The following is a 71,240-nucleotide window of genomic DNA, read 5'->3' as shown; positions in this document are numbered from 1 at the left end:
CTAAACGAGACACAACCGCTGCCTCCAGGTTTCAAACCAACTTGTGAGCTTTATATTACAGGTTCAACTTTCTAACCACATGGACGCCACAACACTCACTGCAGGTACTCTGTGACGCGACTAATGTGCTTGTGTTTAAAGTTCACCTCTTGGTCACTGCTGTTCATCACAAGTCTCCCTTCCCTGTACCTACATTTAACACCTCTTCCACATCCTCCTCATAATGTTTTAATGGTTCTGGGTGTAATTACAGCTGTAATCAGATAAGATTTTAACCCTCTGATCCAAAGCTGGCCACAGCTAAGGGGATGCCGAGATGTCGGACCAAACAACCCCCAAGTCTGAGTATTGCACGGAAACATCTCCCCAGGGAGTAGACTTACTAAGACTTAGCTTGGTCTCTGCACAGAAATCCAGTTCATTTTAAAATGTGTTTTGTAGTATATTCTTTTTATAAGTAGGTAAATGATCTCACTTGCATTGCTTTATAGAGACAGATGATAAACAGGAGACGTATTAATTACTGTCTTTAACTAAACTCATCATTGCAGCAGGCGGTCAGGGAAATATCAGCTAATGCTATTACTGCCCCGTCTGCTCAGCCATGTAGACTGTGCACACACCCCCTCCTGTGCTACACCAAGCCATGTCTGCGTCAGTCTGTTCTGGAAAAGGTTAGCAACCTGCCCCCCAACCCTGTCATACCACCCCTCCCCTCCTGCTCCACAGAAGCGACCTGTATAATCACAGCTAATTAGCGTTCTACAGTAACTAATGGAAATGACAAGCCCTCATCCTATGTAATGATATAATTAGAGTATACTGCATGAGGGACCCGGGAAGATTCCCACTGATGTGACAACTAGCTGGTGCTGTTTAATGTTTTATTGCTATAAATACACTCACTTGACAAAACATTAGGTACACTAATGAAAACTGAGATTGAAGCTTGTTACATACTCCGCGAGAAGCAAGAAATTTGTTCTTGCTCCTAGGGCTGCGAGAACAAGAAAAAAGTTTGCTTTGGCCAGGTAATTTTATGCTTCACGAGAAAGTCCAGAGTGCCGAACTCAGGGGAAGTCCTCATAGGCCCCTTCCACTGCAGCATACGTCACACGCGCTAAGCATTGTGGGAGATGCGGGAGATGGACGCACTTTTCTTATTATTTTCGGGTTTTGTCCAGTCGTTTTGACGACCGTGTCCGTTGGATCGCGCCGTTCATTCAGTATGTACCCACACACAGTATGCCAATCTCTACTCAGGAGAGATTAGTGGTCACACTATGAATATTAGAATAGTTGTCGGACAAAAACACAATAAAAAAAGTAATGCCCGGTTGATGCACGAGCTGCGAGAACTCCCAAACGAGGGCTGCGAGAACAAACTTCTCGCGGAGTACGTAACAGTCCTGCATTAAATCCTCCTTCATGACTGCTCTAATGTTCAATTTACGCTGAAACAGTGTCAGAAAGGTGGTAATTCAACTACATGACCATTGGAATGCTAATGCACCATCTAATTATTGTATAAACTAGTCGCAACAAGCTTTTACAGAACATCGGTGACACACTAGCTTCATGCGCTAATGCTGCTGAAAGCAAATTTGAATGGAAAAATCCAATTTAAGAAAAACTAAAAAGATTCAAAGCTATAAAAACTGAACACTGCTGTTTAAATCTGATCTAATTTTCCATTTTCTACTACACAGACATCAGGCTAGATAAATGGTTATTTCATTTCAGAGAGTTAAAACATGAAAATCAAATGAAGACAATGCCAGGCTGCTTTAATAAAGAAAACTTCTTTGTAGTACAAGGCGTTTCCTCATTTAAAGAACACAGGATAGTGATACTTAATGCGTCTTCAAATGCAAAGCAATATCTATGTCTCACACAAATGACTCTGAGCATAACACAGTCCTTAAGGTCCAACTAATTTTGTTGTACTTAAGCTACACAGATGTTTCTGAAGGAAGCTCTTCTCAAATTTAAAATGGGTCTGCTAATGATCAGAAATATATTGCAATCAGAATAAAAATGCTTCATGTGACCACCTCAATCACAACAGACTGGTCTGACCAGAAGGACTTTTCAATCAGACTGTTCAACAGGAAAATATGATCTCCTAATAACAACGGAAACACTGATTGTTTCTCTCTGGCTGGAATAAATCCATCCCTTCTGAGCATGTTTGCTCCACGTGGGCTACACATCAGCAAGAAACATGGAGGCAGGAAAATAAGTGTCTGAAAAGACGAACAAAGCCAGAATCAATGTGGGCAGAAACCGTGGCTCCATCTTGGCCAACTTCTATTAAATGAATTCAGTTTGTTGCCAGCAGTTGAGGGGGAAAAAAATCTTCCTGTTATATTTCAAGGAGATTTAAAGCGAAAGCACTTTCCACATGTCAAGAAGTTCTATTGCCGTTTTGCTGCATGTAAACACATGAATCTTATCAGATCATTTTATTTAGCGTCCACGTAAACTGTTAAGTTGGGACGTCTAATTCAACCGGTTTCAGTCCAGTTGAAGAAATATTGTTCACGTAAACGTAGTCAGCGTTGTGTAAACTCTTTAAACCAATAGGAACAAGAAGTGTAGGTCACATGTGAATGAAGAAAGCCAGCTTACAGATGCTAAAAATACTGACTTATCTGACTTATTTTGCTCTTCAGGAACTTCTTGTTAGCTTGACATTTATCAAAAAGATTCTGTGTTTAAACTTATGGCTTTTGATGTGACTTGGAAACCAGAAAAGTGGAATACTGAAAACCCATAGAACAAAAAAAAAAAGAGGTCTAAACTCTTTTATACTTCATCCAACAACATTTGTCTGGATCAGGCATCTCTCCAGCACCTTGTACAGTCAAAACAAACAGTTTGAACTCCCTGTAATGTAGCAGTTAGGATTATAAACCGGGGCCTGATTGACAGTCTGGGAGCACACAGCTCTATGAAAACAGGAAAGTGAGCCAGCACAGCGAAACAGAGCTAATGTTTTATTCTGAGTCGGGATTACTCTGGTTTTGCTCCGCAGGCCTGGGAAGCCCTCTGCTTGGTGCGACGCCAAATGTCAGCTAACAAAGGCATCAGCGAAGGAAGAGCAGGAACAAAGCTCAAAATGAAACATTAGAAAATGACTGGGACCGTGTCTCGGCTGTGTGGTTTGATGCTGCATGGAGCAGACTGAGGTTAATAATAGAAATCTGAGCCGTAACAATGTCAGTTCCAGCTTCACCCCCACCCCCTCCCCCCCAGCCTCCTTCTGGCCTCTTTTCTCCTCCTCCATCCTAAACTCTCCATATCCCTCATTCCCCCTCCTGCTCAGGCATCGCTCTCTTTGATGTCTGCATATGTTGATGCTCTTGGGTGAGGAGTTATTGTACAAAATGATCACAATTACAATGGCACCCCCCCGCACCTAGCGCTCTAATCCTCCCTAAAAACTAATTATGCAAAAGAGGGGTGAAGCAGAGAGGAGACGAGAGATTTTACGCTTGCCTCTTGCTTCCTCTTTCTTTTCTGACAAGCGGCAGCAGACTGTGTGGACTTGTTGTCATGGTTTCTTTGGAAGGATTTTCATTTTTGGCTGAATTATGAAGTGATCAGGGCTGAGAGAGATGGAGGAGCGTTTACACTGGCGCCATGAAGTTCTGCAACAGATCTCTGTCACTTCAGTGTTCTTTACTGCACCTCTTAACTGAGAATGAACGCAGATGAGGTGCTGTGAAACAAGACACAGCATTTAATATTAGTTGATGATTAATCATATTATCATACTAACACTGGCAAACTCCTTATTAAGCTCCTTAAGCTCCTTTCTAGGAATAAAATACGATCGTTTACTCACCCATATAACTTTGGTGTCACGTGGGGTTGTCCTGACGATATTTAGACATTAAGGAGGTAGTAAGGAGGTATAGCACTAGCGTATCATAACAAAATATTGGTGAAATGAACGAGTTTCACAGCAGATAATGCGTTATTTAGAGGCTGCGTTTCGGTGCCCCAGTCACTCCCACTAGTCACTCCCACTCCCCGCGGCGCTCCACTGGATCTAAATATCGTCCGAACGACTGACACCAAAGTTATATGGGTGAGTAAACTATCGTATTTTATGCCAGAAATAAGGTCCAGGTTGTAAAAAACGGTAATTCCCCTTTAAGATAAACTTTTAAGAAGAGTTCATTCTCGCTTCAGGTGCCGTTCAAACAGCACAAAAGCATCGTCTTTTTCTGCTTTTCCATCAATCAGATGGCGTCATTGTCAAACAGTTATAGATTCTAGACTGGACAGCCGTACCTCACAACAGACTTACTGTACCACTGTTAGCAATAATAATAATAGTTCCACAGCTGCACTACACTGGAAGGCAGTCTGAAGTTTTTACGGCCACCAAGTATTTGTGTGGGGGAACACTGGTCTGGAGTCCCTCCGCTGGGAATTGATTATGCTTTGGCAAAGATCAGCTGAGTACTATTGGACACATCTAAGCGCCGTGGAGTTAAATTTGTTTACAACAAAATGGCTCCGATTGTGTGCACTGTCCTTCACCAGATGCTGCTGCAACACTGCAATTTCCCCACTGTGGGATAAATTAAAAGATTATCATATTTTATTTTATGTTATAATGAAATCCAAATGCTATTCTGATCAACAGTTGAGTGTGGCTATGCCAGGCTAAACCTGCACCCCTCTGAGGCTGAAAAATTAAGCAAAAATTGCCTCAAACGGCCACTTGAAACTGGCTCCAATCCCTATAGACTTCCATGTTAAAATGTCCAACTTCACATCACAAATAACCATGGTTATACCCTGGTACAGCCTGGACTCCATAGCTGTCTTCACCATTCTATTATGTACAGATCAGGTGGACACAATGGAGGAGTCAGGGATCAGGCAAGCTCAGAGGTTGTTTATTCAGATGCAGGGTCAAAACCAGGAAGTCAGGATACAAGCTAAGGTACAGTGATCCAGCAGGCAAAAAACTCAGCCAAAAACTGGCTTGAACGCTTCAGGTAAACCTACAAGACAATATGGCACCGAAGGAGTGGGGAACACATCTTAAATACACGAGGGAGAGGGAGACAATGAGACACAGGTGAAACACATGAGGGCGGGGAAAGCAATCACAGACAGAACTAGACAGGAAGACAGCCTTCAGAAGACTCACACTACAAAATAAAACAGGAAGTGACAAAAAAAACACTACGTGGTCCTGACATATTCATGCAAATTTTGCTATACCTTATTGTTTAAATTATATCAAGACTTAAAATTATGCACTATTATTGATGTGGCTGCTTTGAGTGACAGGTGGATGTGCTCACGTGTTGCTAGCTACAGTATCTGCCTCACCTGACTGCTTTGGCTCCACCCCATTTCTGAATCATCTGGGAGGTGCGGGGAGTTACCTGCTGCAGCACTGAGCTTTAAAAGTGCTTCAAGTAAGCTTGACTACAGCTTCAAAACCATGGAAAGTTTGTCCAGCTTCATATTGTATAGGCTTATGGTCATAAGATGCTACTAAAGATATCATTACAACACTGTTGTTAGGCAACTGTGGACGTACCTGAACCACCAAGGCCAGCAATTGAGACAAGCTAACCAAGTAACTTAAGGTAAAAAATGGAAAGACAGAATGACAGGATGAGGCGATTGGGAATGTCAACACATTCCTCAGACAAATGAGGAAAACTCTATGCGACTAGAGCCTATAAACTTACCATCCATTTATAACCAACACACGTCTCAAATTTCCACAAAGCTGTGAATACCACTAGATGATGCTGCTCATACCGAGTCCACAAGTGAATATGAAAAACACGACAACATTTGAAGGTTCATTTGTTGGCCTCCTGCAGAAAGAAACCAACCAAACCCAGAAAAAAATGCCTGAGTCTAACAGTGACTTAGGTTCAAATATAAACAGACACAAGGTTTGGTTGCTTAATTCTCTCATTTGATTATGCTGTAATCGATCAGCTTCTATAACTATAACATCTGAGGAGACATGTGCTTCAGGTTTAGTTGATTTGATGCCTGCAGTAAGGGACACCAGTCCATAAAACCTGGAATAAAAGCTGCCTTGATCCACCTTTAACATTGCCTAATTGTCAAAGATGGACCTCATACTAATGCCGACCATGATTCCCCGGCCATCGGTTCAGACCAATTTTAGAATTTAAATGTGTGTTTATTCAGTCAATCAGATACCTGCTGAGCTTAATCAGAATGATTTCAAAACATTTCATTCAGTAATCAGTACTGGATGATTGCTTAAATAAACGGCTCCCTTACTAAATATGTACTGCCTGCTGGGTGATGTAGAAATACTGCTCATTTTCCTGAAGTTAATAATGCAAAATCTCATACAAGTATACAGTAATAATTCCTTCTGTGCTCCCCGACCATGAAACATGACAGAAAACCAAAATGAGAATTTGTCATTTAGTTAGTGGGCTTAAACATAGTGCAGGTGGTCTTTTTATTACACTATAAAGTAAAGATAATGAACATCTGCAAAAAATAGCAGCTTCCAGCCACTTCACTCCTACAGCCTTTCCTATTATACCGTCTTTTATTCTCTGCTAATGTGGTTAGTAAACAGGTCAGCCACGGAATGAATGCAGTGAGTGCGATGTTTCTGAACCGCATTCATTCCTCTGCTCCCTGTGCTTTGTGAGAACGCCCCTCTGCGACCCCATCCCTCACAATTAAATGTGCCGGCCTCAGCGCGATCGCAACAAGTCATCCGGCAAAACAATCTGACCTGACACTGTCACACATACAGTGCAGCGCAAACTGGGTCCACTGGTGCACAGTTACTGGGCAGCAAGGCCTGGCCACTGGGGGTGTGGGGGTTGCATTAAAGCAATGATGTGATACATCACTCCGTCTCAGTTTCTCTGCTTCCAGTTGAAATTTGGAAGGTAGAGCAGGGCAAGGATGTACAGAAGATGCAGAGAATTTGACTTATTGAATATAGAGGGTGCAGGAGTTCATCTCACAGTTTATCCAAAAACAAAGCTGAAACAATGGACTTGAGTTTTCTTCTGTTCCAAATGACTGGTTTAGGTTTTTATTAGGAATAAAGGATCTGTGAAACTCACATAACTAGGGACTTTGGACTTGGTTTTTGGATATACCATGACCTGGATATCAAGAAGGGTTGCGTGGTAAGGAGGTTAGGAACCAAATGCAGGATGCAGAGGGCTGAGGCAGGAGTAGGCGAAAAGGTTTTTAATAAAAAAAAAAGACAAAGCTGACAAAAACCAAGAGCGCTGCTGACGTGGCAGGATATCCAAAGAAAAAACTAAAACTAAAACACTATGAAAACTTGGACAAGACATGAAAAAACTATGGCATGGAACACACAGACATGGCAAACAAACAATATGACACGACAATGAACAAAGGGGAAGGCAGGGCTATATACACACACGAGGAACAGAGGGGTGACGAGACACAGGTGACACAAATCAAGACATAACACAAGGAGAAACCAATGATCTAATCAAAGGAAAAACACAGGGAGTAACACATAACAGGAAATCAAGAACTTAACAAAATAAAACAGGAAACAGAAAACAGAAAAACTAAACACTAAACCATGACTGTGAAAAACCAAGAAGTTAACAAAATACAATAAACAGAAACCCAGGAAACTATACCATGACACTGGAAGACTGAGCACCTTCACAGACAATCTTATAAACTGAAGAGCTAATCTTTTTCAGAAGCGAACCAGCTACATGCTAATGGTAGAACACCAAATACCATAGTTGTTGTGTAAAACTCATTATAACTTATTGAAAATTCATTGAACTGTACAACCGCCGCAGCGTTTTCCACTAAAAAGTCATTGATGCTATTTTTAAAATCTCAAAAATGCCATCCTACAGAGATTTGGTCCTTTTTCCCCAAACAATATTCTGCTCACAGGGATTGAGACACTCGAGTGAAATCCAAGCTGCAGAGCAGTAGTGTTCATGTGTCAGTCCAGAGAAAGCTTCACTCAGCAATGTTACATTTTCCAATTTTGTGTTCCTTGGTCAGCATGAGCATTCTCTGTGGCACTGACTGACTACATGACAGGCTTCAGTAAGGTCATATTAACAATTTTTCATTGCTATTGGGACTGTATAAGGCCATGATAAAACAATGAAAGAATTTAACTGCAATAATAACAACGTCCAAACTGTCTGTTTTTGCAATATTGGCTTTTATTAAAAGACCACTTTGCTGACTTTCCTTGCATTAAGGTGGGCGACTTGGAAGGCAGATTCGAATACAGAATAATAATCAAGGTAACAGAAGCCAACATATCTAAACCAAATTGGAGTCATCATCAACATCTTTCCCATAGACGATCCATGACTGGGAAATACCCATGTCTTTATTAATGCCATACTGTCAGCGAGAACCGCGGGCTTTATGTTGTAAGTGTGTACTTTCTAAATCTGAATGAGTTTGATGTTAAGGGGGCCGGACCAATAACATGATAGCATATTTACCTATAAATAACGACAACTCCAAATGATTCCCTTTGTTTTAGTGCAAAGAAGTACATTATGACTGGCCATTTCTCAAGAAAAAGAAATGCAATTTCGGTTTAGTTCTAGGTCTCAATTGTTATGTCCACAAATATGTATGAACCCTTGGAATAGCAGTTACTTTTATTGGAAAAATTGCAGTTAATGTCTTCAATTTGTGTGTAATTTTTGCACTTCGTAAATTCATTCCGCGGGCCAGATTAGATCCTCTGGCGGGCCAGTTTTGGCCCCAGGGCCGTATGTTGACACGTGTGGTCTAGATCAATAAAAAAAAAAAATCACATTTACAGATACACAGCTATGTAGAAAGACTGACTGGTTGATAGTGCAGCTTCCTTTTAACCAAAGACAACCGCTGTTTTAATAATTTAAAAGCGTGGTTGAGGGTTAAAGCTCTCACATCACTCATCATTATCCACTGTACTTAAGTGCCTCTGAGTCAGGTACTGATCCCTGAAAGCTCACCCTCAACTCCCTGGGACTCAGGTATTACAGTACGATATCAGCCATGAGCCGTCACTGGATTCAGGATTCTCCTTCATTTAAAACACACTAGTAACACACACACACCCACCCACCCACACACAGTGGCACACACACACAGGAATTGACACTTTAGGATCGATAGCTACATCAATAAAACCACCAGCAACACCCGCATGTAAACACCCAAACACTGCCCCTAGCAACCGGCACAACTCAGAGGCGGGCGCATCGATTGTCGCGGCAACAAATGAGAGTGAACAGGGCTGGGTACTTCCTTGGAGTGGAGTGAGAAAATTAAAAATAACATTTCAGCGTCGACAATAAGATAGCCAGCGAACACGGCGGCAGATTGATGTCCACAGCAAGACGACCAGCGCCATTGTATCCAGTAACACCCATACTGATGCGTCATCAATAGATTGGCGTGGCTTGCTATTTTGCATCATCCCGGCTGGGAGAATAATGGTGCTCCCTGCAAATTCTAGGGGGAAAACGCAGCCGGGAATCATTTCCATCTGCAATAGGAGAAAGTGCGACAGAAAATAAGTATTTCCTGACAACAATAACGCTGAGCAATTTTTCTTCCTGCCTGCACCCAAAGAGTTGTGAGGCAGAAGTAAACTGGTAATAAATGGAACTAGACAGTGCTGCCAAGACTTCAGCAAGAAATGGCAAGTTTTAAAACTTCATTGTTTCAGTTTTTTCCAGTGGTAATATGTCCTCTAGCATCACTGTAAATACTACGCCCAAAATTAGTCTAAAATGTGACATCACATCTATAGTACTTTAATAATAATAATAATACATTTTATTTATAAGCGCCTTTCAAGACTCGCAAGGTCACTGTACAAAACATAAAGACACAAAACAAGACAGAATAAACAAATGGAACAGTGCAATCAAGGTGGATAGGCTATCTGGAACAGGTGGGTTTTGAGTCTGGATTTAAAGAGAGGGAAGGAGTCGATGTTTCTGATGTCCGGTGGGAGTGAGTTCCAGAGTTGGGGAGCAGAGCAGCTGAAGGCTCTGCTCCCCATGGTACTGAGGCGAGCCGAGGGGACAGAGAGGTGGATAGAGGAGGAGGATCTGAGGGAGCGGGAGGGGGTGACAATATGGAGGAGATCCGAGAGATAAGGGGGGGCGAGGTTATGGATGGCCTTGAAGGTGTGGAGAAGGATCTTGAAGTTGATGCGGGATTTGACTGGGAGCCAGTGGAGATGCTGAAGCACAGGGGTAATGTGGTGAAATGAGGGGGTTTTGGTGATGATGCGAGCGGCTGAGTTCTGGACCATTTGGAGCTTATGGAGGGATTTGTGGGGGAGGCCGAAAAGGAGAGAGTTGCAGTAGTCGAGGCGGGAGGTGACAAGGCTGTGGATAAGGATGGAAGTGGTATGGGGGCTGAGAGAGGGGCGGAGCCGATTTATATTGCGTAGGTGGAAATATGCAGACCGGGTAACGTTATTGATGTGAGATTGAAATGACAGTGAGCTGTCGAGGATGACACCCAGACTCTTAACTTGGGGGGAGGGGGAGATTAAGGAATTGTCGATTGTGAGGGAAAAACTGTCAGCTTTGGAAAGTGTGGATTTGGTGCCTATGAGGAGGAGTTCTGTTTTATCACTGTTTAGTTTTAGAAAGTTTGAGGTGAACCAGGATTTTATTTCAGATAAACAGGTGATGAGGGAGGAGGGAGGGAGGGTGGAAGTTGGTTTAGTGGATAGGTAGAGCTGGGTGTCATCCGCGAAGCAGTGGAAGTGAATATTGAATTTGCAGAAGATATTGCCAAGGGGGAGGAGGTAGGTGATGAAGAGGAGGGGCCCCAGGACAGAGCCCTGGGGCACACCTGAAGTAACAGGAGAGGGCTGGGATCTGAAGGACTTGAGTTGGATGAACTGGGTACGGCCTGAGAGATAGGAGTGAAACCAGTCTAGGGGGGTGTGAGAGATGCCAATGGAGGATAATCTGCTGAGGAGGATAGAGTGAGAGATGGTGTCGAAGGCTGCAGTCAGATCAAGGAGGATGAGAATGGTCAGTAAACGGGAATCAGCTGCCATGAGGAGGTCGTTAGTGATCTTTAAGAGAGCGGTTTCTGTGCTGTGGCGGGGGCGGAAACCAGACTGGAATTGTTCATATAGGCGGTTGTGAGATAGGTGGGAGTGAAGTTGAGTGGCAACAGTTTTTTCAAGGATTTTGGATATGAAAGGTAGATTGGAGATGGGGCGGAGGTTATTGTAGTCATTAGGATCTGAGCCAAGTTTTTTCAGTATAGGGGTGACAGCAGCAACCTTGAAGAGTGGGGGAACGATTCCAGTGGTAAGTGAGGAGTGGATGATGGCAGTAATGAGGGGGAGCAGAGAGGAGAGGCAGGATTTGACCAGAGTCGTGGGGAGGGGATCCAGTTGGCACGTGGATGGCTTGGATTTCCGGATGAGGTCTGTGATTTCGGAAGCGGACGGGAGTTTGAAACTGGAGAATAGATGACAATGGGGAAAAAGTTCAGGGGAGGAGAGTAGTGAAGAGTTGGAGTTTAAATGATGGTGGATTTTGTGGATTTTCTCGTTGAAAAAGAGTGACAGGGAGTTGCAGGTATCGGTTGAGTACATGTGGGTGGGTAGAGAGTCAGGGGGTTGGAGAATTTTGTTGAGCAGGGAGAACAGTGTCTTGGAGTTTCCTTCATTAGAGCTGATTAGACCAGAGTAGTAAGCAGATTTGGTAAGAGTAATTGAGTCCTTGTAATGTAATATGTGATCCTTGTGCATTTCTTTGTGAACAGTGAGACCAGTTTTCCTGTAGAGTCGCTCAAGTTGTCGACCTTTGGCTTTCATGGACCGGAGTTCAGGGGTAAACCAGGGAGCAGTTTGTGAGAAGGTAACAGACCGAGTTTTTACTGGGGCAAGACAGTTGAGGATGTTGTTTAGGCTATTGTTGTAATGGGTAACCAGAACATCGGGGGTGGAGAGACAGACTGGAGTTGAGATGTTGTCGATAGAGGAGGAGAGGGCTTCCATATCGATGTTCTTGATATTTCGAAATGAGATGAGGCGTGGTGTCTTGGGGACGGAGAGACAGAGTGTAGCACTGAAGGAAATGAGGAAATGGTCGGTGATGTGGAGATCATCAGCTGTGCAGTTGCAGGGGGTGAGACCAGAACAGCAGATTAAGTCCAGAGTATGACCTTTGGTATGGGTGGGAAAGTCAGCGAATTGATGAAAACCAAAACTCTCGAGGCACGAGGAGAAGTCTCTAGTGAGAGGCAGATTGCTGTTGTCCATATGTATATTGAAGTCCCCCAACAGTATTACATTAGGAGAGAGAGAGGATAAATGGGTGAGAAGAGCAGCAAAATCATTTAAAAAGTCAATGTGTGGCTTAGGGGGGCGGTAAATTGTAGCGATGATGGTGGGAATGGGTCCAGACAATTTGGACGCTATGCTTTCAAATGAGCTGAAGGCAGGTATAGGCACAGGCTGGACTTTCCACGTCTCGCGGTGAATTATCGCGATTCCTCCTCCGCGACCTGAGCCACGGGGTTGACAGATGTAAACAAACCCAGGTGGAGTAGAGTCGTTGAGATGAGAAAAGTCATTGGGTTGTTGCCAGGTTTCCGTCAAACAGAGAAAGTCTAACTTACGGTCAGTGAGGAGATCCTGAATAAGATGTCCCTTGCTCGTGAGTGAGCGGATGTTAAGCAGACCGAAGTTGACGGCGGTGTTGTCATGCTTGACGCGAGTGTTAGCCGACCTAGCCAGGCTGGCTAGCACGGTGCGATCAACAACCCGGCCGGTGTTTCTGGGAGGATGACGAGTGGTCGACCAGAAGGACTTTATTCCTTTGGAGTTGTCGAAGTGGAAATTCCGGCGAGACCCCCGATGGATGTATCTCCGGCGGGGCAGGAGAGCGATGTCCGGGTGGAGGTGAAGAGTTGCCGGCGGAGGCTCAGACTGGCAGCGGAGGCGAAGGAGCTCAGCGGCGGAGTATTGTAGCAAGCCAGAAACGGTTTCATGGAGAAAGGAAAGGAGAACCCAGGCTAATGCAGACCAGATGTAGATCTTGGTAGGCCACATTATGTTCCACAACGGCCAGAAGGAGTCGTGAAGCCGGGATGTGCGTTGGACCGGAGGTGGAGTGTCAAACAGGTAGCTAGGCTGATGTTAGCCCGCTCACACACAAACACACAGGAGTAACAGTCCGATCGTAGTTAATCCAGAGGTAGTGGAAAGTTTAGCTCATTATTTAGTGAGACTGCACAGTCCATAGGGCCAAAAGGCCATAGAAACACTTTAAAAGTTACCGGTGAGCAGCGGCAGCAAGACGCGCCAGCGTCCACTCAGACCGGAAGTCTGAAGACTTTTGCATACCGCAATGGCCTGACAAATTTTTTCGACTTTGACTAATTACTACACTGCTTTGAAAACATTCATTCATTCATTCATTCATTCATTCATCTCCTGTAACCGCTTGTTCCTGTGAAGGGTCGCGGGGTCTTCTGGAGCCTATCCCAGCTGACATCGGGCGAGAGGCAGGGTACACGCTGGACAGGTGGCCAGTCTATCACAGGGCTAACACAGAGAGACAACCATTCACACTCACATTCACACCTACAGCCAATTTAGAATCACCAATTAACCTAACAAGCATTTCTTTGGACAGTGGGAAGAAGTTGGAGTACCTGGAGAGAACCCACGCAGACACTTGTAAAACATGCAAACTCCACACAGAAAGGCCCAGTTGGCCCACGGAGCTTGGAATACAGCTTATGAAATAGTATAGTTCACTTTATCTGTGTGGTTGGTCTAATCTAAGTCTAAACCCACGTCAACTTAAAGAGATCCACTCACAGCGGTAGTGGAAAGTTGGATGCTAGCGGACTTCTAGGCTCTGGTTGACAGTTGGATGCTAGTGGACTTCTAGGCTCTGGTTGACCGTTGGATGCTAGTGGACTTGTAGGCTCTGGTTGACCGTTGGATGCTAGTGGACTTCTAGGCTCTGGTTGACCGTTGGATGCTAGTGGACTTCTAGGCTCTGGTTGACATTTGGATTTTAGTGGACTTCTAGGCTCTGGTTGCCTAGGTAACCCTCTTGTATAGTTGCCATATTTTCGTCACATCTAGGTTAACGAAATGCCCCTAGCCTCCCATTTGCTGCATCAGTCTCTCCCATCGGTCGTCACCTCAGAGCGACAAGTTCAACTTGGTAACTCCCGCTATGTGTCGCCAAAGGTTTTTCCTCACATCTGTCATCGCTGTAACTTGCTATGGTCTCTTGTCACCACATCACTGGTAGTGTCTTCCTGGGTGTACCCCCCAGAAGATGGCGAAAAATCTTTGTTTGCCATATAACTACTGCATGAGTTGAAGATGCACCTGTGGACATGAATGCTTAATGGATAATCAGAATCATGGATAAGGTGTTCTATTCTCAATCTGAGTTGCTCCAGCTGGCATATTTGGTCTTAATTATGTTCCTGAAACTATACATGTAATGTAATTGGAATACTAGTGGCATGGACATGTAAATGCCATATAATGTATTTACACTCACACATAATGTATATGCCCTGTGACCACTTTTTAGTTGTGAAAAATGTGCATTCTTTGTATTACCCTCAGCAGTCATTTTAGCAGAGTTGTACTTTTTCAAATCATATACTAAGAGGCTTTAAGCAAAACCACCCTCCAGCAAGAACAGAGTGAAATACATGGACAGACTGATTCCATTCAACACGTCAGATGGTTATTCAAACTATGAATAGACCCGGAGTGGATTTCTAAGTGGCCGCATCGCTCAGTCTGAGTGCACCCTGAAGAGGCAGCTGTATGTCTTCAGAGTTAATTTAAACCATCAGCCACGGCTCAACATGTGTTCAAGGGAAACATCCAAGGAAGCCAGAGATCTGTTGTGTTAACACAATCACTTCCCACTTCCTTTCACCTGGGAACGTTTAAATGACCAGATCGGGTTCAAAGAGGAAGCAGAGGAACAGATTGGAGGTTCAGTAGAAGAGCAAGCTCCTCGGGAAGGGAGAATAGCAAATGTCCAAGAGGAAAGACAAGCCTTGAAAACATATAATGTGTCCTCTACCCAGGGAGAAAGAGGCTCTCCTGAGTGGTTGACTCCTGAAATACACATTTCTATGAAAACACACTGCGTACTTCTGGAATCCTAATCATGTTCCGAGTTTCAGCAGAGAAAAAATATAGAATACCCAGGGGGCCTTAACCTTTAGCAAAGAGTTTGAACATATCCAAGATTAAAGGCTGTTCCAGGCTGGCAGCCATTCAATTTGTTATTTTTATGGTCAGTATATTATGGACTTACAATTTTAGTGATGAAACCAATAACATCACCTAAGAAAAAGAAGGGTTTTCTACCTTGTATTGACCATAAACCAAGTCTTCCATACTGAAAGTGTATAAGATTTCAGTGAAAGGAGACTAAAGGAATTATGCCACTTTACTGATGGTTACCGATGTCCACTATGTCAGTTATTCATAAAAAGGTTCATAGAAGTGAAACTGTAATTCCTTAACTTGGTCAAAAGATTTCAAATTTCTGATTATTTAATGAACAAAATTTGGAGGCCCAATATGATCATGATTTACAAATTCTGGAAAATTTTTGGAAAACACTGTTATTGTATTTTGGCCTGTCTTTAGGCTACATCAGAAGCTAGAAACTCTACGATTTCATACACACCTCAAAATTTATGTATAACTCAGTATCTGTCGCAAAATCGGGTAATAAAATGGTGTTTGAGCCATGGCCATCTAATTAAATTATACGGAAGAGTTTGCATTTACAGTATTCAGACTTTGGTGTCTGTGGAGATGTTCCTGCACAACCATCAGCAACTGGGCAGAAGAAAATAGACAGAGATGAATTTTCAGCTGATTTATGAAGTCGCACAGTCGACGTTTGGCTATTGGCTAGTGAGGTTCAAAAACCTGCAATTACCATTTACTGCCAGAGGTGTCGCCAAAGAGAACAGAACGGCGCTCTTTGAGATTGCTGCTTTAGCATAAGGACTGGGAACAGACATAGCTAGCAGCTGTGCTCAAAAGTCTTTTTTGTTATTTTTTTTTTTTCTGTTAAACAAAGTCTGCCTTCGAGCACTGCTCAGTTTTAATAATTAACACGTGGCAATTTAATCTGTACGTAAACAGAACATGAACACAAAGTTGTGCTTTTACTGTGAGTTCACTAGCGTTTTGCTGAGCTGATAGCATGCTGGCTCAGGGCTCATGTTTAGCACATGAAAGTTCCATTAATCTCCTGATCATTATTTTTAAAATATCTTTTAATTGGGATAATTATTTTAAGACTTGTTTCAGTTGAATAAATTCCACTAATAACTGTGCTAAATTAGCTTAGATAGTTCGGATGTCATTTTAAAGACGACCTCCTCAAAACTAAGTGCTTTATTTGGTTTGTTTCCCACATAAAAAATGCACTGTCACTAGTGATACCGGCTGTACAATGGGCTGTGGTGAAGGCACCTGTAAATGCAAGCAAACTAGAAATTGCTTTGGGGAAAAAAAAGAAGACTTGTGCATCTAAAAAATCCTTTGTGCCCTCAGCAGAGGACACACTTTTGTCAGCCACTCTAGCATCAACCCTCCTTTGTCTTTGCTTTACTCTCTGAAGTTAAGTTACTGTGGGTGGGAACGTGTGTGCGTTGTGTCCCTGTTGGAGCGTTTATGCTTATTTAGTGCCCAGCCTTCTTCGCCCGCCTTCCTTGATGATTCGCTTATGTAAGGAATCAGTGCAAGCCTGTCTGAGCACCGTCTCTTATGAATACAACTCTGTACTGTAGCAGCTAACACACATAAAAGAACGCTATTATCTAATCGCCGTTCACGCAGGCTGGAGTCTAGACTTTAAAAGGACTCCGAGAAATTGACTCAGTATATTTGTTATTTACAGCGCGCTTATTATCAGTGCTTCAATTTGAAATATCAGATTTAATTCCTATGATTTACTGTGTGGTTTGTACTGTATGCCAGTGTGTAGCAGGGCCCTGTGAATTTGATTACTGGGCATCTAGAAGCAAACCTTGCTTACGAGGTAAAATAACAGCTCCAGTACGTCGCTTATTGACTCAACTTTCCAGATATACATAATATGACACAACTGGAAACAACAGCTAATCTAGAATCTGATTCTGTCATGTGTGGGTGTTTTCACTTCCACATTTATTCCAGATTCAGGGTGTTGCAGTATTGTTACAATGCTGCATTTACCTTGGATCGGTTCGTGTTCACAAGGCAATTAAGCAAAAATATTCGAGTCAAAGTTCTGACACTACATGCTTACAAACTGTTTTCTGGTTGGTTATGATTTTCGCGGTAAAAATCAGGAAATTGGGAAATCATTTAATAGATAAAGGAGCATCAGCCCACGAGTGTGGGCACTGGTATTATTAGCTGCACTGTGGCTAATGTTCCAGTCTTCTATATGAACACGTTCGGACTGGTCAAGGATCTAGGCTAGGCTATATTTAATGAGAAAATGTCAGGTATTCACTCTTCCAAAGACGCATAAGGAAAACATCATGGTTATGTAACTATGAGGGAAGTCATATCGGCTTGTGGTTAATGTGTGTTCAGACTGCGAGTGAACCGCTCCGGGGTGGGACTGCAATCGGTCCGAGAGCACCAGTTCCAACCGGGCTCAACATGACCGACATGTTCGGACTGCCATTGCTGTGTTCACACCGGCCCAAATAAACAGACGCGACAGGGAAACGCTCCCAGTTGCAGAACAACGCCCTAGGACACTCAATGGACAACGTCATAGCCTCGCCCCTACCCGTCAGCCTGGAGTCTCTCCGTTGGGAACCGATTATGCTCAACAAAGAGCTGCTGGGCCAGTCGAACTGTTTGGGCTGACTTTATGTGGCGACAGACGACTACAGATGGTACTTTTCTTCTGTATTGGTTGAAACCATTGTCCACTATGAAATCCCAATGGCATGTTAGAATCATCTTAGAATTTATTTTAGTTAATCATTTAGTAGATGCTGCTCCACCAGCCTTAATGACTAAAGGTAAATATCAGCAGCTCTATGAGGATTTGAGTGACAGTGTATGAAATATAACAAGGTGAGATTATAGTATCGACTTTTGTTTTCTAAATTTGGACAGTAATGACAACTTCCTGCCAATATTTGCTTCACCCAGTCAATCGATGACATGGTTTTCTGAACTTAACTTGCAGCAGCTGGGTTAACTGTTAGAGGTGTGAAGGAATAAGTCTATCACATTTCTCATATTCTATCCAAATTAGTAACGAGATTTATTTTAATATCTATCCTTAAAACATTACTTCCTGTCAAATATTTGCTTTAAACTGATTGATTTGTTTCCCACACCCACATACATCTCTCATCTCTGTGTTGGGTGGAATAAAGAACATAAGAATTAAGAAACAATATCAAATATACAGTATATATGAATACTATCTAAAAAGTCTGGTTTTAAATAGCAAAGGGAATGTTCATAGTAAGGCGCTTTGCATTAAACATCACGCGAGGACCATAACCTGCACCAGTCCCACCAGGTGGCTCGTGTTTTCTCCGTTCAGATGTCAGCGGGCCTTCAAGCAGCACATCTACAGGAGCAACAGGAGCAACAGGAGCATCGTTCAGAGCTGAAGCAGAGAGAGCCTGAGTCTGAGCGCACCAATTATTTATGCTGGTTTATGGTTGAGATTAACGTGAGCCATGTAACATTAAGGAGGCCCATTTCATAATTATGCATGATATTTAAATATATGGCGATGCACTGGATGTCCTAAAATGCAAAATATCTGCAGGAATTCCTAGAAAACGCACGTGCTGGGACTAAAGGCTGTTCATTCTATATGTTAGGGCATGCTGTATGTTATCGTAACGTTAGCAGCACTGACAGACTGCCACAGACTAATCCCCTTGCACACCTCCTGCATAAGCCCCACTGCTCTTTTTCCAGACGCCACAAGCGCGTTTCTTGCCAAATCCCGTGTCAAATTCTGCCAGCTGGTGACATTATGTTGCAGCCGAAAAAAATAAAATAAAATACAATAAATAAATAAATAGAAATCAGACGAGGGCACCTGCCCGGCGCTTTGGAAGCGACGATCAGCGACAGAAGATGGTGTGAGATCGGGAGCAAAGCCTGCACATAAATGGACTCTACATTAACAAACACGCATAGATCAGCGCCGGCGCTCCATTCGTGCGGGCGCATTGTGTTTTCTGCGTGTGTACGATGCGATAATAACAACAACAAATGCGCCCCTGTTCTTCCCAGCGGGCTACGTGCTCCCACGGGAGGCACGCGTCCACGCCATAGCTGTCACACGCAAAGCCGATTTTTAAATCCGCTCAGATTTACCTGGCTGCGGTCTCCGCCGACACCTTCCTCCCGCTTCTTCTTCTTCTTCTCTCGTTTATTTAAACGCTTCTCTCCGCTCCTTCCCTATTCCATTTCAATCCATGTTTGCAGCTCGGGCTGGATGGATGGATGGATGGGTAGATGGAGGGATGATGGAGGAGGAGGAGGAGGAAGAGGAAGAGGAGCGGAAGCCTTTGAAGTGAGGAATTATGGGGTCCCTGCTCACAGCCCAGCTGCGTGGACTGGATTTATGTCGTTTCCAAGGCAGCGTCCGTGGACCTGACGAACGTCAAGCTGCGGGCTGTCGTAACCAAAGTCTACTTCCGGTTTCAATTTCAAAAATAAAAGTCCAATTTAAGCGACAACCATTATTACAGTACAGCCCTTGCATATTTGTTGGGTTGTTTTGTTGTAACAAAAACAATCTTTATATATATTAATATGTAGTTTAGTAAATTGTATATTTTATATACATGTACTTTGTATATACCGTTGTATTTGTTATTTTGTATTTTGCAGAGGTGGCAAGTAACGAAGTACAAATACTTCGTTACTGTACTTAAGTAGATTTTTCAGGTATCTGTACTTTACTTGAGTATTTCTTTTTCTGACGACTTTTTACTTTTACTCCCTACATTTGTACACAAATATCTGTACTTTCTACTCCTTACATTGGAAAAACAGGCTTGTTACTTTTTTAACCTCCACGGATGACAAGACGTAAAAGACGTGACATGATCGGACATAACTAGAGCATCTGACTAGAGAAGGAAAGTCGACGATGCGCTTCCTCGGTTCTTCTTCTACTGTTTTGAACAGGCAGCCTGTTGATTAGTTTGAGATCTGCTGCCACCTAGTGACAGGAGGCTGTTTATCATTCAAGCGTCAATAAAGACACTAATACTGAAAGTCCACCTAGACCCACTATTTGAGAAGTACTGGTCTAATGTGAAAAAACAAACAAAAAAAAAAAATTGAGGTATGGTGTGGTTTCTGTTGCTATCATTAGCTTTTTGAGGATTTTTTGGAAGCTGGTTTACAACGTTAGCAATGCTATGGAAACACACCATTTTGATAGTATAGCTAACACTAGCGAGCGGTTTAAAAACAACAACCCAGTAACCCTCAATTTATTATTAAAAAATATCCAGATGCTCATGCAGGACATCTGGTCAATTCAGTCCAGATTATTCTGCTAGAACTTTTTCATTTTGCAAAATTATCAACGGATGAATTGTTTCATTAATGGCAAAATCATTTTTACTTTTTACTTAAGTACATTTCAGAGCCTGTACTTTCTTACTTTTACTTGAGTAAAGGAGTTAAATCAGTACTTTTACTTTTACCAGAGTATTTTTTTTACACAAGTATCCATACTTTTACTTAAGTACAGAATGTGAATACTTTTGCCACCTCTGGTATTTTGTACATTTAGTTTGTATATTGCTTATATACACTTTTGTATATTTTATATATACTTTGTATACTTTTGTACATTTTACATACATCTATCTATGTACATATTTCTAACTACTTTGTGTGCACCAAAATATCGCATTACTGTTTATTAAACAGCTTTAGTTGTATTACGGTGTATTGCTTTTGACTGAATCATACTTGGGGAATATTTATCCACTTTTTAAAAGAGCTCTGTTGCTGATAGCTTTAGCCTACTATTATCATGCTAGCACTGATGTCAAACTTTATTTGAGTTGTATAAATATTTCTTTTTCGCTCAGTTATTGATAGTGGTTAACTTAAAACTTAAAGTTTGCAAATACGGACTATGAGTTACTTGAATTTAATTAATTTATTTCACTTTAATTTATCCTCTGATTGATTTTTTCCAACTGCTTTGACTGCCAGGATCGTGCGTGTGCTAAAGTGCTATAATGAAGCGTCTGTCAACACATGTTATATTACTGAAAATCCTTTTATGACATTAAAACTGAGGTGGAATGAAATCATATTTGGTTTTCGAGTCTTTATAGTGAAAGCTTCATTGTCCTGCTACTATTTATATCGGTAGCCTATCCTTCGCTAGCTTGACGCAGCTGTCGGCTCAAACCAACTAGCCCGAGACGCAGCAGCTTGAAAGGCGCATGCGTACACGAAGTGTTCCGATTTTTGCCGGCGATAGCCGAGACCACCACCCACCCTGTGGAGCAGCAGGCAGAGCTGCTGCAGGCCTGTGGGATTATGACACCTCAGTTTAAACACACGAAGATTGGAGGCTGGTTTGGCTTTGATTAAGGATCTGAAAACGATACAGTAATTACAACATATTAATTTTATTTCTTTTGTTTTTTTCATTTTAGCAGATTTTACTTGCATGTTTACGATTTATTAGATTAATTATTTGCCTCTCTTATGTAATCAATTATGGACAAATAAAATAAAATAAACTAATAAAAGAGGTAAATCAATGTATAATATTTATGCACTACAAATCAAAGTTCGCCAAAACTGTTTTAGTGAACTTTGATAGATATGTGTAGTTTTAGTAAAACGATAGCTGTATAATGTTATATAATACATATCTTTTATTTGCACTGCAAATCTTGAGATTACAAGGTTAATCATATATATAAATAACATAGACTGTACTTATTATATAATCAGTACAGTCAATATTACAAATAGAATAGTTTTAGGTCTATTTACTAGATGTCAACAGCTTGTAAAACCCCAGGAATAACACCCAATCTGTTTGTTTTCATGCTGTCTTCTGAAGTGACCTCAGTGCTGCGGTTTCCCACATTCGCCACTAAGCGGCGCTGTTGGCCCATGTTTCAATCTGACTTTCTGTCGCTGTCCGTGGTGCTGATCGCAAGGAGGCAACATAGTTGGCTTCAAGGAATATACAGACTCCTGAAAGAAATGCCCAAATTAAATTACTTATGCTCGTAATGTCCCTATATTTGATCCCTTATAAAAAGCAAATCAATCCAAAGTGCCATCAGGGGAAATAACAGAGTCATAAAGCACCACTCGAACCTCATCCATGTGCATCCTGGTCACTCCACATCTCTGCAGGTGAATTTATCATTTTTATTTTAAAATAAGTCCAACTTTTGGCACCATTTTTTTGCCTAGCAGTGCAATTCTAATTAATAGTCCACAGAACCATCTACTTTACGGAATGTAATAGTACAGCACACCTTCCAGACATTCAGTTGTGAAATCAAAGGTGTATACTTGCACAAAAAGCTGGGAATAAAAGACAAAAAGGGCAGCAAGAAACTCACTGGGGCTCTTTCTTTATGTTCTTTATGGGGATTGGGTTACTCGGGTGCCTCCTTGTGGCTCAACATGTAATGACATGTCGCTCATTAATTAATTCAGGACCTCCATCGACCTACATCAACAAACAGTAGGGACAGCAGAGAGAGAGTGGACTGTTGATTAAAGTCACATTTTTCACTCCAGATCAGTGTGAGGGTGGCCTTGAAGTCTCTCGGCACAATCACCAAACAGCTTGAGGCCTTTTTGAAAATCAAATGAAGTGAGTTCTATTAGAGGCCAGATCAGGTGATCACTGAGTATTTGATTAACAGCCCAGCCAAAGCTGCACGCTTAGTTCATGTGCAATCATGTTTAGTGCTCCTCTAACCAATCAAAACTTCTGGAACTTGTACACATTCTTTTGTAATTTGCAAAATTGCCACCTTTTACCCTGTGGCAGTTTGATGGCCCTCTGTGACGTGGCCCACAGGTTTTCCAGAGTTTTGAAGCTCAGCGAGGTCGCTCCGGACGTCACCATCTTGGGAGTGCTGGACTCCACTGAACGTCAAAACTAAAATGGCAAAAGAGGTGGAGCATGAGTGAAGTTGTGGCAGACAGTTAGCAATCTGTGAGGCCATCCACCTGTTTATTATGCATAACTGTAAGTCCTGAAATAATTTAAACATGCGAGAGATTATCTGGAGACAAAAACAGTCCCACGATGTAAACTTGTTTATTTCTGCTATCTGCTGTCAGCTGTCAAGGTGTTTTAACACAGAGGTCTGTGAGGACAGGCTCACTTTAGAAGCCAGCCTCTAGTGGCCATTTGAGGGACTGCACACCCCTTTTGGCCTAATTCTTAGCCCCAGAAATTTTGTTCATACTTAAAAATGAGCAGCAGTCACACCAAAACAGCTAAAGCTTACAAATACCAGACAGTGTTGCATTCTCACTTTTGCTGCAATGAAGAACGTTTTGCTGCACTGGATCTGGTTGATCTGTTTGATAAATACGAGCAGCTGGTTAGCTTTGCTTATCTTTGCTTAGCTTGCTTAGCATAAACACAGGAAACAGAGGGAAACAGTTAGCTTGGCTCTGCAAATCTTTAATTTTTAACATAATCTTTAATTCATAAAAAAAAGTTTGTGTTTTACTTGTTGGCTTTTGTGCACATAAAGTGATGAAAACTGTGTTAAATATAAGGTTAATTTTCTTTTAAGTTTTACTCTGGACAGAGCCAGGCTTCCTGTTTCCCCTCCGTTTCCTATGTTAAAGCTGCACTAAGCTAACTCTCCAATTTTTTTAGGACAAGAGGTCATGACATGAGTTATTTATCTTTTAATGCAACCTTAAACAAGACAGATTTTTTTTTCCATACATGAAATGGTCACACATGACCTTCTTCCATTGCTCCAGAGTCCAATCTTTATGCCCTGTAACAAACTGAAGCCTTTTTTTCCAGTTAGCCTCATTGATTCGCTGTTTTCTTAAGGCCACACAGCTGTTCAGTCCCAATCCCTTGAGTTCCCTTCACATTGTACGTGTGGAAATGCTCTTACTTTCACTATTAAACATAGCCCTGAGTTCTACTGTTGTTTTTCTTCGATTTGATTTCACCAAACATTGAAGTGATTGTCGATCATGATCAGTCAGGATTATTTTCCAACCACATTTCTCCCTGGAAGTCGATGGTTCCCCACTATCCTTCCAGTTTTTAATAATGTGTTGAACAGTTCTTAACCCAATTTTAGTAGTTTCTTCAATCTCCTTGGATGTTTTCTCTGCTTGATGCATGCCAATGATTTGACCCTTCTCAAACAGACTAACAACCATGTCTAAAGACACATCCTGTGGTCGTGGAAAAGATGTTAAAGAAATGAGAAGCTACTCATTGCATCAGTTGGGGTTAAATAACTTGTTGCCAGCTGAAAGATAATCACCCATGCAGTAATTATCAATAGGAGGCTCGTACCTATTAGTTAAATCCAGGTGGAGACTTTTTTTTTTTTTTTTTTGACCAGGCAGTGTAAATGGTGAGGTATAGGAGTAGTAATCAGGTCAGAAGGGTTTCCCAGACGGCTCAGTGGGCAGAGCCAAGGCTTTAATTATGTCCAGGTTCATCTCCACTCATGAAGCACTTTGGACAAAAGCCCCCAGTAGAGCTCATCACGGAGATGTGACCTATACTGCTATTATTAAATACCTCAAATTACATCGAAGAAGAATGATGTGCAGCTCAGACGCTTCACTTCATCTCAAATCACATCGAACTGAGGATTTTACAACAGTGTATAAATGTAATAAGTAGAACATTTTTATGATACAGAGCTTAGCAATTTAATAACATTGTCAATAAAACCCGCTTTCCAGAGTGGACGGACTGAAATAAGACGAGCGTCCACACATCAGAATAATATTTTAATAAATAAATAGCAGCATCACACAGAAAATAAAAACTGAAATATACATTGTGTGGATGTCGATCATCGATATGAACTCAGGAAGATGTGTCGTAGACAAACATTCACAAGTAAAATCGTATAAAATAAGATAAAAATAAAAGCCACTGCGAAACAGAACAGACGGATCAACACAGAAAAAGGTCGCTGTAACCCACGGGCGGCGGGGCGCACGAGGGCGAGACAAGCCAGAGGGGTGAGGCTACGGGTCAGGCCCTCGGGCGAACTGCCGCTCTGGCTATTCTCAGAGCCGTTCGGTGACAGAGTCGCATGGGAAGCAGGATAAAGCATTTGGAGAAAGGAAAGCCAGAATTAAAATGTGGGCTTGCTGAGGAATCAGGACACGTTTACATGGAAAATATTTCTTCAGCCTGATTGAAATCACTCTGATTATGCCCCCAAAATATTAATCACTACAAAACTTTATTGACATAGAGATTCTGCTGTTATGGAGCGTAGAATCTGAAATTTTGCAGAAGAAGAAGTTTGTGAGTTAAAAAAGATTGACCAAGAAGGATTCATATTTACAACATTGCTGCCCACATTCTGCCTTTGTTCAGCTTTTCAAACCTTGGTTTGATCAGCCGGCTGTTTACCTACCTCCGGCTGTTTACCTACCTCCGGAAATGATCAGATCGAGCGTTTCCACGGTTATCAGGAGCTAATATGAAAATTTGTTCTGTCTAATGTCGCAATTTGCTGCTAATTCTGTTAGCTTTAGAAGAATATGATGACAGTTTAGGAAATGTGCTTGCTTTCTTGCTACGAGTTACATAACTGAGCAGATGGTTAGCTTTGTTTAGCTAAGCATACACACAGGAAGCAGAGGGAAACAGTTAGCTTGGCTCTCTAGTTTGCTGAATTCATTAAAAAAAGTTTGTCACTTGTTGGCTTCGGCGCACATAAAGTGATGTGCTCATTTGTTTATTAGTTTTACTCTGGACAGAGCCATGCTAGCTAGTTTTTCTCAGCGTCCATGATGTTTATTCTAAGCTAAGCTAAGCTAAGCTAAGTCTCTCCTGTTTTTTGAGGACAAGACTTTACATGAGTCATTTATCTTCTAACGCAACTCTAAGCAAGACAGAAAATTTGTCGTGACGTCAAACGTTTCCTTAAATCCATAGCTTTGTCGCAAAACCGAATTAAATGAAAACTGAAAAGCAATGTGAAACACGTGGCCACTTTCTGATTTTCTGATTTGTGCTGATACATTCTGGGACCATTGTCTTTTAAGCGAAACGCTCTTTTGAAGAGGTAAAAAGCCTAAGTGATCCTTTCTCACGTGCATTCAGAAGGAACTCTGTCAACAAACGGCTCCAGCTACGTCTACACATGCCTGACCTGGATCCAGTTGTTAGTTGAAATCTTCCCAGACACTTTTTCAGAGCGATTGCTTTCATCCGTCTGGACCACGAGGAAAGAACAGGACAGGAACAAGGGGACATTCATGTTCAATCCACACCACAATCGATAATAACCCAGAGAAGTTACTGAATCAATCTCAGATAGCAATTTGAGCCGAGCTGGGTACACACACACCCACCCACACACACACACACACACACACTGGTACACAAGGAACATACAGTTATTACATTGCGACATACTGGGTTGGCTGGCCTGGCTGTAGCTCTTCGCTCAATCACATCTGGACGAATCCAACATTCAAAGTTCAGAGAGTCCTCTCTTCTCCTCTGTTTCTGTTTTTCTCCACTGTTGGCTGATGATAAAGGTGAAATGCCCGCAGGATTTGCATGCTGTTTGCTGTTTTGTTCTTTCTTCTGAGTATTAAAGAGAATCTAGGTGAGGCAGAGAGGACCTTTTGAACGACTCTTCAAACATGCGTGGCTTGCCAACGTTAGCTCATGTAAGACCTCTCCTTGCGGAGAGAGAGAAGTGGTGCAAGTGGCCACTGTGTGAATCTGTAGCATACAAACGGTGGATAAATTATACAGAGAAGCACAGAATCAGAAGGAAGGGACCTCCAGCCGTCACATTTCATTCTGATTGTATGCAGAGGTGGCTGCAGGCCTCAGGCTCCGGGTTCGGTTGGTCCACTTTGACTCGTTGACCTTGAAGAGGGGCATTGTGAGTAATAAAAGGGTCTAAACCATAGACTGTATATAAATATGGACAATGCGTCCCCACTTCCTTACATTGACTAAACTGACGCTAGCCTCGTAGAGCCACGTTGTCAATGACCCGCCCACACTTCCGTTCCATGTTTTCGCTAAATTTATACTGCGCTCTGCTCTACCTCCACCAGTTACAAAGAAATGTTGGATTACACACTGTACGGAACCACTTCACAAAGTGGTTGGCATGGCAACTTGTAGTGATCACGATGTCACATGCTGTTTCTGTAACGTCAAATAACTAAATAAAACAAAACTTGAAAAATCAGAAAAAAGGGACACTTAACATTAGTATTACATTAACATTTTTTTTTGTTTGACCCAAGTCCCATCCACTAACATGGAGGGGGTGGAGCTTATGACCTATACTGCAGCCAGACACCAGGGGGAGCTCTACTTGCTTTGACTTAACTGTTCCGCTGTCCATCTTTTATACAGTCTATGGTCTCAGCCCTCAAGTCTGTCCTGCTGAAGTTCTGATTTCAATCATTGTTCTTTTCTTGGTATTTAAAGTAACTTGAATTAAAAAAAAAAGCTGAAAAGATGCAAATTGATTAGACTAGCTAAAATGGAAGCAACAGAGGAGGAAATACTAGTTTTAGTGTGTTGTATGAATCAAGCTACACAAAACACTACATTTGCCAGGATGCAAGTCTTAAGCGCCCTTCATTTAAGTCCCTCCTATTGCTTACATCTTTCAAATCCCACTACTAAAGCAGGTTTTCAATTTGGAAAGTTCCCCCAGAGCCACAGAAATCATTCGTAGTCTCAGCCACAAGTGTACTAACCACTGGAGTGCCCCGTTAAGTGATCCTGTGAGAGCATTAGCATTAGTCGGAACAAACACAGTGACACCCTCGTCTAATCTGCTTGTAAGAAAAAGTAAACTCTTCACGAGGCGGGTGATGGAGATGCAGCGTGGAGGAATTACTGCGCCTGTCAGATGTCGATAACACGTCGGAGGACGGATGGAGAGCCAGAGTGGCAGAGCTCTGAGGGTGGGAGGTCTCGATCGTGAGAGGTTTGCCTCTTAGTGTATCGACTTTCCGTCCGTCTTGCGAGACACTTCTAAAGGGGGTATGCTGACTCAGGGCGAACGGAGCGTTAGGCGGACGGATGAGCCAATCTTCTCTCCATAAAACCGTACGTGTAACAGTAATGCTCAGATTACCTGATCATTTGTTTTTATTTAGCCTTGTTCTCTGTGCTGGGAGCACGTTTTGGCTGAGGGAGGGATTTCTGAAGACAAACGATCTAATGGCTGACCTTGACGTTCTTTCCTTTTCAAGGATGTCTCCGTCAGAGATGCAGGGAATATCAAACAGATGATGAATACCCTGATATATAATCTGATAATCTGATTAGATGTTCAAGACGGCCTTTTTAAAGAAGACACGGATTCTCATTTGTTAGCTGCTGGGTAACTTTAAGTCATCTTATCAGGAGTTGTGATCTCGTGTCAGTCATAATTTGAATTTTTAATCAAACTGAAATAAATTGAAGTGGAAGATCAGATGTAAAAATCAATTTGACGGAACACGCAGGTTCACGTGTCTGCACCTTTTTTATCTTTTAATGTACTCGTGTTGAATTTTACCTGGATAAAGGCAGAGGAAGGTCCTATAAAGTGCGCTGAAATTAGTCTTGTGACATTGATATCGAGGACAATTAATGAAATTATTAACCGTGAGCATGGTTGATGTGAGGAAAATCAATATGTGTTCATTTAAAAATGACATCACAATCCTGCACTCCATTAAAAACATTCCATCTAATCACACGTTTAGATTTACTTGAAGATTTTAAAAAAACAAACTTTTGGAAGTTGTGAATTGATTTCTTTCCAGAGAAGTGGTTTTACAACCGAAGCAGGAGCCTGGCAGCCAGAAAGCATTATTTTTTCTTTCTTTTGTTTATTTCTATATCCCCTCCTTCAATCCAGAGGAGGGGGAGGGAGAGCTCTCTGTGTCCTGCGACCACCAGGTGGCACTGTGAGTCCAACAGAGACCAGCGGCCGCTGTACATTCCTTCATCTCAGACCAACTGTGACTGCAGTCTCGAGAAAGTTTTCTCCGGAGGAGCGCCCCATCTGCCGAGAGTCTGATTATACGTGGCGGACGAGGGTCTGGACAGATTTCATGACGTCGGGCTCCGGTGGCACAAAAATATATTTGGTTTAGTTTGGTGCGGAGAGGGTCCGCGTGAAACCAGAGGTCGGAGTACTGGGTTTTGACTCCTAGAGGACCGGACTGACCTCGTGCTCGGTGCTCGGCTCTGTCACCTGCATCAGTGGGACTCCGCGAAGACCCGCTTGATTTCATACCAGGCTGACAGTCAGAATTAGCTCTTCATTGACCTTTTCACGTCGTCCCTGTCTGGATCCTAGAAGATGCCTTAGACCCCATGAAGCATACCACATTAGAAAGGCCTGAAGGATGCCTTCGTTTTCCATTTAAGGTATGAAAACCAACATTTTGGAGCTAAATAGAAAACAAACACACTGGAAACATTGGTTTTCATTCCGTAACAAGAGTGGAAAATCCTCCTTTGTCACCCTTGAGGTTCACCCTTCTGGTTTGTCTCCATTTAGTAGTGCACATCCGTGTGGAGAAAAGGCTCCTCACGCAAGACTTTCACAGTACTCACTACCAGTGGAAGGGCTGTGGCCTCCGAGCTCGGCCCAGCGCCTGCAGGTCGAATAAAAGAAGACGTAAAAGCAGTCAGACGCTGCTCGTGTGTTCTCTGCAGTCGGGGCCGTAGCTGATGAGCGACAGCTCCGGCTCCACCTCCGTCTCCGGCTCCGTTTCGGAGAGCATGCCGACGTTGTGGAACTCGGAGAGGCTCTGCGACACTATTCCGATTTGCGTCCCGTCATCTGTCGTGTCCTCCGGGTCCACCGCCAGCCTCCCGTTATCCCCCCTGCCGCCATTGCGACAGTTACTGTTGCGGTCCACCCCCGCTTTCCCGTGACCGCCCATCAGAAGGGGGGTCACGGCGTGCGACGGGCACGGCGGCGGGACCAGGAGGGTTTTGCAACCCTGCGTGGCTGCGTTGGCCCCGACTTTATACCGACACCGGATGTAGCTGGAGAACGCTCTCCTGTAGGTCTTATTGAAGAGGGTGTAGACCAGAGGGTTGACCCCAGAGGAGATGTAACCCACCCAGACAAAGATGTTGAGGAGGTCGTGAAGCAGCGTCTCGTTGCAGGAGCTGCCGCACAGGACGGTGGTGACGTTGGTGATGAAGAAGGGGCACCACATGATGAGGAAGAGGAAGAAGACGATTCCCAGGACCTGAAGGAAGACGAAGGACAGAACAAAAGAGAGAAAAGGAATAAGAAACACTTTTTTGTCTGAACCCCTTGAATGTCCTCCAACTGATGTTTTTCTTAATATTCTTGTGATTGCACCACTTCTATATGGGATTTTCACTTTTGATATTCATCCAGAATAAATCTGAATCCATTGAAACCACCGCCTTTAGAGGACTCCAGGACTCCGGCAGCTCTTCAGGCATTTCGACGTAGCTCAAAATGTCTGGCTGGGTTTGATAACAAGAGCACTTCTAAATATTTCACAGGAGACAATTTGAAACCGGCTGTGAGGAAAACATCTGGTAGAAAAAAAACCTGTCATTCCTCGTCCTCAAAGAGAAATGAAAGCAAATTTCAGCGGTTTTCCTTTGAAAGGGCTCGCTCCAGCAGACATTTACACATTTCAAGCTCAAATCTTGTTCTTAGAGACGCTAATGACAACGTGTGCCGTGCACATGGCCACAAACGACCCTCCGCAGTTACGTTTAGCTTTATGGGCCATTATAGTTTCCTATTTTGTTTTTATGGTCCACAAATTTTGTGTTTTCTTTCAACTCTGCAAACTGGTCAAACTCATTTCCCGCGGTGGACGGCTGCTGTTTTCAGCAATAAAGCTCAGAGTAACCCCAGTGTTCTGCCATCTGCTTAGAAACAACCACCAAACACACAAAATAACCAACTATCTGGTCAGCAGAGCGACGCATCTATGAGCTACGGAGTTGAGGATATAGGATAGGAGAATGAGAGCTGGGTGGCCATAAATCTGTGCAATGGGAAAACTGTTTGTGAATTTATCACTCTCTTCTTCCCTTCCCTCTTTTTTCTGGCTCTCTACCCAGTCGACATGACGCCGAAGTGCCCCTCCTATATGAGCTGCTCAAGGTATCTTCCAGTAAAAAGGTCGTCTAGAGTTACAGACTCTGGGTTCTGTACAGTCTTTAGACAATGTAGATTTACAATTCTTAAAGGGGAACTACCGTTTTTTACAACCTGGACCTTATTTCTGGCATAAAATACGATCGTTTACTCACCCATCTGTGTAATTTGTAGTCAGTCGGGAGATATTTAGATCTGCGTATATCCACATAGTGGGAGTGACTGGGGCAGCTGAATCCATCCTCTAAATAATGCACTGCCGTAAAACTCGTTCATTTCACCAATATTTTGTTATGCGGATGATGATAACAGGTAATTCTGGACTCAAAAGGGAATAGCATTAGCGTATCATAACAAAATATTGGTGAAATAAACGAGTTTTGAGGCAGATAATGCGTTATTTAGCGGCTGCGTTTCGGTGCCCCAGTCACTCCCACTATATGGATATGCGTGGATCTAAATACACTATATTACCAAAAGTATTCGCTCACCTGCCTTTACTCATTCTATGAACTGAAGTGCCATCCCATTCCTAACTCATAGAATTCAATATGATGTCGGTCCACCTTTTGCAGCTATTACAGCTTCAACTCTTCTGGGAAGACTGTCCACAAGGTTGAGGAGAGTGTTTATAGGAATTTTTGACCATTCTTCCAAAAGCGCATTGGTGAGGTCACACACTGATGTTGGTCGAGAAGGCCTGGCTCTCAGTCTCCGCTCTAATTCATCCCAAAGGTGTTCTATCGGGTTCAGGTCAGGACTCTGTGCAGGCCAGTCAAGTTCATCCACACCAGACTCTGTCATCCACGTCTTTATGGACCTTGCTTTGTGCACTGGTGCACAGTCATGTTGGAAGAGGAAGGGGCCCGCTCCAAACTGTTCCCACAAGGTTGGGAGCATGGAATTGTCCAAAATGTTTTGGTATCCTGAAGCATTCAATGTTCCTTTCACTGGAACTAAGGGGCCAAGCCCAGCTCCTGAAAAACAACCCCATACCATAATTCCTCCTCCACCAAATTTCACAGTTGGCACAATGCAATCTGAAATGTACCGTTCTCCTGGCAACCTCCAAACCCAGACTCGTCCATCAGATTGCCAGATGGAAAAGCGTGATTCATCACTCCAGAGAACGCGTCTCCACTGCTCTAGAGGCCAGTGGCGGCGTGCTTTACACCATTGCATCCGACGCCTTGCATTGCACTTGGTGATGTGTGGCTTGGCTGCAGCTGCTCGGCCATGGAAACCCATTCCATGAAGCTCTCTGCGTACTGTACTTGGGCTAATCTGAAGGTCACATGAAGTTTGTAGCTCTGTAGCAATTGACTGTGCAGAAAGTCTGCGACCTCTTTGCACTATGCACTTCAGCATCCGCTGACCCCTCTCCGTCACTTTACGTGGCCTACCACTTCGTGGCTGAGTTGCTGTTTTTCCCAAACGCTTCCATTTTGTTATAATAGAGCTGACAGTTGACTGTGGAATATTTAGGAGCGAGGAAATTTCACGACTGGATTTGTTGCACAAGTGGCATCCTATGACAGTTCCACGCTGGAATTCACTGAGCTCCTGAGAGCGGCCCATTCTTTCACAAATGTCTTGTTTCACAGTCTGCATGCCTGAGTGCTTGAATTTATACACCTGGGGCCAGGCCAAGTGATTAGAACACCTGATTCTGATCATTTGAATGGGTGAGCGAATACTTTTGGTAATATAGTGTATTTCCCGAGCGACTGCAAATTACACAAAAGTTATATGGGGGAGTAAACGGTCGTATTTTATGCAAGAAATAAGATCCAGGTTGTAAAAAACAGTAGTTCCCCTTTAATGTCCAGCTTCCTGTGTAAGTGGCTTTAACTTGCGATTGACCTTTATTTCTCAATAAATCACCAAAATACAAAACTTGTTTTTTCTCTTTTTTCAATTAAAGTCAAGACACAACACTTAAAATTAGTTTGAAGATTTTTTGTTAAGTTGATGCAATGAATGTTGCTGGAAAAGTTCTCTGTGGCAACTGCAGCCACGCCCCACTGTGACGTAATGGTCTACTGACACGCCTCTAAGTGCGCGTCTACATCACTTCAGCAGATGGAAACGCTTCCACTGTTACGTTGTCCTTTCGCTCTCGTCGGCACAACAAGGTAACAAGTGAAGTACTTATCATTATCACTGTTCTACTTATTAACCTCCACTCATTGTTCTCACCTTTGAGGCCCGCCTCTCGTTTTTTATGGCCTGCATCATCCCCCGTCTCCCGTGGCAGCTCGAGGCGTCGCTCCTTCCCGGCCCGGCGGCTGGCGAGCTGAGCTGCGACGCCACCTCTGAGCTGGGGATGATGCTTATGCTGTCCGATGTGGAGGCGCTGAGCAGAATGCTGGGCTCGGCGCCTTTCAGGCAGCTCAGGGTGTTTCGTCTGCTCTGAACGGGAGGGGGCTTTACCTCTGCTGGGAGGGCCAAACAAAAAAAAAGAAAAGAAAAAAGAGACAATTCAGGCATATATATCAACACAGGTTTGTGGTTGAACAAACACAACTAAGCAATAAAGACTGATTAAGATTTTGTCTTAAGTTTGTATGCCACAGGCTGCAGACAAACTTCATACGAAGGCAATGACGTGCATTTAAGTGTGTTACCCTTCCAGCTGAGCTGCCAAGAAAACTGCTGGCTGTACGGCAACCACTGAAAGCACGCCAGACTGCTTGTTAACAGGGCTGTTGATATTTTGTAGGGAGGAGGGGAGATGAAAAGGTTGAGCAGTAGGCGGATATCTCATTTACACTATTCTCTTTCCAGGATGGATAGAGGATAAGGTGGAAAATTCATGGCGCAGACTGACACGTCTTAAAGTTTTTTTTATCTCTCCTGGAGAAGGTAAGGCTTGGCTTGGAGTAAGGGACCAGCCGTCTATGTGCTGCCCAAAACGATCTCATCCGATCAGACAACTGCTGTCTGCTCAGCACCACGGTATGATGTTAGTGAAATATTTGACATATAGTTTGCTTCTTTTTTTGACTATTTAGTGTTGGAGAGACTTTTGCTTAGCCTTTCCCCACTTAGTTTTTGTTAGTGCACTTAGCAACACAGCACATATTTGACAATGGCAGCTTTGATACTACAAATTAACTCAAATTATAGTAACATTGCTCAGGCATAATTGAGTCTTAATTTCAGAGAGGAGGCATACAAGGCATCTATCCCATCGAGGAATCTGTCGAGGAATCTTGTGAAAGGGGTATTAATTATTGGCTTGATGGGTATGCACTTTATCATGTGCTAAGAGACTGCAGCAAAAAGTCGGTATGCTCACCACTTGGTGATCTGGTAACAAAGGAGGTGTAGGATAACAAGCTTGTCAGTCCAATGCCTCCTTCAAATGGAACTTGTGTTGAGAAGTTTTTCCACAAAATGCTTGGTTTTTTTAGTTGTAACATCAGCTAGGCAACTGTTGCTTGGAAAAAAGCCACCAATGCTAAGAAGCGACCGGGTAACTTTATGTAGGAAATGCATAATGAAAAGATGAGGCAGATGAGGCGGAAGGTAGTTCTATACATCTAAATTACAATTTCTTAACGCACCATTCACCTCCACCATTTCTGAAAGCGGCAGCAAACACATAACACCCCGTGAACCTTTCCGAAAAGTTCCAGGTACAAAGTTGTGAATGCCACAAGAAGGGGGCATTCAAATGCTTGTATCTCTGAACCGTCTCAGCTAACCTTTACTCAATGCGTCTCACCTTTGTTGATCCAAAACAATCAATTACCAGCTACCAAGTGGACCAGTCATTTCTGGGGAGGTGCATGTCAGGCTTTAGGGTCTGTGCAAGGTCACAGAGATATAAACTGCACATACATGCCAACAGTTGTAGCTTACACCAGTAAAAAAACACTTTAATGCATTTAATGCTTTTTACTTTCGGGGTAAGGATTTAGAAAATGGTCCATTTTATTTTTACCCTGTGCCGAAGTTAAAATGCAACTTCGCCCAATCCGCCCACTTGCCTTATTCCATTTATTTATGTTTGTGTTTTTCAAATCAAAAATGAAAGAGCTGTAGGACTTGGAGCCAAGGAGAAATACATAGAAAACTGAACGCGTGCCCGCAGCGCATACTGATGGGTCTGAGTAGCTGGAGAAGCCACTGTTATTATTTCAAGAGAAATGCAGACTGTAGGCGTTTATTCAGCTATCTCAACAGTGGAAAGCACAAAGCCATCAGTCTGTTTTGTGCTCCTTCTCGGTTTAATCTGTGATGAGTTCAATGCTTGCAGTGGCTAAAAATTCCAATTAAAGAAATGATAAAGCATATTAGAATTGTCACCAGCAATGGCTATTCTTACTCGAATTAAACAGTATTAAATGCATGGCCGGTACTGGGGATTATTTGCATATTTGCTCTTAATCACTTGGTTAAACACTTATTAATGGGGGATTTTTCTTTTAACGTAAAGCAGCTGCTAAAGTCCTGACCAGTGTTTACCTTGTGAGTCCGGTGTATTGATCTGAGGGAGGGGGAAGGTGCTCGGCGGAGGCTGCAATGTATTTGTCATTGCTGGTGTGTGCAAAGGCTGCTGGGAGGAAGTCTTTGCCTCGCACAGGAAGACTGTGGCCTGCCTCTGAAGAACCTGGAGATCAGAGGTTGGAAAGAAGTGAAGTAAGAATACTGCAACAGGAAACGGAGAAATGTTCAGGCGGCTAGCATACGAGCTGAAAACATAAACACACCTATGAAGGCCTACCTGTATGGTGAGGCAGTAAGTCACCACCATGATGACCAGGGGGATGAAGAAGGCCACAAAGGAGCCAATCAGCATGAAGCGCTCCTCGTTGAGGACACAGATGCCGTTGACGAAAACCTTTTGCTCGTTGTGGAGACCGATCACTGGAATAGGCATTGACACGCCTATGGAGAAAGACAGTGAGAGAACGAGTTTCACATTTCACATTTTTAGAACCTCTTTGGAACAATTTGCGAATACCAATAATGATACTTGTCTGGTCAACCCCAACCATAGCTATACAACATACGTGTGAATTGTCCTTTAGAACCAGATGCAATGTTGCTCTTCCCTTTTAGAGCAGGATGTGACACGAGCAACGACGTGTTCCCACAACCCCACACTGCCATTATATTTTAGCTATTGATATGAAGAGTCTGGTCCCAAAGATGCTTCTCTAACTACTACTCCCGGCAAAGATGGGCAAGAACCTGTCACACCCAAAGCGAGAACTCCTAATTCAGCAAGGTTGTGCCAATGTATTCCCATTTCTATTACATCCAGTACTGCTGTTTAGTAAAGCTAGTGGAGCCTGGTGTCCTTTGGCATTAATGTCAAGACACAAAAATGTCCTTAGAAGGACGCTAGAGGGTTTACAGAGGCATAAGCCACACTACTTTCTACTGCATGAGAAAATAGTTTTTTTCGCCAACTTTCATTTGATTTTTGGAGTTAAGTTTCGTTTTCACTTGCTGTTGGCATTAAAACTACTATACACCAATCAGCCACGACATTAAAACCACTGACAGGAGAAGTAAATAACATTGACAATATCTTGTCATAATTCAATGTTCTGCTGGGAAACATTTGGACCTGGTATTCATGTGGATGTTACTTAGACATGTAGCACCCACCTAAACCAGACCAGGCACCCCCACCCCATAGCAATGACACTCCTTGATGGCAGCAGCCATCCCCAACAGGATGCAGCCTGACACAGTCACACACACAAAAACGCTTTAGGAACAACTCAAAAAACATGAAGAACAGCGCAAGGTGTTGACCTGGCCTCCAAATTCACTAGATCCCAAACTGATCAAGTATCTGTGGGATGATCCACAGAGGGCCCTCCCACTAACAACATTCTGCTGCTAGACACCACAGGACACCCTCAGAAGGTCCATGTCCATTCTCTGATGAGTCACAAATGGGCAAATGGGTAATGTCTGCAGCTTTGACCAAATAGACGTTATTGAGTAGTTTTCAAACAATGCTTCGATTTTAACAAGGTGCCTTGGGTCTTAATGTTACTATTTGTTGGTCCTGTCTTTTGTTTTCAGATCATTTCCTGTTGCATTTGTGCTAGGAAAAAGGCAAACTCCATCCAAAATGTATTAAGAGGAAAGAGGTTAGAATTATGGAGCTGGGACATTAAATGAAATTCATATGGGAACAGTAGGCTCATAACAGGGTCATTTCTTTGAAGGTGAATTCTGATCATGTATTGTAACATATGCATGGAGCAGTATGTAAACTAAACTAAAGGTTAATGGCATTAGGCTTCATAGAAGCGCTAACTGTTGTTTTATTGTATAACTAGAAATTGGTTCTCCAGAATCCTGTTACTACTTAATTTCAAGGTAAATTTATTTTAAATTAAACACTAATGGCCAGACTCCTTACCTGTGCACACAGGGGCTTATTTCAGAGCAATAATCATAAATCAAGGATAAAAAAAAAAATGCAAGATTACCTCCTCATTACCAAAACCCAGGTGGTGGGGAGCACAATGTGAAGACATTATTTTTATGATGATTAAAGTAAATAATGATAGAGCATTGCAGAATAACTTATTAGACAGGAAATGAGAGCTGCACCTGTAATAAATCAATACGCTATTAGGGTTCTTAGAATCTATCATCGCGTAATGGATGCTCGTAGTGGCACTTTGGTGCTGTTAGACGATGGTGCTGATGAAAGACCAAGGTGAGAAGGAGCCTTTTGAAGCCGAGCTGATTTTCTGACCCGTCATAATAATACTGACTAATGTGGCGCTTCTGATTTCAAAAAGCTTTTCTGTTGAAAGTGGCAGCTGACCTGGGCTCCGTTTCAGAACAAGACAGGGAGGAGAGACGCAACACCAGGTTTTTAAAGCTCCTGGCAACCGGAGCGTTTCACAGACAAGTCGGGATGCCTCCCAGCTCTGTCACAGTGTGGGCTGGCATACATTACGTGCAAGGTACATCGTTTTCTCTTGCACTCCTAGAGACTGGGCCGACATCAAAATGCAATTTGGAGCAGCGGCAGCTCCCCTAATGCAGTTGACAGCCCACACACTTCACCCAGAAGGATACATTTATTTGCATTAAGTGTAGACATTCATCTTCATTGAACGTACAAATTACCTGTGAATGCAAATAAATTGGACTAATGAGGCAGTCCAGTGGTCTTGGCTTAGTCACGATTCCCTGATATCATCTCAAACTGTGTGTGGAAAGAAGGCGGCCGAGACTGAAAAATGATGCTGGAACTGCAGTTCCTCAAATGGCCACTTGAGGCTGCTGAAAGCTCAGTTTTTGGCTTTTAACGGATCACACCAGCTGACTGACATTCCTCCCTTACTTTCACAACTCAGGTTCATTTAACCAATGTTATTTTAAAGGCAGTCTTCATGGGTCATACACAAGGGGCAACCTACAGGGCTGAAAATGTGATAAAACCTGCAGTTCCTCAAATAACCACTTGAGACTGGCTCCAAATGTGAATCAATCCCTGATGACCTTCACGTTAAAATGGAAATAAACATGTTTACAGCCTGGCACCCAGTGACTACATTCACCACTCACAAAATCAATATGTAGGTGAATTTTGATATAACTCAACAATTTAAATTGTATCAAGGCTTAAACGTATGCATAATTTAAGGTGTGGATGCTTTAAGTCACAGATGAGTGTACCATAGGCGTCACCAGCCCTCCTCAGCTCCACTCATGCTCCACCTCCTCCATTTCTGAACTAGCCAGGAGTTAGGGAGAGTCAGGCACTGCCAAGGTGGTGGCTGGAGCGGTCATGGTTTTGTTTCCTGTTTTAGTTTATTATCTGTCGCCTTCGTTGTGTTTCTGTCAGTTCTGCTTCCTTCTCTTGTGAATGTTTTCACCTGTGTATCCCTAACCCGTCAGGCTCTTCAGGAGCCATCTTGCTTTCATTTCCATTAAATTGGATTAAATCATAAATAAAACCTACGTCCAGACACCACTTATGGCAAATAAACTGCAACAAAATATATCTATTTTTTTGAATTAGATGGACAAACCCTTTGAGGTGGAGCAGTGTCTGAACATAACTTCCCTCTACTTTGTGAAGCAGGTGATGTTTGACACAGTCACAAGTTAGACTTCATGCCGAGCTGTTTCTAAAAATGCAGCAGATTTCCCCTCCCCGAGGGGGATAATACAGCAGTTATCTGCAGGAGCCACAGCTACTCGCCCACTCTGCGAATCCACAGAGAGCACAATGACGTGGTAAACGGACACGCTCGCTCGCTGGAACATCGAGGCGCGGCTCTGTTAGAGGGCAGGAAGCTGCTGCAGGATGATTTGCTGTGGCAACAAGCGGAGATCTGCAAAATCATCAGGTGGTCAGCTGCGCGAGAAATCCTCAGCCAACAACAGCCAACGGCATTGTGAGGCCTCAACACTTCACTCACTGGATTTAAGAGAATGGATTTACATGTGCCAAAAAACATAGGGATATACCTTATGTCAAATTGAATGATGATTGATGACCCTAATGATCTGAATGAACTCGGTGAACTTGGTCAAGGGGCAGGGGATAGGAGGATACTGTAAATTACCGTATTTAACTTATGTATTACGTATTTAAATGGATAATTCAGTGGAGGTCACAGGTGAACATTAGGGAGTACTTAGAGCCTTGTGTGAAACTCGTTTGAAACTCACGTGACTCGATCCATATGGGGGTGCCCCTCTGCCACACATGCAGATGCGCACACATGCAGACGCGCGCACACACACACACACGCACCCCATACGTGCAGTCTCGCCAGGACAAGCCGGGACAATGTTTAACTGGAAGTTTATGAGCATGCGCAGACATATTTCTATACAATCACGTGATGCCAACCGAGCCCGCCCATGTTCTGAGTGCGGTGAAAAGCTAACGCTAGCTAAAGATAGTTTCTGTCGATGAGATAGTTTCAGTGCTTCATGCTTCAGTCCGAGCCAGATTTAAAAGATAAAATGAGCAAGAGTGCGTACACGTCCACGATCATTAGTGAGACGCCTGTGAGCGTCATTCAGGAAGCCCCAGTATGGAAGGCGCAGAGAAAATTGATGGCGTTTCAGTGCAGTATTCAGCAGCTGCAGGATGGTGGTGGTCAAAGGTCACGTTTGGGAGCACATAGAGCCCTGTGTAAAACTCCTGTGAAACTCAGTTGATTAGATAGATAGATAGATAGATAGATAGATAGACAGATAGATAGATAGATAGATAGATAGATAGATAGATAGGTAGATAGATAGATAGATAGATAGACAGATAGATAGATAGATAGATAGATAGATAGATAGATAGGTAGATAGGAGGGTCAATTGACCTCCTCAACCTGTCTATGGAAGAGGCCCTCCTTCCATACATGCAATCGCGGGGTTTAGTAGGCAAAATCTTGTATAAAACTGCGGGCCAACGAGCGTCAGGCGTGCATTTCATCTTGCTGTGGTGTGGAAGACGCTTGACTAGCATTTTGAGATAGGACTTGACTATTTGAAAGCCTCCCAAGAACCACAGGCCGACAACCGTCAGACGTGCATTTCATCTGTCTGTGGTGTCAAACTATCAACTATTTGAAAGCCTCCAAAGAAGCATATCATGTAAGTCATGTCTATCGGTTTATTTTCGGTTACTTCTGTTTATTAGACATAACATAGCCTCCCAAATTTGAGAGACACCTCTGCACCAAAGAAATATGGCATCCAAGAGCAAAAGAAAGAAACAAAGAAATCCTCTAGAATACCACCAAACGTGACTTACACAGGAGCGAGGCGAAATCAGTTAAACAAACAGTAGACACCACGCCACCAAACACAAATGGTCTCCGTGATCGAAGGCACAAGAAACAAAAATAACTTCCTCTGGCATATCTACCCATTGTTTCCAGTGTTAATGGTAGTCGGCGGCATCCCAGTGAAGACATATCATCACCAGGCTTGAAACACACATGAGTATACTGTATATAGTAATTAGAGGGTGACACGGGAATCAATTGTCGCTCCCATCCCATCCAGAGCCCACAAAAATACTCCCGTCATATCCCGATCACGTGACTGCCCCCCCCCCCCCCAAAAAAAAATCCTGTCCCGCAAAATCCCGAGAGAAAGACTCCCAAATCCCGTCCCGCTCCCTATATTGTTGTCTAAAGTTATCAGACTCGGTTGTCCAACTTGCCCCCCTGTACATGCGTCATCTTTTAATTTAATCTCTCTGTCCCGCTCCCGTTGATTATTTGCTCTATCCCGTCCCTATCACGTTACCAACAGTGAAATTGTAATACCACCAGTATAATGTAATTAAATGTGTTAAACACACAAAAAAAGACAAAATTGAGTAAATGTACCTTTATTTTTCTTTACTTTGGAGTTTTCTAGTACTGGCTGCACAGCAAAAACTGGAGTGTTTTTATACCTTTTTAGGGTTTATATAGCTCCACGAGTTAAATTAACATTTTCAAAATTAATTATTAATTAATTATTTATCACTGTGTCAGATTTCCTTCTTTAACTCACCAAACTGGGTTAAATTAACACTAAGGGATTTATCATTTACAGTATGTCAGAGTTCCTTTTTAACTCACTAAACGGGTTAAATTAACTACACAGTTTGAAAAATAACACTTCTTTTACTTACTTTTTTATTTAGGTAGTTCTAATCCCTAAATTTAATATTTATGTAATAATTTAATATAACTTTATAATACAATAGTAATTGAAATTATGATAGAATAATTAATTTCAAAAAAACATTTATTTTTTCCAATGCAATCAATGAAAACATAATAAATGAAGGCATAATATACTGTTATTTCTTTGGTTGTTAATACTTTGAACGCATGGTGATGTTCATCAAAGTTCTCTGCAAATAGCTTATGTGTCCATAAAAAAATGTCAGATCATTAGGGCCTCAGTCATCATTAAATTTGACATAAGGTATATCCCTATGTTTTTTGCGTCATAACTCACTCAAAAGCAATAGAGGGAATCTTAGAAAATTAAAAAAAAATGAGATACGGGGAGAAGTTATATTAGGTCACCTTTAAGCAGATTTATTAGGTCAACTTTAAACAACAATGAATATTTGGAACATAAAAAGTGCCACAAAACCTGCAGTGTACGTCCATATTTTCTTTCATGGTACAATATCTGTCTAAATGCAGGTGATAAACTACACAAAATTGCAGTGCAGCAGGAACACAAGACTGAACAGTAAATGTAGAAAGCATAGAGTGTATATAAATACATATAGTGCAAAAAGCATAGAGTGCATTGGCCAAACTGGCCAGAGTCTGTGCAGTGCAGTCCAAGAGAATGGCTGCAGGGATTTTCTGTCGGATGTGTCGCCACTAATCCTCCAGCTGATGCTGGTAAAAAACCTCCCAGACCTCAATCACTGCCTCGTGTTGCGGCGAAAAACCTTTAGAGGGGTCAAGGAAATGCCAGCAGGAAACCAGGGGATTTCTTATGATTCAAGAGCAGCAGGTTGCGAAGTGCCACAGGGGTAAAGTGAAGGAAGTCACCTGTCATCTGGAGGGGTCAGTCTACTTGATCTGTCAGTGCATCTTAGAAGAAATAAAGCAACACATATTTACCTGTTTGTGCCTAGGTCTACGTGATTTTTAGAGATTGTTGCTTCCCTGCATACAGTCAAAGAAGTAAAAGAAGAGTAATACCAGCTCCATGCATTTGTTCTGAATGCATTACAGCTTTATTATATTGTATATGTATTACAGAACTTTATAAGTCTTGAGACTTGAAAACAAAAACATTTAAGTATTTTTTTCCAACTTGACTGAAGATAGATTAATGTTAGAAATCTGCAAAGCTCCAGTATTTCTTTCGGTGGTCTGAGATGCACCCGGTTGAACACACCTCTGGAATAAACACTCACTAACCCAGACCTAAAACCTCACTTCAAAGCAGCTCTTCTGACAAGAGCCCTCACGCATCTAAATGCGTGAGGGCTGTGGGTAAAATGCCCTGAGGTAATTTCTGCATGGCAGCTACTGCATTTCAAAAAAAGGGAGCTGTAGCGTCTTGACTAGTATTTAAGAGTAGATGTATCACTTCTAATAGATCTGAGAGCAAAAAGAGACAGAAACGGCACAAAAACTAGAAAAAAAAGGCAAGAAAGAGGCAGAAAATCTCTTCACAGTACACTAATGCATCATCAGACCTCAATCGCGCCTGGATGTTGCAGTGAAGAACCACTTGAGGGGTCAAGGAAATGGCAACTAGGAAAACAGGGATTTCTTCTGATTGAAAAAATAGCTGGATGTGAGCGAGTAAAGAGCATATGATCGAAGGTAAGGTAGAACTCTTCCCAGTAACTGGAAGCATCGGTCATGTCAGTCTGTAAATGCAGCTTTCAAGAAGTGATCTCTCATGGCGAAACACCTTTTTATAGTTGGCAAAATGTACTTTAGAGGAACCTACGAAAGCACTGATGAGCCAATCATCAGTTTTTCTAACCCTCAAGTCATCGCAACAACCACACGTTGGACAAATACGAGTTGAGCTGTATCATTGATTACGTTGATGTATTTACACTAACAATTGAATAAAACTGTCTGAAATCAGGGCAGCTGTACGTTTAGGGTTTCTTGAAGATGTTTCTCCACTCATCCAAGTAACTTCTTCAGTTCCTCAGTTTCAGCTTCTTCTTTTTGGATATACCATGACTTGAATAATTGAGAACCTTCACCGATAGAGACAATAGAACTGTTCATCCAGACAGCACACACTCTTGTTCACTTTACATCCTTTCCACAAGAATCACAACTGCTCCTTAAAGCTTTGGTCAACGAGTTCACGATAAGTCCTGCATATGAATCTAAGAGAGCAGATACTATGCATTTCCTCTTGGAAGAACACTGTGACTTTACATGCAGCAACAATCTATCCCTGGGCTTTTTATGTGCTAATCCGATGACTTTGACCTGCATTTACCGTAGGGCCAGAGGATGTAAGGATACACTCAGATGATCTGTATGTGTGTGTGTTAAGACATGGAAGCCCTCCTGGGTGTTAAAGGGCACGACGCAACATCAGCGGAAGCTGGAGGTCAGACAGACCGAGGGAGGGCTGTGAGAAAAGTTTTGAAAGTCATCTGATCCCTCGACACGTTCCTCAGAGGGGAGGCAGCGTTCTTATCCAGAACATGCACGCACTTTTGACGAACAGATTACCCAGTCGCCTATACAGTCGAAAAGATTGCTCCAACAAGGTAAGAGGTAGAGCTAGGGAAGGAAGTGGAGGTTGGAAAGAGGAAAAGCTTATTTTCAGCTACCAATGAGAATCATATCACGATCCAAAGCTCCAGAACAGCCACTAGATCAAGAATAACCTTAAATAACAAAAACTATAACTCCTACAAAATCCAAACCTGTCCAGACTCCATCTAAAGATGCAATGTGAAGAAAAAGCTGCACAACTGCTCCTAAACGACCTCATGGTTTGGAGATTTTACTCACACATTTTTTTTTTTTTTTCATAATATTGCTGTTATTTGAGAAAGTAACAGGATGTTGATCTATTTCTGCAATACAAAATAATCCAGTCCAGTCATTTCTTTATTGCACTCTAAGGAGGATTCAAGAAGAAATGAGACGCTAAATGTGATAAAATATCAATGAAAAAACACAACATCATAAGATTGGGGCGGATGATTGGTTTTGCTCCTGTGGTTGTAAATTCTGCCTTTTAGGCATCAGTATATGAATATTCACACAGACTGTACAAGTGCAGTGTCACCATCTCCTAATGTTGTAATACCTCCTAGCTACGGCCACCCGTTCAATTTTCAGATTACATATTTCATTAATTTGCATATTAGTGAATTTGTCGGCAATAAAGATGAGTATGAAAAGTGCTGCGTTGTCCTCTAGGGATTAGAAGTATGTGATGCAAATCAGTTCCAGCTGTAACAATGTGCTCTGGGCGTCAACAAACGGACATTGTTCCCACTCTTCCAGGAAGACGGAAGATGCTAAACTTCGAGTGGATCCTGAAAAGGCATTATGAACAGTCTGCCTGAGGCTGCCTACAGAGGGTGGACAAATTAACAGGAACAAAGTGCAAGAAAACAACCATGAACCACAAATTTGGAAGTGAATTTGTTCACTTTTATATGTGAAGATTAAAGCAGAGATCCCGACATATCACAGTGATATGATAGTGAAAATGGACTGGAAAAGGCTTCCAGTGCTTTTGTGGTTGTCTCAGGACACCAAGCTTGATTATGGTCCGGGGATCTATACCTTTACATTTCTTAGGTCGTCTACGGTTTCAATTAACAGCCAAACTCTATTGACAATGTTTCTGTTGATCGACCAGCAAAAAACAAAGTCCAGCCCGAATCTCTCCCAGTATCCCTAGCTAATGTTGGGAATGTTGCCCAGAATGTTGCTGGGCCCCAGTTTGGCTTTGAATGCTTTACACTTTATCTGCCACCTTGAACACAGCTCAGTCAGGACCACTTTAGTCAAAGAAACCTCATTTGGATTTGCAGTATTTTCTTTTTGGTGGCACGGCCCAGTCCTGGGTCCTCCCTGCCCTTTCCATGTGCGTACGTGGAAAGTCTTAAGCCAGATTTATGGTCGCAGGTAGCTTTTACATCACATGTACGGTGTAGCTCGCTGTAGCCTGATGTACACCTCCCAAGAAATGGAACTATGCATCATGGCAACATAGACCACCACAGCTGTGATTGGTCCGAAATGCATCTCCTTGTTCTCAAAGGTCTGACATGCACAGAAAATCCTGCTCAATTTTTTCTTTTACAAACTACTACTAAGAAGTAGGGTTTCAGCGACATAGCACCTACGACATAGACTGTCTCTGCATAGGCCCGTTGCGGGTTCATGAACCAAACTTTAGACAGGGAAATCAGCAGCAAAGACCCCCCCAGATACAAATGAGACATAAGTGTCACAGAAATGAAACTGCTCAAGACCAAAACAGCGTAAAAGGTGGAGCAGGAGTGGAGGTGGGTCACAAAGCAGCTTGCCAAGGAAAAACCAAAAAGGTAGGCAGACTAAAGGAGCATAAGTAAGGCCACCCTGAATGAGCTGATGCCTCAGCTAATGTGGGCTGGCTCATAGGTTAACTCTCATCTGAAGTAGCTGGGATTGTGAGCTGAGTTTGACTTTGTGGCCTGCCTGAACCAAGGCCATGCTCAAATTGTCATTCATCCCTGAAATGACAAAGTGGGTTCAGAGAGCAAGTTGAAGATCAAGTTCTTCTATTCACTCCTGGTAGTGTTAGTGATTTTGTCTCTGAAAGAAATGTCTGTAGTGGTTTAAAAGCCCTGCCCAGTCAGCTCCTTCTGGTTGTGAGCAAAAAGTATCCTAGAATACTATGCTTACTATTCAAGAGGGATTTATTAAGTGATTCACAGCCCAGTGGCAAATACTTTGTGGCTTGGTACCAGTCCAGGGACCAATATTTGGGGACCTACAGCTTAAACCTTACTAAAGTTGAATCAGCCACAGGAAAGAAGTACTGACATGGTACAGTTTAAAAATTCAGCAGCATTGTGAGTTTGCAATGACCTATAGACCTCACCACAAACGCCTCTCATCAAGAATGCAGCAGTGCTATTTTCTTTTCAAATCACTGCCTTAAAGTTTGTTGAAAGCACTGAGTGTGACATTGAATAAAAAAAAAAAATTAAATGCTCCAGATTATTGAGTCGGGCCTATTCAAAACTCTTCTGCAGACTAATTAAGTGAGGGCGGCTGGCCATGAAGTTATCAAGAGTAAATGAGCATTTCATTTTACCCGCTAAGTAAACGAATTCTGCGAACAACTGTTGTTAAGTTTCTGCGTACACCCAAAAAGATGTTTCCAATTAAAACCAGACGCTGCGTTTTATGAGAGGCGAGTTCAGACGAGTTGGCGATCGGCCTCCCGCTGTATTAGCATTGAGGCGGAAAATTACATCTCAGAAATGGTATGGCTACAGACCAAAATATGGGTTTTTATGATTCGATGACATTATCCGGTCTGCTGTTTGAATAAATAGAGATCACTTCTTCTCACAAACCTCTATAAATATACAATTAGTAGTTTATATACTATAATGCTAAAGAGGTAAAGGTCATAGGTGTCTCCAGAATGCATATGAAGATTAAAACAGAGGTTCCTGTCATAGCATGAGTGTAAACGGCACAATCATACAAATCTAGCTGTAATCGATCCAGTGATTAGCATGTAGTTTTGTGATTAGGAAGACTCTACCACAGTTTAAACATGTTTAACGTATGTCATACCTATAGATATGGTCCAGACGGCAGCGATCTTCATCATGGCTTTGGTTCTGGAGTTGAAGCGGCTGTGCTCTATGGGGTTGCGGATGGCGACGTACCGGTCCAGAGAGATGGCACACAGGTGCATGATGGAGGCGGTGGAGAACAACACGTCCAGGTAGATCCAGATCGGACACAGAGCATTGGGGAGGGGCCAGGCGTAGTCTGCAGGGATAGGGAACGGAGACAGAGCACAGCGTGGTTGGTTATTACGCAGACGTTGACTCTCGGCTGCTGCCGGCTGTTTTTAACCCCACTGCAGATGATACTCTGAAAGTGGTGATGCAATTATGCTCAGTCTGCTCTGAGCGCCTGGCTGAGTGGATGTCAACAAGGTTAGCAGACTATGAGGGCTTAAGATGCCGAACTTAAGTTAATCAGAGTACATAGAGTACATCAAAGCACGTTTTAAGGGCACTAAATTTCCCAGGTCCCATAGGAAATCAGATGAAAATTATAAATAGTTCATCATTATTGTGATTATGATACAGATAAACATATAAGTATGAAGCTGTGCTACAGAAACGTGTGACGGACAAATTCCAGAGAAAAGATTCTTCACATCTATCTAGGTTCATAATAAAAATAACAATAATCTTTTAGCACTTAAAACTAATTCTGCAATCTTAGACACACAAGAAAATACAGTTAAAAATTTAAATCTCAATTAAAACTCGTTGAAAACCAAGGAAGGCTCTCTGATAAGTAGAGACGTAAAGGAGATCACAGAGTCTGCTGACCAGATTTCCTCAGGCAGATCATTCCACCGCCGTGGGGGCCCTAACTGCAAATGCCCTGTGCCCCTTCAGTTTTTAGCCAGGCCCCTGGAACAGACAGTCCGAGGATTTTAAGGTACGTGCCGGCCTGTATGGTGCTAAAAGGTCAGTGCTATAGCTGTGGGGCACGGGCCTGAAGAGCTTTAAAAGGAATCACCAAGATCGATTCTAAAAGACTCACACTGGAATGATATATGATATGTTTTTCCTGAGTCAGAGAATGGCACCCTCCCAAGTCATGCAATGGAGTTTATTATCATTTGTCAGTCCTACCAGGTTAAAGGTATTATCAGTCATGCGTATACTGTATAGTCAAATGAGACATAAATGAAAGCTGCAGAAACCCGGGACCTTTAGAGCTTCAGTCTAACACTCTCCCATCTGAGCTATTTCGGCTACTCAAGACAACCAAGGGTTATAAAAATTGTCTCCTGACCACACTGAGTGTGATTTATCAGTTCATCAACTGTGAGTGAAATAGTTATTTACCCCCCAGCAGGAAACCGAGGCCGGCATCAGATACACTTTATCGCTTGAGAAGCTAAAAAAGAAGCAGCCTTTTGTTCTCAGTGACTCTGTTGGCTCTGTTGATCCCTGAGGGTGTGCTCCGATTTTACTCGCCCCCCCTCTGTTGCGAGATCAAAGGTCAAAGCTAGTGCCGGTGTGACACCCTGGTAGCGAGTCAGCGCCTTGCCCGACTGCTCTGCAGGACCAACACTTTGGGTTATGGGGGGGGGGGTCTATCCATAGCACCAGGCCAATCTGTCACTTGGGATGACAACAAAGCAGCAGAACAAAATACAACAGGAAGCATTTGCTAGAGACCAGTTGAGAGAGAATTAAATCAAAGGGTTAACCTTTGCTTGACTGGGATAAATATCCTGATACAATTTTACTCTGCATGAAAGGAACTGGAACCAAACCTTTTAGAACCGAAGAAGCTACTTGAATGAAACATCTTCCGGAAACATCTTGTTTACATCTTGTTTTCTGGATAAACCATGACCTGGAGGACTGAGAAGCAAGTGGCTTTTGAAAAAAAATCAAACAAGGAAAGCCACAATTCAACTACAATTCTCCAAATACCAAATAAAATGCTCCAATATTTATTCATACAAAGTGTATGAGCTCAGTCAAGCTTATTACTTTTGTGTTTTTCACCACGCCGGCTAATATATCTCATATAGTTTTGTCACTTTCTTCGAAAAGGTCCTATCTGAAATTTATGTCAGTGTTTCCCAGCTGCAGAGGTAGGCACTCAATCATTTGGTAAAGGCAATCACCTGGGAGAGTTATTTCCCCTAAAAATTTGTCCAGTGCAGAACGAAAAAAAAAAGTGTAATACGCATCGCTGATCGTGCGCCTTTGCGCGTTGCTTATGTTTTAATTCCAGCTGTGTCAGCCTTCTATAGAGGACATACACCTCAAAGTGTGTCTCCCCTTGTCTTTCTATGGCCGCAGACAGCCCTTTCTTTGCTAAGGACGAGACCTCCAGCTAAACACACTCAAACACACACACATGCACACACACACAAATGTGCACGATTACTTAATCTCTGTTTCCTAGGATGAGCCGCATGTTCTGCATGTGATGCATGTGCAATGAATCACGTACTTTTTTTGTGTGTGTGCGCAGAGGAGGAGGAAGCTTGCGTAACTTTTCAGAGGTCAGATACTTATTGGGGGCACTGCATGACACACACACACACTCTTACACACACAAGGTGTTACTCAGCTGGCTAGCGGGCGCGTTGGATTGTTTTGGTGAACACGCTGAGATACTCAGATTTGCCGTGAGTGCCGCGGCTGAATGCTGGTTCTCAAATATGTAACAGCACTTGGGGTTCATGGTGCTTTTCAAATATGCTGTTTGTTTTACAGTTGTGCCAGAATATAATTGGACTGTGCATAATGTAGGGAGGTCATGCTTCAAACATAATTATGAATCACAATCAAATCAGATCAAAGAGGGATTATATTTTATACGTCAGCTTGGAGAAACATCAGCTTCCAACAAAAGAAAAGATTTTCTCTCTTAAAGTGTCAGTTGCATCAGCACCCGTACCTAAAGCCCCGCGTTCAGCTGGTTGCCAATGGGTGTTGCAGACTCAAGTTGCCTCGGTAAACTTCTTTGTATTTCCCACCCCAAATCTTTCTTCTACTCTCTGTCTGAAAAGAAAATTCAGTCAATGACCCCCCGCTCCATCAGGGTTCACTCCAGGTCGCTATCAGCATGGTGAATTTAGAAGTAGGAACCAGCATGTCTGTGAAGGTTTTCAGTCATCCGGGTAATCGTATATCTAAAAGCTGAAAACAAGGCAGGGATGTGATGTCAGGGGCGGCAGGTGAGGACATTCATTCATTCATTCATTCATCTTCTGTAACCGCTTGTCCTGTGAAGGGTCGGGGGGGGATTGGAGCCTATCCCAGCTGTCATCGGGCGAGAAGGTGGACATGCTTCACCTTAATTATAATATTTGTCCATTGGTCTGTGATTTAAATGTAATTCCCATATGATTCCAATCATTTCTATAATTTTTGTAGTCAAAATCACTGAATTTCGTGTCCAAATACGTGAGTTGAGGTAGCAATGAGCTGAGCCTCACCTAGGATTGCTCACAAACTGCATTGGGTTCATGCCTCTCTGTCTGTCTCTAATAATGTTTGTGGACACTGTTATCATGTGTCCTAACTTTCCCTAGTCTAGGTGATGTATTTAATGTATGTGCAACATATTTATTTACTCTTGCTGATCTGATATTAAACCGCACTGAAAAAAATACGAGGTGAGGCCGCCAGTGCTCCTGCCTCAAGGAAGAGGGCGCTAGTGAGTAACAGGTTCATGCATGTTCTGCTGTTCTTCTTCTTCTATACAGAGTCAAGTGCATGGTTGAAGTCCATTTATTTTTAGTTTTTTTCTCTGACTGAACGCTAAAAACGGAGGATTGAATATCTAAGCTTGAGAAATGCTCAAAACTGGACTTTGAGTCAAAACTTGAAGTGGTTAATAATAATAAAGACCATTTTTATTGAACGGCCTGCTTAACAGTTTTAAATTCAAGTATTTGTTTTTATGTCTCGTTTTTGTCAAAACTTGAAATACATTTTCCTTGGGTACTCTCATTTGTGTTGAATGAGTATGAATTGTGGAATTGCAAATGTGCGCTCTCTTGCTCTCTTGCTTTCTCTCTTTCTCTCTCTCTCTCTCTCTGAACTGCTAAAGTTTTAACGTTGTTCCTTGGCCCAATATGTATCTCACCTAAATCTGCATAAAGAATGCTGTTACTAGATATGGAACATAACCAGTGAGGGTGGGAGCAGCCAATTGAAAGGTGAATTTAAGCTATTCAATTGGGTTCACATTTGTAAATCTGACTCTGATAGAGTCAGTGCCTCACCGCCCACAGACCTCCCCTCACATCACTGAAACAAGGGCAGCTGGAATCATCCAAGCGGACTCCTCCAAGTAGCTTAGATGAAAAAAATAATCCCTATTTGATCTGATTTGATTATGATTCACTCTTAGGTTTGAATCATGACCTCCTTACACTATGCACAGTCTAATTATATGATGGTTGCACTTGAGGCAAATGTGAGTCTCTCAGTGTATTTACCAGAAACTCGTATGACTAGTGTCCACTAATGACCAGACACTTACCGGTAGTAGGAAGAAACAGTTTTATCCTGTCTTAGTCTTACGAGTTTCTGATGAGCAACACCCACAGATGTTCCTTTTGATATTCCAACTCCCCATCAGTCAGAAGCTAAGTCAGAGTGGTGAAACGTCTTCACAGGACAACAGGGATTCCCAAAGTGTTGGGTGCACGAGAATGAAAAATGTAATGATGGAGAAGAAGATATCTTTTTCTACACACTGTATATGTGCACCTAGCTTGTGGCCTCTTACGTCACTTGACCATTGACCAAAATGAGCGTTAGCCTTGACAATATGCGGTTTAATCTTTGTCCTCCAGAGAACTAGCAAACAAGACATTTTTAGCCTCCTTGAACCACGTCAAACTTGCTCAAAGACATGGCTTTCATTGTTTCCTCTGATTGCCCAGATTCAATGAATTATTGGTCAAGTTAGGTCTGTGGGTACTTATGCTTAACTGTTAGATATGCTACGCACCTGACGCTTCATCATCATTGCCTCTGGTACTGATCATAGGCAACGGATGTTCAAAGTCTGTTGCAGATTTGTGCAATATTAATCTAATATCAGGGGAAACTGGACTGAAAAGATGTAAATGTGGTGCATAATGCCGCTAACTCGCTCATGTCTGAAATGAAAATATGCCAGAGCACACTGAGAAAATCCTCGCAGGAGCCTTCATGCTGCGATACTCTCATACATCTTCGGGTTCAAGGATGAATAAACTTTACGGCTTTAGAATTAGCATACATCACAGACGAAGTATCTCATAAACAATTTTTGATTAAAGGCTTTTCAATTTGAAAGGTGTCTTCGGTGAAGTTAAATGAAACCGAGATTATAATATATGAGGGTAATCAACTGCACCATTTCGATTTTGCTCTCTTTTTAACTTTAGCTTTTATATTAGTCCCACGTCTGTGGTGAATTGTTGGTCTGTTTCCAACTCATTAAAGAGGAGTTGACACTTATTATGTTGATCCTCTGTCAGGGAGGAGTGTGAGTCTATGTTTTCGTACAAGTGTGTGTTGCCAGTTGGAGCTCCAAGCAAAGAGATGGCCTGTGGTGATAACTTTGATTGAGTTGACCGTGAGGGTGATATACTTTTAGACCGTATGTTCCTGTGTGAGAAATCTACGCCTGACTTAATTCAATCTAAAAGATATCATCTTCCTCTCTGTTGCTCTTGTTCGTTCTCATTTCAATCCTTACTTATCTATTCTGCCCTCCTGTACATTAAAAATTCATAGATTTTTGTTTGTGTGTTTATTTTATGTCCGGTGGTAAGATTTGAGGTGAGATACACGCACACTTCTTTTGGTTTATGTCGCACCTGCAAAAATAAATACATTTCCTCACTTCATATATTATCTGTGTTTCATTGTTGCTTTCGGGTTTTATCGCAGTACAAACAAAGAGCCATGAAATGAAACCAGCTGAATTCATCTAAATTACACTCATTTGAAGCGTTCCTCTCCCTTTATGAGATCTCACTTTGTGTGAATGGAAAACCTTAGATAACTTTTGAAAAGCAAAATGAAAAATTAAGACATTATCTACGTGATAGAGGTCTTTTTTCCAAGAGCTTTTCACAAGAGATGAAAGTGTCATTACTCACGCTACAATAAAAGACTTGGTTTTAAAAAACAAAAAAACTGTTGTTCAAGTATGAACATGACATGATGTTTCTCTTCTGTTGTTATAATGCAGAAAAAGACAATCACTCTAGTTGCTATGTTCACTTTCCAGGGAGCAACAATGAAAATTGAGGTGAGATGAGGTTATAGAAGTTTGCAAAGAGAGGAGGTTGGGCTGGATGGATGGGTCAACAAAACACCAAACAGTATCACAGGAAATGTTACTGAACCTTTGTCATAATCAAATGTCTATCGTTGCAAAGTACTAATGTTATTTTGTTTGGAAGAAAATGATCACCAAATAACCAAAATGTGAAAGGTTCTCTGACGTCTGTAAACCAATAAACTGTATATAAATATGAAGAATCTGTAGATAAAGGACAAGATATTGGTGGTGAGGCCTTTCTAGTTTGTTTTTGTAGTAAAATTAATCAATCTAATTTGAACACAATTTGGTTGCATGCAGGAAAACACTTTGCGCAGAGAGCAAGTAAGGCTGAAGGCCCTGTTATACCCTGCCGGCAAGGAAGCTAACATCACATTTATCCAGAAAATACTTTAAACAAAGCTGCTGCTGTGGTTTTAAACTGTCTACTGAGCAGGGCTGAGTATCACTACTGATTTCCTGAATCAAGTCCGTTTCACGAGGTCTCAATTTGATTCGACTGAATTCAACATCGATTCACTTTGAGATATTTCAGTTCCAAAACAAGTACGGAAAGAGACAAAAATACAAAATCACATTGGTTTCAGAGATTTGTAGTATTTCCACAATATTTCTACCTCTACTTTTTGCATCTTACATATGGTTTTGCTTTTGTGCAGCTCTTGTTTGGCGTACTTTTTTAAAAAAAAAATCTAAAACATTACCACACATCACCTTTCTGGCCTGACAGAGCTGGAGCCACTGTCATGGTTTGGACCTCCCCTCACATACTGACTGATCTTGTTTCGTGGTCTTGCGAGACTAGTCATGCAAAATCACTCTTGCCAGACAGCAGCAAGTTTTCTGATGTGAGGGCACAGGAAATGGCATATATTGTCATTTGGATTTTTTTTTATGAATTGATATCTGATCTTTTAAAAGAAGATTGATTGGAATTCACCATCCACCAACTGAAAATCCATTTTTGCGTCTCAGGTTCAACACAAAACATTCAGACTTGGCCCAAATGACCTATTGTAAGTTATCCATATATCCACTGGCTACAATGGAAGCCCCAACGCACTAGATGTTGTGCACTAGAGGAAAAATCATCAGACAACGGGTTCCCATCCCCTCATATCAAGAATTTTTTAACACTATATTGTACTCCTATAATAGTCAAAGAACACTGAGGCACTCTACAAGAAGGGCCAGAGTCGACTCTACTTTTTGAGGAGACTGAGCTCCTTCAACATCCGTTGGACAATGTTGGGGATGTTCTATGAGTCTGTGGTGGCCAGTGCGCTCCTGGGGCAGCAGGCTGAGAGTGGCAGATACACTCAACCAACTGATCCGTAAGGCCAGTGATGTTGTATGGGTGGAGCTGGACTCTTTGAACACAGTGTCAGAGAGGAGGATGCTGGCAAGAGTGGAGACCATCCTGGACAACACATCTCACCCACTCCACAACACACTGGCCAGTCTAAGGAGAACCTTTAGTAACAGACTCATTCTACCCAAATGCACCACAGAACACCACAGGAGGTCATTCCTGCCTGTGGCCATCAAACTCCTCCCGCTGAGTGATGGTCACTCTTAACACTCTCAACACTTCAGATGCTGTTAATTTATTTGCAGCCTCTTACCTTTGTATATTGTGAATACTTGTGCAATATTGTTTCTTCTATTTTAAATGCATCTTACTTTATTTTTTGTATATTTTTGTACTACTTTTATTGTATTGTATTTGCTCTGTCAACTAGCAACTGTCACTTTATGGGAGGAACAGCAACAAAACGATTTCCTTGAAGGATTAATACAGTATTCTGATTCTGATTCTGATTCTAATAGTATTGGACTTAACACATATATTCAAAAAAATATTGTTATGCGTCAAAATCATCTTACACTGCCCACAATCTAATTGATTTGCAATGCAAGGTAGCCTCAAGCAGAAATGAGGCCTGACAAGAGCATTTCTTATACGCCACATCTACAGATATCACCAAACTCTTCAGCTCCCACCACAGAAGATTTAGGTAATATCACTCGGAGCAACTGATCTGACTCCGTGCAGTAGTACTACTCAAGTCTCCAAGTGACCTTTAGTTTCCTCCTTATGTTGCTGTCTACAGCAGATGCATGTCTTTTTCTTTAGCAGAAATTGCTCTGTCTCCACCATAACTGCTGCACTCATACATTTTTTCCCAACATTTACAAGCTGCAGAAGACAAAGCGAGGTTCTGTGTTGGTCTAATGGTGGACACCGTGGCAGCTGCACGCGAACTTGGCTGAAGGTCGTCTGGAATTACGGCGTTCCCAAAGATTTATCAAAGAAATGCGATTTGATCGGGATGATTAGAAGGATCACTCCTGTCCAGGAGCACTTACAGTATCTCATCATTTTTGTTTTGGGCCCTTACGAATAGCCTCCCTGTGTATGTGCGTTTGTGTGTGCTGGCTCTTTTACAAGTTTAGACTCCAGCAGTTGTGTTTAATCACTTTTCCAATTAAAGCAATACGAAGACATTCGTTTTTGTGTGTGCATGTAAAAAAATGATTTAAAAATACGCTAAATTACAGTCCACATCATCTTTTATTCATCATCGTAATCATCCTCACCATCATCATCATTTCCATAACCGGAAACAAATCACTGTCAATTTAAATGGTGCGGGGACACTGTGTGATGTGCCAGTGTGTATTTGTGTGCATGTGTCTAGTCTATCTCTCAGCTAGCAGTGGCGATCAGCGCAGTCAAGTACTAGTCTGATGGATAACACTGCAACCACGCTCCGTTCGAGTGTGCGAGAGCGTTTGTGCGTCTGCACAGACGAGTGCTCTTTTTTTGGATGTGTATATAAATGAGAGAGAGGCAGGCTGCCGATCTGTCTCGAGGTGTCGGTGCATCTGTTTGTGAGAAGGAGAGAGGAAGAGACAGATTTGTCAGTGTTTCTTTGTGTGTGTGTGTGTGTGTGTGTGTGTAGCACTGATTGCCACAGTGAGCAATCAGCAGCGCTAGCAGCCTGAACTAACAGACACAGAGTGAGCGAGCGAGTGCGTCCGTTGACCATACGCAGCCCATTAAGCAGCAATCAACCATCCCCGTCCTGCTTAGTATTCCTAAAGGATGCCTGACAGCTACAAAGTAATGGCTTGTGAAGCAGTCGCAAGTTTGGCCAAGTTGCGCTGAAGATAGAAAGGGGCTGTGGACGAATACCCACATGTATAGATCTACAATTGCGTTTCTTTGGGTTTGTAGGTACAAATTATTCCAAACATATTTCAGCTAAATAAAAGTGACACACAGTTTTTTTTTTTTTTACTGGCCTTAAAACTGGGGAACATGAAAAGGAGATTTAAAACTGAATAAAGTCAGTATAAAGTCAGAGATGTGGATTTAGAAAGCTGCTTGAGGCCAAAGGCTTGAGGCTATAAAATAACAAACCCAAAAAGTAAAAAAAGTAAAGTTAAATGTGGGTTGGGAATCATTTAAATAACACGTGTCAAGAAGAAAAATAATGTATGAATTGAGCTTGATTAAAATCTTCCATTATAGGTCTTTCAATGTACGACAATGGTAAATAAATGGGAGACGTTTGTAAGCCTCAAGCCCAAAAGCGAATTCCATCAAATTTAGTAAAGTGCACAAACTCTGAATATATTCCCTGGACTGTCAAAATGACATCCATGTTTACTTCTCCGAATCTGTCTTCCTCTGCTGTCACCCTGATAAAATAACAGACTCTCAGCCTCCAGGTTATACTGTTTGGCTTACTCACACACCGCCACTGTTTGGTGCCAGTTTATCGAATCATTTCTCCTCAGAGAGACAAGATGACCGCACGCGACACCGGCTGATGAACAACGTCACAGCCCGATGCACAAACATCTAAATTAAATCACACATCGTTTAGCAAGTCATTAGCAGAGGCTAAACGTTATTTATTTTTTACAAATTCAAAGCCTGTAATGAGACGTCAGAGTGTTCATATTTGGCCATGAACAGAGTAGAATGACGTCTGGTTTGTCATCAATTGACGCAATGCATTCGCAAGTCACTCCTGTGCAGACAAATATTCTATGAAATTAACTAGATATGATTATTATACAGTTCTATTTCAATACACGTATTACAATTTGGTGTAGAATAGTATACTCGGATTCAAGCTGGACATAAAAGCAGCACAAATATGTATTTTATAATATACTGATCAAACACAACATTACAACCACTGTCAGGAGAAGCAAATAACATGTACTTAGACATGTAGCACCCACATAGACCAGACCAGGCACCCCCACCCCATAGCAATGACACTCCTTGATGGCAGCAGCCATCCCCAGCAGGATGCAGCCTGACACAGACACACATACAAAAATTCTTTAGGAACAACTCAAAAAACAGAACGGCACAAGGTATTGACCTGGCCTCCAAATTCACTAGATCCCAAACTGATCAAGTATCTGTGGGATGATCCACAGAGGCCCCTCCCCTCAACCCATAGGACCCAACGGCCCCCACTACTAACATTCTGTTGCCAGACACCACAGGACACCCTCAGATGTCCATTCTCTGATGAGTCACAACTGTTTTGGAGGCACAAGGGAGACCTACACAATGTTAGGACATAATGTTATGCCGGATCAGTGTATAAACAGGTTAAGCTTTTTATGAGTGACATAGCCCCAATTAACAACAACATTTAGTATATTTCAAGTAGATTGCTTGACATATTCATTAGAAACTAGTGAAATTTAAATCAAGATCTGGTATTAGACTCGTTAATCCAATATGATCAAACTGCATGCACAAAATCTTGTAGATTAGCTTAGATTGTTTCACATTCACTCATGAACACTAAGGAAATGGAAACAAAGTGCTCTGGTTTTCATACTGAAGAACCCATACAGATTCCTTTCTGTTTCTGTTTCTGTAGTCCCCCTTGGCTCTACAGATATTATTTCAGTTTTTTTAGCAACCCGCCTGGAAAAAGGTTAAACCAGCAGCAAAAGAATCAACTATTTCCTTCAGAAATTGACCAAAACCAAAAAACAGTGATTATTATATCCCCCAGGTGGCTACAAACAAGCCTGTGAGTTAGTGCTAATGTTGCTCTACACATTATGGATGTAGAAAAAGGCGATCCACAATAACTTCAACTTTCTTCACAAGCTGAAGAAACTGAAGAAGCCACTTGCATGAGTGGCAACATGTCTTCAAGAAACTCAACAAGTCCAGTTGCCTTTGTTTCAGCTTTGTCATCTTGGATTCACAAGTGGCTAATACACCAGATGTTGTGTTTGGAGTTTATTCTCATGATTGATGTCAACAGATTGTTGATGCAGTTTCAAGTCACAAAAAAAACTATTATTTTCCTGGCTGTCAGAATTACTCGAGACCCAAAAGAAAACCTATAAAATCTCAGGTTCTGACCTAGTAAGACTCCAGATCAATAAAAAATTTATAAGATGGGCAGGCCGTGTCAAGATACCTCATGTTTTTATTATTAGGCCTACATGGAAAGGATTCCACTGTGTAAAAGAAAGCAGACTTGAGATCAGATTTGGCCTTGGTTCATATGGTGTGACTTGACCTCCACTAGAAGACCTTATGAAAGCTCTCAAATGTTACCAATCATCATGGTAAAATGTCCCCACTTCTCTCAAAATACCAAACAGATGAGTCAAATTGCTTTTAAACAGGGCTTCAAATGGTTGCAGCGATGGCATCATCTGAAAATGACCGATAGATTCATCAGAATGTGCCGAGAGTTCATGGAAGTCAGCGACATGAGCATTGACAAAGATTACTGTCACGGAAAAGCAGAAAGGTCAATGTCTGTTTATCTGCAGCTCTCTGACTATCAGCTCGGCGATCACTTCTGTGGCCGTGACATTTACGGGTACACCGTAAGAAATGTTGGTCTCCTCTGAGGTGTTAACGCAGGGACCTGGCTCAAATGTTAAAAGAAGACAGGCTTTCTGTAATGAAATGTTTTTCTGGGACTAGACAAGGAATTCAATACACAGCCTTTGAGAGGACAATCCACCATCTTATTATGCTAATGTGGGTGTTCATGCGGGACCCTGGCGCAGACTTGGAAAGCAAGAACAGCAGTCGATTACTGCTACGATATTGCAATTACCAAGCTGGCATCCTCTGGCTCTTGAATCACTTGCAAAATAACAGTGTGCCGCGTCTCGGAGAAGCGATAATCATTTCAATAATTGCACTGAAAAAATGTTTTGAAATAATGACAGGGCGCGTGTCACTGTGTTCTGGCAACAGCTGGCGAGTGGGTGGGCGGGTGGGTGGGTGGCCAAGATCAGTGGTGGAAATCTGCAGTGAAGATTGTTCAAATATTGGGTGAAATCTACTGGCACGTATCTGTCTAGTTATGATTAAAACAAGTCAATGGTTTCAAGCACATCAACAAATTGGATCATCTGTTGTCCTAAACAGAGGGTTCATATACGTCTATGTAAGTAATGCATATATATATATATATGTCTGTACCCGGCTGGCCTGAGGCAGATGGGTCCCTCCATATATATGGGTTCTGCTCAAGGTTTCTTCCTGTTAAAAGGGAGTTTTTCCTTGCCACCAACGCCTTCAGGCTTGCTCTGTGGGTTTCAGGCTGGGTTTTTGTAAAGCGTCTTGAGACGATTTGTATTGTTATTGATTCTATATTAATAAAATTGAATTGAACTGAATATAAATACAGCATATTTGGCAATACGTGTAACAAAAACTCCAGTACACCAAACTTAGACAGACTGCAGGAGTGATTGCTCTTGTTACCTCCTCTTCAGCTTTCTGGCTAATCATTTTGATTGCTATAGTTTCCAAATGTAAAGAGCCACTGTGCCCTTATTACAAACACATAGTGGTATCCATGGCTTTTAGGACGACATTGTTTGACTGCTGTCCACTCGTTTTGGTCCAGACTAAAATATCTCATCAGGTATTGCATTGATCGCCTTCAATTTCTTTATTCATTCATGGTCTACGGAGGATAAAACCAACCCACTTTTGCATTCCAATGATTATTTTTTTCCCTCTAGTACCACCATGAGTTTGACATATTTATTTTTTTTTTTAGATATTTGTAACCTTTGGGGTTGAACACCAAAACAAAAGTTTGGGCTGCCGACAAGTCTTGTCCGTACTCGGACCGGGACTGCTAGCGCTAACAGCTCTTAGATGGCACCGTAAGGTTGAAGTGCTTCGGTGGTATGCAAACCTTTATTTTTTTTTTTGCACAATTTGCACAAAATTCTGCATCAAGGCTTCCATCAGGCAGTTTTTTAAAATAAAATTTGCCTTCTATCAGCCCTAGCAACGTGCTTTCACCCAATTCCTCCATTTTGGTAGCCGTTAGCTGCACATATACATATACTGTATATATGTCTATGGTTAGCCGAGCTTTAACATGTGCGTCAGTGTAATCGTGTAAAAGGAAATCGTGCACTGACAAAGGTTCCGCAATGTTTGGAACGCAAACTGCAATTAGAGACAAGAGCCAACTAATAACGTCACTCGCCACCAAGTGGTCAGGGGTGTGAATTGCAATCTGTCAAAATGACAGATGGTCTTCAGATTTTTCCGTCACAGTTTTAAAAAAACGGTCAATGACGGAAAATATTCGGTTAACGCGACCCCTGAATGACATCATTAGGTGTAATTCTCTGTGTATCCATTGAAATATCTCATCCCAAAACCAAAACTATATGCACAACTGAAAGGCATGTGCAAAAATATATTTTATCATTATTGGGGCTCACCCATCACTTAAGTCTGTGAAGTGCCATTCATTTTAATGCCTTTTTTTTTTGCACACTCGTGACTCACCATAGAGGATGTTGATGAGGGAGATCGGCATGACCAGGATGCCCACGAGCATGTCCGCCACAGCCAGTGACCTCAGGAAGAAGTTGGTGGCATTCTGGAGCTTCTTCTCCAGCGACACCGCCAGGATCACCAGAATGTTGCCACCGACCGTCAGCACAATGATGACGAGTATGAGCAGCGCCGGCCAGTTTTTCTCTTTGATCACAGCCCTGGAGACAGACTCCTGGGAAGTAGTGGAATTGTCCAGACCTAAAGTCATGGCTGCCGCTGCTCCAACACTTCCGCTGCTGCCTCCAAGTCCTATACCCCATGGCAGGGTTTGGTTGAGGTCCAGAGGGCTGTTGCTTGGCCAAGCCATCTGACCCCCAACCTCCAGGGAGGAGGTGGTGGTGCCAAACCCACCAAGAAGAGATCTCGCTGGGCCACCCATTCCAGAGAGAGATGATAATGCTATTGGAGGCTGAACGAGGACAGAATCCCTTTGTTTTAATTAACCCTCTTCACAAGACGAAGGTGGCGAAAGAGATTTCTCTCAGCATTGAGGGAGAATTTTTAGATATCACAAGCCGCCAATAATAATGAATGGGATTTCATGGAAGGGGAGCAAACAAGGATGGACAAACTTTAGGGGTAGGGAATGACAGGGAACTGGGAACTGGGAACAGGGGATAGGGAGTAACAACTATTCTTGAGTTTGTATTGTACAAACTGTCTCAAATTGTTCTCTAAGGTTTTCACATGCCAGTTCCTGCCAACAAGTCATTGGCAAAGTGTCCTCAAGTTATGCGTTGAGCCAAAATGTCCAAATCGGCCCTTTGGTGTTCAGCCACATCTACCCCCTGATGGAACGGAGGCTTTAAGAGTTTCTAATTCAGAGCTGGAAATTAGATCACTTATATCCATGGCTGCTGGCCGCCCCACACGTCCATCCAATCACTGCCAGTTGGTCTCAATGAGTATCAATCAGTTTGTGCATTTGGAGTTAAATCTTGCTGCTGTGTTTGGTCGTGTCCGAGGTTTTTGTCCGGGAGGTTTGCCTTCTTTCAGATGAGAGCTGGTGAACAGGTTGAACTGTGGAACGAAGAGAGAGACAAGGTTATTTAGTTTGAAAGTCCTTCACATTACAGTCGTTTATCCTTCCTCTCTCACATTCCAGTGCTATCTTGATGAATTTCCAACTCCCTCTAAATAATACACAAGGGCAGACCTTTATAGGCTTCCTTTGAAATATCCATCGCTCCCTTCGTCTACCTCTCTCCATCATACAAACTTTTTTGCTTCTTTAAATCTTCCCCTCCACCTTTTCTTCCTCCCTGTTCAGCCATCCATTAACATGGAGCCCACTGGATTCTTCTCCCCATCATATATTCTTTTCTGCGCTTGTCGTCCTTGCTTCACCTGACTAATTCATGATATTATCTGCTCTCCTAATAAAGCAGAGAGCGCAGCTGGCAACATTTAACAGCACAGTCATTTAAAACAAACCGAAGGAGTTCAAAATGAAACAGAAGCTTTGATGTTTACACCCTATGTGTGCTGAAGCACTGGCTGTCCTCTCTATTACCCCCCACCACTGAGACATCTTACTGATTTACCACCTCATAAACGTCTTCAGGGATAGGTGGAGGGAGTCCGACTGTGCGCTTTGAACGTGTGCGTGCACATATGTCGTCTAACAGTCAAGATGGAGCAAGGAACACTGTGAAAACCAGTGAGACACGTTTTGGAAGGTGCGGACATGATTAAGAATGAAAAGTGAATCTGAGTGTGTTGGTTTCTTCTTTTCGTGTGGGAGTGTAGAGCCCATTTCAGATAAAAAAAGGGACCCAGAGGGATCCCAGGGCTCCAGCTGCGATAGTTTAGTGGGCGGTGAGTCTATGATATTATCAAGGAGAGTAGAATAGCCGCTCAGAGCGTGTGTGTGTATGCGTGTGTGTGTGTGTGTGTGTGTGTATACATGTTTCACTCGTTGCTATATGCACGCTAACAGTAGCCCTGCTCTGCATTTATTTGATTTTTTTCCTACTGCGTGGGCATGTTAACATTTGTATTGCGAGTGTGTTCATTTGTCTCTGTTTTGCATTTGTTTGTGTAAATTACTGCGCATGCAAATTAATTGGCGAGGTGTGATTGTGTGCAAACATTATCACTCATTCAGATTATTAATGTGCGTGTGGGCAGACACAGTGTGGGTTCTTACTTGTGTTGTTCGAAACAAGCCTTTGCCTGCACTTGAGTGCAGAAAAATTAAACACACTGTTGGCTTCCTGGGTTAAAAGTTATTCTCATCACTTCTGATCTTCCACATTTGCAGTTTCGTGAATTTTGAGAAACATTTCTGTTTTTTGGACAAAAATGAAATGGATCTGTACCTGTTTTATGACTTCACAACAACTGATGAGGTATTTTTGTACGTTCTCCTTGTTTGGAGGTTCGCTGCTGGAAACTGTGCACAGCGTGTACTGTGACAGCAGTCTGCATATGATATTCTTGCATATCTATTAATACAAAATTCTGTTGTGCTGAGATGGAAAGATATAACCAAAAGTGTTGCTCTGCCATCAGCTGGTTTATTAACACAACAGACATCTGCACAACAACATTGTTCTTCTGTGTTTTTTTTTCCCCCCTTGTTTTTATTTTTGGATTTTTGGAAGTCATATGCTAGAACAGGAGCCCATATACCAGGGGTGTCTACCATGCAGCCCGTGGGCCAAAACCACCCCACCAGAGAGTCCAATTTGGGCCATGGGAAGAATCTGCAAAGGAAGAAGAGAAGAAGAAGGAAGGGGAGAAAGAGGGTTGGAAGGAGGAAGATGAAAAGGAGAAAGAAGGAAGAAGAAGAAGGGAAGGAAGGAAGAGGAGGAGTAGGTGGAGGAAAATTAGGAATAGTACGAGAAGGAGAAGGAAGAAGGGAACAAGGAAAAGAGGATGAGGAGGAAGATGAGCAGAAGAAGGAAATTGGCACCTATTACTTGTTTGTCCACAAAAAGTAAGGAATGTAACACAAACCTGAGAGACCCAGAACTAAACAGTAGATGCAGCAATGAAATGAAATGGAAATGAAATGAAATTGCACCCAAAATTCGCACTCCAAAAAAATTCAGGTTGTTCATAAAATGTTTTGTCTGGCCCACTTGAGATCAAATTGGACTGTATGTGGCCCCTGATCAAAACTGAGTTTGACACCCCTCAATACATTTTAATATTATTAACCATTAATTCTATTTCTGCATCCATTACGTTCTAAAAAGAGTTACCAACATGGATTATAGATTAAACAAAGTAATTATTTTACTTTATAAACATTTGTAGGTGCTTTGTGATGGGCTGACCCTGGAGACTAGGGATGTCCCGATTGGGAGATCAGTACCAGGGCCAATCCAGGCATTTTTAAAATGATCCGATCAGATCGCTGGTCTGAAGGCTGGTCTTTTCTAGTTATTTGTTTTAGGTCTGCAATAAACCAAAACCATGTCACTCCAACGCCGAGACTTCTTCTTCTATTTCAATAATGGATGGCGTGCGTAAAAGCTGTCAAAAATCACAGAAGTCAGGGGTTGTTACAGATTTTTTATGGCGTTGGATGACCAGGCCATTTCTGGAGTAGAGAACACAAATTTTCTGTTGGAGCTTCTGAAAGCAATGTAAGAGCTACCCTCTCCACACTGCATGTCAGCCACAACTCTACCACAACTTTCCAATAGGAAACACACAGTGTACACGTGATCTAGGAAGATAAGAAAAGCCTTTATGAATCTGCAAGGGAGGAAATATTGTTTATTTAAGATTGGATCGAGACTCAGATCGGCAGATACTAATTGATATCGGGGTACAAACTCGATCTGGACATTCCTGCTGGAGACAACCTGGGTGGCCATGTCCTACTGGTATTCCCAGTTTTTATGTTGCCCCTGCTCCCCCACTGGCCTTGCAGCGGTAGTGCAAGTGTCTTTTTTACTGGTTGACGGCCTTGACCAGCCCAACCTTTGGATAAGAGCCATGGCTGGAAAAACCGAGGGAGTCTCTGCTCTCTTGGTGCAAAAGCTGGCCAGGAAATACACCACGTTTTTTTGAAGCTCTGGTCTGATCTCACTTCTGTGTCGGAACATAATCAAACAGACTCTGGAGACGGCAGGGTTAGCTGTTTCCCACACTGTCTTCAGCCTCTATGCCAGCTAACTGCTTCCTGGAACTCATGGAGTTCAAGCTGTAACTTGAGCTGGAAGTTGTGAGAGCAGTGCTGCTAGGCTACACAATGACCAGGTGATATACACCAATCAGGCATTACATTAAAGCCGCTGACAGGTGAAGTACATAACACTGACCATCTTGTGACAATTCAATGTTCTGCTGGGAAACTTTAGAACCTGGTATTCATGTGGATGTTACTTAGACATGTACCACCCACCTAGACCAGACCAGGCACCCCCACCCCATATCTGTTGGATGGTCCACAGAGGCTCCCCCCACTAACAACTTTCTGTTCCCAGACACCACAGGACACCCTCACAAGGCCCATGTCCATTCTCTGATGAGTCACAACTGTTTTAGAGGCAAAAGGGAGACCTACACAATATTAGGAAGGTGGTCATTCATTCATTCATCTTCTGTAACCGCTTATTCCTGTTAAGGGTCACGGGGTCTGCTGGAGCCTATCCCAGCTGACATCGGGCGAGAGGCGGGGTACACCCTGGACAGGTCTCCAGTCTATCACAGGGCTAACACAGAGAGACAGACAACCATTCACACTCACATTCAGAACTAAGGCCAATTTAGAATCACCAATGAACCTTACAAGCATGTCTGTGGACAGTGGGAGGAAGCCGGAGTACCCAGTGAGAACCCACACAGACACTGGGAGAACATGCAAACTCCACACAGAAAGGCCCAGTCGGCCCATGGATTCGAACCTGGGACCTCCTGAGGCATCAGTGCTAACCACCTTGCCACTGTGCTGCCCGAAGGTGATCATAATGTGTTAAATGTTGGACAATAAAGAACATATTAATCCAACATTTTGATAAATATGTAATCTGTGTTTTCAAAAAGGTTTAGGGTTGGTGTGGTATGCGGAAACATAATCTGGTTCACTGCTTTTCAACTTGGACCACGTCAAGCTGACACCAATACTCTTTTAGCCCAATGTGCTTTTAGCTCAGTCAAAAGGAAACCACAGAGTAAGCCAGGAAAAACCTGAAGAAATCTCCTATTTCAGAAAGAGGATAGAAAGAACCTGGGAAAAAAAAAAAAAAAAAAAAGAACTCTTTCTATCTGGATTTATTGATTATTTGTCTAGTCTGCTTCTACACTTGAAAAACGTGACAGCATAAAGTCAATAAAACAGCAGAGTAGTGAGGTTTCCACAGAGCATCCATTAATTAGGTTGCTGTGTGATTGCACAACGGAATCACAGTAAGTTTCATGATCACAATTCAACCAAGGAAAAGAATGTAAACAAGGTTAAATAAGGGCAATGAGGAAGTATATGTGTGGATATGTATGTGCACGAATGTGCGTGTTTATCACCGCTGCAGTGCTCCAAGTGTAACAGACAGGCTGCTTCACATCTCCTCATCTTAGGGAGAGTATCAGGATAGTTTGCAGGAAACTAAACAGCACTGCAGGCAAGCCATTGCAAGATTCTGCAATGTCACCAGATTTATTTCCACCCAGTGTTGCATTCATTTTTCACCAAGATCTTGTATTGATGATGGGAGAGTCTGATCACTGCACAAAGCCTTCTCTAGCAAATCCCAAAGATTCTCAATGGGGTTAAGGTCTGGACTCTGTGGTGGCCAATCCATGTGTGAAAATGATGTCTCATGCTCCCTGAACCACTCTTTCACAATCTGAGCTCCATGAATCCTGACATTGTCATCTTGGAATGTGCCTGTGCCATCAGGGAAGAAACAATCCATTGATGGAATAACCTGGTCATTCAGTATATTCAGGTAGTCAGCTGACCTCATTCTTTGGACACATAATGTTGCTGAACCTAGACCTGAGCAACTGCAGCAACCCCGGATCATAGCACTGCCCCCACAGCCTTGTACAGTAGACACTAGGCATGATGGGTGCATCACTTCATCTGCCTCTCTTCTTGATGCCCTGATGCCCCCATCACTCTGGAACAGGGTAAATCTGGACTCATCAGACCACATGACCTTCTTCCATTGCTCCAGAGTCCAATAATTATTCTCCCTAGCAAACTGAAGCATTTTTTCCCGGTTGGCCTTACTGATTAGTGGTTTTCTTAAGGCTACACAGCTGTTCAGTCCCAGTCCCTTGAGTTCCCTTCTAAAGGGACTGGGACTGAACAGGATGTGTCTTTAAACATGGTTGTTTAAGAAATGAGAAGTTACTCATTGCATCAGTTGGGGTTAAACAACTTGTTGCCAGCTGAAAGATAATCACCCATGCAGTAATTATCCAATAGGAGGCTCGTATCTATTAGCTTAGTTAAATCCAGGTGGCAACTTTTTTTTGGCCAGGCAGTGTTTCATGGAGTATGAAGAGGATGAAGAGTGAGGAGGGGGAAGAGGAAGATGGAATAAAAAGACACGTAAAGTGTAACCTTTTAACACCACAGGACACAAACTTGTTATTCTCACAACGATAATCTTTCTTCCTTTCAATCATCCTGGACCTGGCATGAAAACACACACTTCATTAGTTTCAAACCAAAGATTAGAAGCGGCCCGCGGAGCGAGCGCACGCGGCTAACCTAACACATCGTCTACAGAGTGTAATTGGTGGTGTGAGCGCACAGACGGCCTCCGCCTCGCTTCCCAGAGAGAGTCACACAGATGCGGATGGAAACTGCCAGGGGATCGTGCTGCCGGAGCCCGGTGAGGGCGCAGATGGCACTTCACTTTTCACCGCGGGGAGAAACCGCTGCTGCACTTTTTGTTTGTTTGAGCCATTTCTGTTCTCCGAGATAAAACAGTGGTGGGTGGCAGGGAAATGGGATGGAAGATTTGCTTCCTCTTAGATGGACCTACAAAAGCAAACCACTTCGTGTTGTTTGATGCTTAACATTTAGGGCTTACGTTTCATAGCCAGAAAAAGTAGCACCTATAATTGCTGTTAAACGGTTGAATCCCATCTTCTGTGAGGACAATACCTCTTGTTGGGGTAATTCTCTTCTTCACTGTTTACATATGTGCTTCTCTTGCTTTGTAGGAGTTAGCAGAATTATCAGCAGACAGTAAAGGCTCATTTAAAGTACCGCTGGACATAGACGCCTTAACTTACACACTTGGCCTACGCCGGTGTGAGCCATTTATACTTGTGCGCTCATCAGCCTGGCTCGAACTGTAAAAATGCCACCCAAACACTAGTCGGCGCTGCGTCAGTCGGGTTCATTTTTGTTTACTTCTTCTACTTCCTGCTTCACTTTCAACAGTGGCAACTGAAATTTCACCGCGGACAAGTCAAACATTTGAAACAAATGTTTCAAACCAAACCTCTTCGGTTTTTCAAGATTCAATATTTTTTACTGTCAAATACCGTGTAACGATGCAACATCACTAGCAGTAATGAAATTCTAAAATTCTATCCTGTTGTATTAAACTACATTACCACCAACAGAGGCAGATTAAGGTACTGGTGACGTGGGCAGCCTCCCAGAGCTATTTGTTTCCTTTGTGTGAGAGGTTTTCTATCCCCCTGCACGCCACGTCATGTCAATTTGATATGAGTTCACTTTGTGGGTTGAAGTGGACGCCCTCCAACTAGATGTCAGTCAGGGGCGGAGTGGCAATCGGGACGACCGGGACTTTTCCCGGTCGGCCGGCCGAAGGATTTACGCAGCGGATCACAAATTGAGCGGCCGTGAGGCGAACGCGACCGGCCTGAGCTTATCAGAATCATTGACGTTACTAAATTCTCCGCGGATAGCGGCCAAATACTCCCATATATATATTATTTAGTATTATATTAAGGGGGGTGGATTTTAGTGCCCCACTCCGCCCCTGATGTCAGTCACATACCTAGTGGGAGATATGGACAGTGGGAGGTTGATTTCGGGTTGCCCCACTGGAATGGGGGAGCAGGGTAGAGCGAGACAGAGTGGCTTAGAGCGGGAATCTATCAAATAGCAGACCACAAATGAATCAATTCATTATATCGTTGATATATAACCCATCATTTAACAGACAGAATTTTCTGGTTTGTGTGCAATCATTCTATTAAAGGGGAGCACTAGCGTATCGTAACAAAATATTGTTGAAATGAACGAGTTTCACAGCAGATAATGCGTTATTTAGAGGCTGAGTTTCGGTGCCCCAGTCACTCCCACTATATGGATATACGTGGATCTAAATATCTGACGAACGACTCCAAATGACACCAAAGTTATATGGGTGATTAAACGATCATATTTTATGCCAGAAATAAGGTCTAGGTTGTAAAAATCAGTAGTTCCTCTTTAATACAAAAGCAGTGTGTACACCATCAAGATGAAATGGTTTAATTTTGACTCTTGACTGATGGGTAATGTAGAGATCCTCCACTGCCAAATTAACATCATGGACAAGAGGAGGTCAGTTAGCCTCTTGCTGTGTTGCTTGCTCGCTGTCATATAGGGTGACAGTTTCTGTTGTCAGTCCAACTCGCAGCTAAAACTGGATTTAAAGCCTAAACAAATAAAATCACGTGTTGAGTAGGTGTTGAATGACTGGATTTCGACTAATATGAGGTCAAAGTCTAGTCAACATGGACTAGTCTCTGCTAGCGTTAGTGGATGCCTTTTCAGATGAGTGTGTATTGCAGTAGTACTTCTGTTGTATTTCGGGACTGACTTACATATTCTGCATGCCACGGTAGAATGGGCTTCATCTTTAGTAAACTATTTCCACACACTTGATGAACCACTGCTAGTTTGCTGCAATGACCCACTGGGCTCCTCACCTGTCTTCTCTGAGGCGTCTGTGTTGTTATTGTCACATGATCAGCGACTAGTCGACTTCCTGCTTAAAGCGTCATGGCTTGGTACCACCTCTAGTGTTGAGTTGTAACAAAACTGCAACCACCACAAACTCTTGCATGTTTAAACACAAAAAAATCTACTCTGCCACAGAAAGTATGATAAATTTTTAATTGTGTATTTAATTGTGCAAAAATGCACGTATGGTTTGAGAATTGATATTGATACTCATATTACCTTTTAATACTAAATTAGTAGCACTAATTTAGTATTTAAGAGCACCTTCTAGTCAGGATTTCTAGCCATCCACCTCCTCCTACACGAGCCTGATAGAGTTTAATTTGTTGACAAGTAAATGCCTCTGGTTGGTTGCAGGTCTATCCAATTACATGCAGAGGCATTTGTTTTCTTTATACTCACTGAAACATGCCTCACAGTGAAATCCAAAAGGCATGTTGCCAGACTGTTGTCTTGGTACGCCTTTGTTTTGAGCTCTCGTATCTTTGGAATGCTA

At 42.5% G+C, this 71,240-nt stretch overlaps 1 protein-coding gene across 1 annotated transcript; it reads right to left on the bottom strand.

Annotated features, from left to right (window-relative positions):
• Nucleotides 1–29,953: 29,953 nt before the first annotated feature.
• LOC311486278 (5-hydroxytryptamine receptor 2C-like) lies at nt 29,954–62,252 on the bottom strand (the record flags this gene model as incomplete). The annotated part of the gene is made up of 6 exons (XM_084542073.1): nt 61,798–62,252; nt 47,694–47,894; nt 36,155–36,318; nt 35,974–36,040; nt 33,622–33,857; nt 29,954–30,526 (listed from the first exon to the last, which is right to left on the bottom strand). The coding sequence occupies exons 1-6, from the start codon at nt 62,225–62,227 to the stop codon at nt 29,954–29,956; spliced, it is 1,671 nt and encodes a 556-aa protein (XP_084398199.1). The 5' UTR covers nt 62,228–62,252.
• Nucleotides 62,253–71,240: the final 8,988 nt, after the last annotated feature.

Source organism: Chelon labrosus (assembly GCF_963514085.1).
Source record: "Chelon labrosus genome assembly, chromosome: 1".
NCBI lineage: Eukaryota > Metazoa > Chordata > Actinopteri > Mugiliformes > Mugilidae > Chelon > Chelon labrosus.
Note: the sequence above shows the minus strand (reverse complement) of the source record. Positions and strands in the feature narration are given on the sequence as shown.